General features: G+C 43.8%; 3 protein-coding genes across 5 annotated transcripts; 2 read left to right on the forward strand and 1 right to left on the reverse strand.

Moving 5' to 3' along the window:
* Positions 1 to 10,769: 10,769 nt before the first annotated feature.
* Positions 10,770 to 14,019, reverse strand: LOC136520610 (6-phosphogluconate dehydrogenase, decarboxylating 1-like). Of its 2 annotated transcripts, none has more exons than XM_066514179.1 (2): positions 13,801 to 14,019; positions 10,770 to 12,541 (listed from the first exon to the last, which is right to left on the reverse strand). In XM_066514179.1, exon 2 carries the CDS (start codon positions 12,531 to 12,533, stop codon positions 11,088 to 11,090), a length of 1,446 nt encoding a protein of 481 aa, XP_066370276.1. In that variant the 5' UTR covers positions 12,534 to 12,541; positions 13,801 to 14,019; the 3' UTR covers positions 10,770 to 11,087. The 2 variants fall into 2 exon arrangements, with proteins under 2 accessions (XP_066370276.1, XP_066370274.1); XM_066514177.1 differs by having other exon boundaries at positions 13,796 to 14,018.
* A 9,799-nt stretch (positions 14,020 to 23,818) lies between these two features.
* Positions 23,819 to 29,196, forward strand: LOC136521867 (extra-large guanine nucleotide-binding protein 3-like). The gene is made up of 9 exons (XM_066515637.1): positions 23,819 to 25,518; positions 25,613 to 25,750; positions 25,879 to 25,983; positions 26,113 to 26,295; positions 26,996 to 27,173; positions 27,253 to 27,497; positions 27,908 to 28,080; positions 28,322 to 28,519; positions 28,628 to 29,196. The coding sequence occupies exons 1-9, from the start codon at positions 24,490 to 24,492 to the stop codon at positions 29,019 to 29,021; spliced, it is 2,643 nt and encodes an 880-aa protein (XP_066371734.1). The 5' UTR covers positions 23,819 to 24,489; the 3' UTR covers positions 29,022 to 29,196.
* Positions 29,197 to 29,331: 135 nt separating this feature from the next.
* Positions 29,332 to 33,911, forward strand: LOC136521865 (pentatricopeptide repeat-containing protein At5g27270-like). Of its 2 annotated transcripts, none has more exons than XM_066515635.1 (8): positions 29,332 to 29,967; positions 30,154 to 31,507; positions 31,596 to 31,907; positions 32,011 to 32,115; positions 32,213 to 32,300; positions 32,422 to 32,543; positions 32,663 to 32,727; positions 32,846 to 33,911. In XM_066515635.1, exons 1-8 carry the CDS (start codon positions 29,461 to 29,463, stop codon positions 33,392 to 33,394), a joined length of 3,102 nt encoding a protein of 1,033 aa, XP_066371732.1. In that variant the 5' UTR covers positions 29,332 to 29,460; the 3' UTR covers positions 33,395 to 33,911. The 2 variants fall into 2 exon arrangements, with proteins under 2 accessions (XP_066371732.1, XP_066371733.1); XM_066515636.1 differs by having other exon boundaries at positions 32,422 to 32,548; positions 32,846 to 32,984.
* Positions 33,912 to 58,459: the final 24,548 nt, after the last annotated feature.

Consider the following 58,459-nt stretch of genomic DNA (forward strand, 5'->3'; position numbering starts at 1 on the left):
TTGCAAATTGCCTAAAGTAGTAAACCGTTATATATATATATGTATATATCTATATATATATATGTATGTATATATGTATATATATGTATGTATATATATATATATATGTATGTATGTGTATATAAAAATATAGATACACGTGACGACAAGCAACTCAAAGCCCCATACTCTAAGTAAACGCACGTAGCATCGGCAGCGGGCAGAGTACACGTACAGGCACCGCAGAGCAAAGCTCCAATTCGCGAGTTCCAACGTCCGTGTCTCCTGCTGCCCCTGTCCGTGTCTCTGTCTGCCGTGTCTCTATCTCGCTGTGTCACTGCTCCCTCTGCTAGGCATGCAGGCCGGGCATCCAAGCTTGCTGCTGCTGCCTTTAATTGTATGTCTCCTTATTATCTCTACACTGCCATTCGTATTGGAAGCTAGCCGAACGCGTGCTGCTTTCCTCTCGTTACGTTAGAACACCAGCAGCCAAGCTTCACAGCGGCAATAGGCCCTTTTTCTTCCTCGCCTCCGACCGCTCGGCACCCCGGTGTCCATGCCACCGGTGCTTCCGGTTCCAGCTCGTCCTCCCAGCTCGCTATCACGATCTCTGCCTCTGTTTGCCCGAGCCACACTGCGCCCTCGCTGCCTCTACGCGCCACAGCTCAACGGTGCCGCGCGCGTCTCCATCTCCATGCCGTGCTCCGAAGCGCCCGTGCCGTGGCGCTCGGCCGGACGTGACCCGTCCACTATCTGCTGCACCGCCGTCCGCTTGGTGCCGGCCTTCCCCGCGCTAGACCGCTCCACCTCCGGCTCGCGCTCGCCGTCGGCCGAGCTCCGCAGCCACAGCGCCTCGCCCCGCCCGCACCGAGTGCGCTGCTCCTCCCTGGCGCCTTCGTCGTCGTCGTCGTGCCGCACCACCGCGCGGCCAGCCTCGCCGACGAGCCGCCCTTCCGCGCCTGGTGCGCCTTCCCCGCGCCTTCTTCCACCGATCCACTGACGACGGCCGCCTTGTCATCGACAATCTCTGTGAGTCACCCGTGTCCGTGCCTGCTAGCTAGCTACACCGGCCACCCGTGCTGTTGCTACTTGCTATATCTCCTTCCACATATACCTATCGTCTAGATCTGAGGCGATGCAGCCGTACGTGCGATATGCTAGCTGTTGGCGCATTGATGATCAAATTTTCATCAGGGCTAAGACGGAATCAGCTTTGATCTTGTTGGTGGCAACTGATGGTGACGTACGCTTAATAGTCGCAGGCAAGCAGAGCAAGCAGCCGGCCGTGCTGGCTTGTGAGCTTTGGCTTTGTTAGCTTGATGGTGTCACTCCGACATCATGCGTGATTTATGGCCGTTTTCCTTTAAAAAAAAGAATTCCAGAAATACAATGGAAATACACTAATACTAACCTCTTCACTCATGACTGGGTTTCACCGATGGACTGGGCCGGTTTGGTGGCCATTGCCCTTTTAATTTTCTAAAAGTACGTGTTAATTTAGTCTCGGAAATAAACTTGTAAAATTCGTAGAAAATTACAGAAAAATCATAAAAATGCCAAACTAGTTTTGTTAGTCTCCTAAAATCGTGATCTACCTACTAGTATGATTTGTTCACATAGTGGATAATATTCTTAGGAAGCTATATAATTAATTAGGGATAATTAATATTACGAAAAGGTAAACTTGTAGGAATTGGTATGGTAAATTGGTAATATTGTTGAATCTGAAAATTATATAGTAGACTCCTAGCAGTATTAGTTACCCGCCGTAATTTTTGTAGCTCCGGAATAACTAGTTGCTAATTAGATAATGATGTCTTATTTTGAATAGTGATAGAATAAAATATAGAAACACCGTCGGTTTATATAACTAAAATAGTTGTTGGGAAATAACGTCTTATTCGACAACATGGATACGTAGACCAGCGTTAGAACTAGCCCGTTAACTCAAGAGGCGTATGTCGTATTTTACGAGTCACGATTGCAGTTGATAAATTACATCTTTGCATGGCATTACATTGCATATCATAATAGGGACGTTGGTGGATCACGGAGTCGTCGGGAGTTGCTGGAGGAATGGTGCTTTTGGAGATCATGTCGCCATGATGGAAAGCTAACTTCTGATTATATTTTTCCCAGGCAAGCCCCGGTGCATAACCCCTACTTTTCTGCAGTTTAAATTATGTTTGTGCATTAAGTTTCAAGGAGTTCAATGAAACCCACTTGCATATATATCTTCATCCTATGAGTCTTACTAGTATGACAGGATCGTGTAGCTTGCTATGCTACAGGACTCCGGTAGAAGTCGAGTGATTGTCTGTCGCTCGCGAGATATAGGAAATATGTTACTGTATGATCATCACTTGAAATATAAATGGTCGAAAGGAAAATGGTGACCGGGCAGGGATATGGTTTGGGTATTGGTGGGTGTAAGAAGTTGTGTCGCCGCGGAGGCGGGCCATAGCTTGGTTACACCATTTTTCCCTGTCTGGTCGGTTAAGGACCGATCGTTGCATATGACTCTGGACAGGTCACAGACTTATTATCCCGAGCACATACTTGTGTATGGACGCTTGGAAAACTTGTTGCTCTCTTGTCACGGATCCAGCTCTTTCCGGACCGACTGTCAGGGTTTTATTTTGGTGGAGGAGGTCCTTGCACCGCACTGAGTCCGGGACTCAGGGGCGGGGGCTTGGAGTCCCAGTTTGGATGAGGACCTGGACACCCGGGACAGGAGAGTGATGGGTTGGTCCTGCTGAAAGGTCCTTGTTGGTTTTGGTAATTGAGTGACAACCTAGGTGGACTAATTGTGTTTATGTGAGATACACAGGTGATTAGTCCACAGGTACATGTGTGTGAGCAACCTATGCCATGAAGGTGAAAATGGCTTGGAGATGTTGCAAAGCTCACACATGTGATGATGAAGGAGCTTATTGCACATGAGACATGACATTGAGTCATGTGATCAAGGTGGAGAAGATCAAGACATGACTTGGCTTGATGGACCGGTTGCAAGCGTGAAGGGCAAGTCGAAGGCTTTGGAGTGATGGACCGCGTGGCGGTGAAGCTTGAGCAAGACTTGGCGCCGATGGACGATGGCAACGGTGAAGAGCAAGTAGAGTCAAGATCGATGAACCAATATGATCATGTGATGATATGAAGTGGATCATATCATTGTTGATTGTGTTGGTGCATGTGTTGCATCGACATTGGAGGAGATGGAATGGAATGCACAAGGCAAAGGTATAACCTAGGGCATTTCATTTCACCGGTCATAGGTGTGTAGAGAAGTTTATGACCGGGTTTAGGATAGATGGCCGTACTATCAAGAGGGGCAAACTTGTTTGCATATCGGTCATCTAGTGCCACTCGAGTGATCTAACTTTGCATTGTCGCTAGGATCGAGTGGCGTGGCAAGTTGAGTGGCTAACATCCTTTGGGAAATGATTGTGAAATGCTAACACACATACACATGGTGGTGTACACTTGGTGGTGTTGGCACATTTACAAAGGAGGTGGTGTTTGCAGGGGTGAGATGGGTTTTGGGTCATTCGGCGCTTTCGAGAAAATGGAATGCCTATTTTCTATTATGCCGGATGCAAACTCTTGGTGGTTAGCACATTGGTGCAAGGGTGAAGAAGTTAGAAGTGAAAACAAGTTGGTCACGAAGATGCTGGCGTCGGTCAACTGACCGGACGCTGGATCTGAATGCACCGGACGCTGGCAGGCTGCGTCCGGTTAGGCTGACGTACGGTGACGCAGAAGCTGGAGTGTGACCGGATGCTGGCTGCGTCCGATCGCGTTCGACCGGACGCGTCCGGTCATGCTCGGGAGCTTACTGGAAACGACCGGACGCTGAGGGTCCAGCGTCCGGTCAGTTGAAGTTGCAGCGTCCGGTCAGTTGAAGTTGCTGCGTCCGGTCAGGTCAAGTGACCGTTGGAATCGGGACACGTGGTCGTCTGCGAGCGACCGGACGCTGAGGTCCAGCGTCCGGTCAACACGACCGGAGCGTCCGGTCGTCCCGTCCGTTGCCCAGTGAAGGGGTAACAGCTAGTTTAGCCCTTGGGGCTATAAATAGAAGTGGCCTTCGGTCATGGCTGGTGCTGAGCACCTCAAGGGACTTAGTGTCCATGCTTGTGAGTGCTTGGGAGCCCTCCATCACACATATACTTGATAGTGATCATTCGATTGTGTGAGTGAGCGATTCTAGTGCGATTGCATCGTGAGGTTGCATCGAGTGGCACTAAGTGATCGAGTTGCAAGCCGGTGGTGCTTGTTACTCTTGGAGGTTGCCACCTCCTAGACGGCTTGGTGGTGGTCTCCGTCGAAGCGCGCAAGAATCTTGTGCGGCGCTCCGGAGAAGTGCTTGTGAGGGGCACTTGTGCTCGCCCCGCGGGAGTCGCGAAGAGCAACATTAGTAAAGCGTGTCATTGAGCTACCCTCACTCAAGGGGTAGGTTCTTGCGGCGCCCGACGTGCGGGCTTAGCGGGTGATGCTAATTAGCCACCGAACCACCAAGTGAGCGGTCGACACAACGGGGACTAGCGTGTTGGCAAACACGTGAACCTCGGGAGAAAAATCATCGTGTCAACCTTGTTCTTCCCGTTGGTTTGCATCTCCGTTACACAAGCTTGCGTTTACTTTCATATACATTACGCTTGTGTTGTTGCTTTTGTAATTAGATAGCTTGTGTAGCTTGCTAATTACCTTCTTGCTTGTGTAGCATAGAAGTAGCTCCCTTGCGTGGCTAATTTGGTTTTAGTAACCTTATTAGTCACATTGCTTAGTTTGTGTAGCTAAGTATTTGCGCTCTCTAATTAGGCGTTGGTTGCCTTATTATTGAGCATTGCTAGTGAGCTTTGTTAGCTTTGTGCTTTTGCTTACTAGCATGTGTAGGAGCTCCCTTGTTGCTTAAAGTACTAGTGGCATAGGTTTGTGTAACCTTGCTCCTAGAATTGTTTAGGAGAGCTCTAACTAGCCCGGCACCTTTGTTGCATAATTGTTATCTTTGCAAGGTGCTAGTGAACATATATAATGGGGTATAGTCTTGGCTAGACCGATAGTTTTAATTCCGAAATTGTATCGGTTAGCCGACGTGATTAAGTTTTAGAAAAGACTATTCACCCCCCCTCTAGTCGCCATCTCGACCCTTCAATTGGTATCGGAGCTAGGTCTCTCATTTGTGGTCTTCACCGACCCGAGAGGATGGCGGCTTATGGGCTAGATGTTGATTGTCCATACATTTTTGATGGCACACACTTTACACGATGGAAAAATTGGATGATATGCAATTTTAAGTTTATTTGCCCTCAAATGTGGTGGATGGTAGATGTAGGCTTTTCTCATGTGTTAGATGAAGATAATCTAACTCAAGCACAAGAGAAATGCCTAGATCTCGACATTCATGCTACTAACATCATGTATAGATCTTTGCATGATTGCATATTTGGAAAGATCATGAACATGAAGACCGCCCATGAGATTTGGAGTTATCTCAATGAGAAGTATGGGACGGTCTCCGATGATGATGATGAGCCCAAGGAGGAGGCACATGAGTGTGTTGAGCATAACCACAATTTGGTGATTGTGGAAGATTGCTCCACCTCATTGTCAAGTGAGAATGATGATGATCAATCCACTACAAGTTCACTTGACAAGGTTAATGATGATGCCACAAGTGTTGCAAGTGAAGATGCTACCCCATGCACACTTGATGGTAATGATGGTTCATGCTCAAGCCATGATGATAATGCTACTACAAGCTCTCCATCTACATCACCACATTGCTTCATGTCACAAGGTGACACCAAGGTATCAAATGGTAATGTGGTTGATCATGTTGAGTCATATGATGAGCTTGTTAGTAGACTTGCTAGCATGACCATGTCTTTAGAAAATGAGAAAGCTAAAACAATGAAATTAGAAAATGAAAACTCATTTCTAAAGAATTCTTGTGAAGAACATAAGAAATTACTTAATGCTTATAAATCTTCACTTGATGAGCTTAAATTGAATCATGAGACACTACTTACATCTCATGATGAATTATTAGAAAAACAAGCTTCTCTCATTAAAATATTTACAAAGAAACTTAAAAATAATGAGAACTCATCACATGGGTCAAAAGATCAATTGCAAAATGTTGCTAAACCTTGTGATGTAGGCAAGAAGCATATATCCACATCTTGTGATGATTTATTAGATATGCCATGCTCTTCACATATAGATGCTTGTTCTACTTCTATGTCTTGTATGACTAACATTTTGAAGGAGAACAATGAGCTCAAAAATGAAGTGAAGAAATTGAGCAACAAGTTAGAAAGGTGCTACAACTCAAAAGTCACCTTTGAGCATATGTTGAAAACTCAAAGAAACTATGGTGATAAGTGTGGCATTGGCTTCAACAAGAGCAAGATCAAGGGCAAAAGATGGGGCAAGAGAAGATATGAAAGAGAGATGAAGCAAGAACAAGAGAAGCTCTCTCATTTCATGTGCTTCAAATGCCATGAAGTGGGACATCTTGCAAATAGTTGCCCCAATGAAGAAAAGCTCAAGTTGAAGAAAGAAGAAGAGAGGCTAAGGCATGTCAAATGCTTCAAGTGCGGCACTTGGGGTCATCTTACCTCGATGTGCCCAACCAAGGAATTGGTGAAGCAACAAGTGAAGCCTCAACCAAAGCCACAAGTTGAGCAAGAGAAGACACCCCAAGAGCAAATCAAGATCAACCAACATGATTGGTGGGTGTAAGAAGTTGTGTCGCCGTGGAGGCGGGCCATAGCTTGGTTACACCGTTTTTCCCTGTCTGGTCGGTTAAGGACCGATCGTTGCATATGACTCTGGGTAGGTCACAGACTTATTATCCCGAGCACATACTTGTGTATGGGCGCTTGGAAAACTTGTTGCTCTCTTGTCACGGATCCGGCTCTTTCCGGACCGACTGTCAGGGTTTTATTTTGGTGGAGGAGGTCCTTGCACCGCACTGAGTCCGGGACTCAGGGGCGGGGGCTTGGAGTCCCAGTTTGGACGAGGACCTGGACACCCGGGACAGGAGAGTGATGGGTTGGTCCTGCTCGTGCCTGGGGTACAAGCGGGGCGTGTGTTTTCGGGGTACCCAGCTGGGGGCATTGATTCGTGAATCGCCGGACTATCCGGTACGGCTTGTCTACGGTTTAGCATCATAGTAAGAACTGAAGATGAATGATGGAAGATGGACAAAAGGAAATTTGATTGCTTACCACTTGCTTGAAAGTAGCATAGGTGCTTACATAGAATGGTTAGTTAATGAACCAATGCGGCTATTAATAAAGAACCGAATATAAGGACGCACGCTTAGTAATGCTTCCTGCAAATGCAACTCACAAGCCAGATAACCTTGCATATCCTTGGAGTCTTTCTTTTCTCCTATCGGGTAAGTCTTGCTGAGTACAATTGAGTACTCAGGGTTTTATTCCCCCTGTTGCAGGTAACAGGTGGAGGCTTAAGCTGACCTTTGTGTGTGGATTCCTCCTGGTGGGCTCAGAGAGGATTTCCTTTACGCTGCGATCGTAGTTGTTAATTATAACTCTCACCAAATACTTTTATAAATGAAAGTTTCATAATCTATTGCCATAGTCTATATATCAACACTTCATCATGTCATTAGTAGATGTTTATTTCCGCAGTAACTCTGTTCACATGTTTCTATTCCGCTGTCCAATTAAATTATTTATAACTCTGATAATATGATTTCATTCCGCTGTTATATTAATAAATGTTATATTCTGATGTACATGTAAAGTGATGAAAGAAATGGTTAAGAATGATGTAAGCTTATTCTCTCATTTGTGATCCTGGTGGCAAAAATGTGGATTTTCGGGTTCTCCCTTGGGGTGTGCCCGACGGAACCGAGTAATTTAGTGTTCTCCCTCGGGTGCTTATTGTCTAATGGAAGACGAGCACTCCTGTGAGGCGTTAGATTAGGCGGTTCTGCCACACCTGAGCACCGCCCCAATCCTTCCCTGCTCGCAAGATCCCTTCTGACACTAGTTGTTGGAGGGAGCGATGCTGGCATCCGGCCACCACAAGCGACTCCCAGCAGGTCGCATGATAAGAACCACATGGTTCTCTTCAATTTTCTCTCTTTGTTACCCTCAAATCTAGCCTTTCAAGGAGGGCCAGGAGGGCAACTCACTAGACATGGTTGCAAGTAGCTCAAACGGGAGGAATGCCTCTATTTAAAGGCCCTAGGGCAGCCTGAGCAGCCTGAGACCCTTACGCCGCGTGGCGATCAACGGGAGGTTACAACCAACGTTAGATGCCCGCGTGAGGTCGGGAAAATCAAGATCCTCCTCAGGGCAGAGCTAGGACAACGTCGACGAGACCTCTTGGGCCTCGGCCCTGCCTGGATCACGAGACCCGATACGCAGCACACTGACACAGCCAGGCTCAACAGTTGTGTACTGCATCACCAAAGCGCCCTGAAGGGACAGGACACAACGCCCACCTACCGCATTGAGTGCACTATGCCCGCAAGGGGTTCAAGCGACGAAGCATGAACAACCACATCTACGGAAACTAGCGCTCAACACATGAGCGCATCAGCACTTTCACGATCACTCCAACAACAACAACAACAACAACAACAACAGAGCCTTTAAGTCCCAAACATGTTGGGGTAGGCTAGAGTTGAAACCCAACAGAAGCAATCAAGGTTTAGGCACGTGAATAGCTATTTTCCAAGTACTCCTATCTAAGGCTCGGTGATCACTCCGTGATCACAAAAACGCTCGGGGGCTACCGTCGGGGTCATGATACCCCGGGACCTCAAGGCATCGATTAGTTGACAGGTCGAATACGCCAGCAGTATAAGCCCAAATGACTGAGGCCCAGTTATACTATGAAAGACAGGTCGAGTGATGACACCAAGGCCTGCCACGACCTTTCCCCTGCCTTAGCCACGCACCGAGGCAACAGCTCGCGATCTCTCCGCCACGACCTCTAGGAGAGATGAGAAGGGACTGAGTCCCGCCAAGAGTGCCAACCTTGACACGAGCAGGCACGTCGCACTGACCTTGACACGAGCAGACACGAGTATTAAATTATTTTAATACTTTAGTTTATTTATTTATTGATGTAAATTATTTTATATAATTTATAATTTCATGATAAATATTTATATAAATATAATATTGATTTATTAATTGATATATTTAATTATTAAATATTTAATTAAAACTATATTATTTTTACGAGTTATCCTTGTCTATGTTATATACACAAATACTTTAATCTCTGCTTGTGTAATAATTTTGTAATTCCAAAACTATTGATAAAGTAAAATAGCTATTTGTGCGCGGGGAAGTAATCGGACGAGGGTTTGGGCGCGGCCGAGACTACGATGGGGCGGCGTGCCTAGGGCGTTCCCCCAACATAAACTTTAGTAAGAAAATCAGTCTTGTGTGATATTGGGTGCTAAGAAAGTATGGTGCACCATAGTTATGGAAGTAAACCACATAGCTGGAAAAAAACTATGCCATGACTAACCTATGGTGTGCTAAGTTGTGGTCACGGATTAGACCACCTGAACATATCCTGACAAAATTTAGAAAATAAATAACTCGACATCCATTTTCAGTAAATACTCACTTTCCACAAAGAGTAACATTCTTACTTTTTGAGAAGTCAAATATTTTAACTTTATTTAAGCAAATATATATATAAATATTAATATTTATGTTATATAATTAGTATCATTAGATAAATTATTAAATATATTTTTATAATAAAATTATTTAGAGATACAAATATTAACACTCTTTTACGAGGAAGCGAGTACTGTATCTTCTTTCTTGCGTGCATGCAGTGGTACAGTAGTTTCAATGGCTAGAGGCGTGGACAAGAGAAGTCATTGCCAGCTCTTGTCCCTTTCAATCAACAGTGGTCACTAGAGCTTCAAAAAACAAAACAGTGTCACTAGGCTTTTCACGGGAATGGCGACAGCCTATAGGCACGAAGACCAGTCGGCTCTCCGAAAGCCGACAGGAGTAATCGATAGGATCCTCGCCGGCTTCTATTAAATTTACAGTTCATTTCACACGACAACCAGATTTGCGATTAATCATTAACAAAATTATTATTTTAAAAAAAGAAACGGCTGCGCCAGCGGAGCAAGAGCAATTACGCGCGCGGCGCGCCTCTGCTGCTGCATGCGTCCAACGTAAACAGTGGGTCAATGGCTCCTGCGTCCTGAGCTTCGTGTAGAGAATTCGCTTTCGATTTGTGCTGGCGTAATGAGACGCGCCACACCGTTCCTCTGGCGGAGCAGGCTCCATTGCCAAAGCTGAAGATGCTTTGACTCTGTTGCAGGCTTGATCAGTGCTCATCAACTGTCCAGATGACCAGATCATTCACTAGTCGGCTTGTTACTTTGCATCTGTCAATTTCCTTGTATATATCTGATAGCATTTTGTTAACCGAACTCTAGCGCTGATTCTGTAATAATATGCAAACCAAAAACAGAGGATACAACGAAGAACAGTGCGTGGTAAATTATCATACGCAAGTTGTAGACAGAAACAGATTGAATGGAGATGCTTGCAAAGCATATTATCCAGAACATAGATAGAGTTGTTCAGATGCTAGTCAAGGATTACTGAGTGTCTTTTATCAGGGTGAAGGAAATCAATAAACATAATAATCACGTCAAAATGCTTTATCCGTATAACAAACTTACTAACATGCCTGCAAAGAATGTTATCCAGAACCGACCGCATGAAGGAGTGCTGGAAGAACGGTATTTTCTTAAGGCAAGATTGATCGACAAGCACAAGCATGTCAAGATGCTTGTATTTATTCATATAGTAACGAACTTAGAAAGATCAAAGAGAAGTTCCAAGAAACATCATTGTTCTCCATTCCAACCGCTTACACGGAAAGAAAAGAGACAAATTCAACTTCCTGAACCAAATTAAGCACTGAGCGGGCGAAAAATCAAATTTAACGACAGTACCTCCCCTACAAGTAGTACATTACCGATTACTCAACACTGCGCAGAAATCAAAGATGACGAAAATGGGAAAACCATGACAATGTGTGCCATGGCATGCCATCCGTGGAGCAGCATCAGCAGCTCAGTTCTTGGAGATGTTGCGCGCAATCTTGAACCACTCAGTGTGGAAAGAGCCAGGCATGTCAACCCTCTCGTAGGTGTGAGCCCCGAAGTAGTCCCTTTGGGCCTGCACCAGGTTGGCAGGCAGCCTGTCCCTCCGGTAGGAGTCGAAGTAGGCCAGGCTAGCGGACATGCCTGGGGTGCTGACGCCATTGTTGATGGCAAGGCAGACCACCCTACGCCATGCCGCTTGCCTGTCCATGATCTCCTGTGCAAACTCAGGGTCCACGAGGAGGTTGGCGAGGTCGGGGTTCCTATCGTAGGCCTTCTTGATGCGGTCAAGGAAGATGGCGCGGATGATGCATCCACCCTTCCAGATCCTGGCTAGCTCACCGAGGTTGAGGCCCCATCCTTTCTCTGAGCTCTTGGCCTTGATGATGTTCATGCCCTGAGCATAGCTGCAGATCTTGGAGGCATAGAGGGCCTGCCTCACGTCTTCGATCAGCTGTGCCTTGTCCACTGGTAGGCCAGTGGAGTAATCCCCTTGGAAGATTTTGGAAGCCTCAACCCGCTCGTCCTTCAGTCCGCTCAGGAACCTGGAGTCCAAGGAAGCCTCAATTGTAGGAGCAGCAACCGATAGCTCAGCAGCCTGCTGCACTGTCCATTTCCCAGTTCCTTTCATCCCGGTCTTGTCAAGGACTTTGTCGACCAAGTAGCCCTCACCCTGCTCGTCCTTGATGCCAAATATGTCAGCCGTGATCTCAATCAAGAAACTAAGGAGCTCACCCTTGTTCCATTCGGAGAACACCTGGTGCAGCTCACTGTTGGTGAGCTTACCGACTGACTTGAGAACATCATATGCCTCAGAAATCAGCTGCATATCACCATACTCAATTCCATTGTGAACCATCTTGACAAAGTTGCCTGATCCACCTTTGCCAATATAGGTGACACATGGGCCACTGTCAGGGACCTGAGCAGCCACCTTGAGAACAATGTCTTCAATGTACTTGTAAGCCTCAAATGAGCCTCCAGGCATCAAGGACGGTCCGTTGCGGGCACCCTCCTCTCCTCCAGAGACACCCATTCCAAGATAGAGGAGGCCACGCTCCTCCATGGCCTTCTCCCTCCTCTCAGTGTTCTCATACCACTCGTTCCCTCCATCAATGATACAGTCGCCCTGCTCCAAGTGAGCTGCGAGCGTCGCAATGGTCTGGTCAACTGGTGCGCCGGCCTTGACAAGCATGATGACGACACGCGGCTTCTGAATGGAGTTCACAAAGGATGCAGGGTCATGGAAGCCGTACACAGGAAGGTTTCCTTCTGCCTTGGCACGCTGCACGGTCTCATCAACCTTGGAGGTTGTCCTGTTGTAGACAGAGATGGGGAAGCCTTTCTCTGCAATGTTGAGGGCAAGGTTCTGCCCCATGACCGCAAGGCCGGCAAGACCAATTCTTGTGAGCGCCATCTCCTACACTGAAAAAATGCAGCAGACACATCAGACACTGCAAAGTTTAGTCTATGGAGATCTCACTCACCTCAAAAGGCTAAAAACAATGCATGCATGTTAAATCTTCAGAGACCCAATGAAATTGACTGTATACATAAATATATAAATATAAGGAGGAAAATTGAATACTCATTTGTTGGAAACAAATAACTGAGAAACTAAGACAGGAAATAAACTGAAAAAATAGCCAGCATGACAGAAACAACTGCGCTTTTTTTTTGTTTCATCTTAAGCATGTGGACACATTGTGGTGCAAAGTTTACTGCCACCAGCAACATAATTCAAGAGGAACTCGGCAAGTAGGACATCATGCATGTTAAATCTTCAGAGACACGGTGACATTGATCGTACATATAAGTGACAAGGATAAAGAACCTTGAATACTCATTTATCGTAAAGAAAATACTGAGAAACTAAAGACAGTAAAAAAAAAGATGGTAAATAACCAGCATGACAGAAATGACTATTTTGTTTTTCCTTAAGCATATGGACAAATTGTGGTGGCAAACTGGCAATGTTACTGCCACCAGCAACAAAGTTTAAAAGTAACCCGACAGGTAAAGGACAGCATACGTTTTAACTTTTAGCAACGCATATGCAAATGACAGGAAGCTGGTAGGATCCTGAAAACAAAATCTATTTTTTAACTAGGAAGAATATGCGATCGATGAGGTGAATACATAAGTGGAGGATCAAGATCATACGCTGACCTGCGAGTCACAGGCTACATATAGGTCTAGGATTACATTACAGCGCCTAATTAACAACCAACCAGGTCATGAAAGCATCTGAAATTTCACTGATACGACGTATGTAACTGAATACACAGCACTGCTAATAAAAAAGGTCGTGATTAGGAGGAGAAGAGAGCGAGAGGGCAAAGTAATAATGCCCTAACGCGTCTCTGTCCCCTGGCTGAGTTCATCGGCTTGCTTCCATGGATCTGGACCGGCAGGCAGCAAACTAAGAATCGGCGATCGGAGCTAGCAGCGCAATCATCTCGATCTCTACACGAATTTAACCGGCCGACCACCTCCCGTCCCCATCGTTCGGGAACAAGAGAATAGGAACCAAAAAAGAAAACTGAGCGCGGTGGAACTGAAATCTGGGGATGACGGAGCGGCAAGCGGCAGCGAGACAGATGGATGGATACAGAGCTGGGATCGGGCAAGCGGCAGACCAAGAGATCGGGAGGGGGGATCCGGAGCCGGGAGCCTCACCTCACCTCTGGTGGTGCTGGCGTGCTGCCTTCCTCCGCCTGGTCGCCGCTGGCCGGTGTGAATCGCGCTGCTGCCGATGCAGATGCGGAGTTGAATTGGCGATGCCACCACCACCGTCCACCTACCTCCCTTTCCCTCGCCCAGTCACCTTCCCTCCCCACCCCCGCTTAAATATCTATCTATCGCCTATCGATCGGCCGGGGAAGGGGAAGGTCTCGCGCAGCAGCCGCGTGGCGGCTTGGGGTGGTTGTTGACGAGCAGGGGCAGGGGGCAGCCACGCCGACGGGTGGGCCCCCCGCGTGGTCGCATGCTCATCTCATACCCGTCCCGTCCTCGCCCGTCGGCCGCCGTCGCCGAAGCCGCCCGTGACGATGGGTTAGTCGGTGAGGCTGACGTGGCGGGCCCAACCCCCACCTGACCTTCCCCGTTCCCACTAATGTAGGGATGAAAACGGATCGAATGCGGACGGATATCACTAATATTATATTTATTTTCATATTTCTGTCTGGATTTGGATTCGGATTCGAATACGGATAGTGTCAACTATGTCGGATATGATACGATTGGATATCGACATCATAAATATGCGATTTGAGTATTCGGATACGGATACGGTATCGGATGTTGGATATCCGGACTTGGATACGGACAGATCTCAACCCCTCTAAACGAATTCGATTTCGAATACGGTCGAAAAATATCGGTACCGTTTTCATCCCTACACTCACGGCAGGGACCCACGTCACGGCGGCTTTCGATTCGTCTTTGGAGCATTCCGACGCCGTCAGCGTGACGTCACGTGCATGTCATTATCTTACCGGATCTCTTGTGAGACAACTCGGTGATTAGTAGCAGTACATTATCGCACATCGGTTGATTGACGATGGTGGGTTATGACATCTTTGGAGCAACGAGGGGCGTTTTTTTAGCTATAAATTTTCAGCGCAGATGAAGAAATAATTATGTCTAGTCCCTGTCAAAATCTATATGATTGTTGGGTTGAGCAGGAATGGTTTCATAGAAACAACAACTGCTCCAAGCAACACCAGCAAACGAAATGACCTGATTCCCGTTTTGATTCGAGACGCAGATCGATGAGAATGGTTTGGGCCAGATCTGAGAGAACACGTGTGTATAGTACGGAGTGCTAGTCGGTATTCACCGTACAAGTACAACTGATCGGCCCCGGTATACACTTGCACAGCATGTGAAGATTGTTGTGTTTCTAATTCGAAAAAAAGCAAGATTGTTGCCTTTTAACAAAGAAAAGAAAACTTTTGGAGCAGTTCTACTCGTACTCTACGAAGTTACGAAAAGGGAGACAACTTTACTGGACTTGTTCACTGTCGAAATTACATTAAAATAACGGAAACGCTCAACCTGGACGTCCGGACGTTACACCCACTCTTTGCCCCCACCCGCTCTCTGCACCACCGTCGGCCATGTCACCCCCCACCCGGCTCTCTGTGTGTCGCCGCCCACCTCCGCGTTGTCAACGAGCTCCATGTCGCGGGCGAGCACCATGGTGACCTCCACGCGCCACCCACCCACCCTCTGCGCGCAGCGTCACCAGTGCCGCCCCCACACCCATCCTCTGTGCGCCACCGCCTAGGTCCGCATTGCCGGCGAGATTCGTGTCGCCGGCGAGCACACTGGTGACCTCCACGCGCTGACGGGCCTCTATTCGTCGAAGCAACAAGATGTTTGCGCGGAGAGTGCATGTTACAAACGTATGTTTCAAGTGTTTTAGGTATTTCAGAGGTACGTTGCAAGTGTTTTATATCGATGTTGCAAAAGTAGATCGGGATGTTGCATATGTTGCAACGGCTATACATGTATGTTTCAAGTATGTGTTCTAAATGTTTTATCTGTATCAAATGTATGTTGCAAGTGTTTTCATCTAAATGCTACAAAAGTAGATCTGGATATTACATATGCATGTATATTGCAAGCGTATATTTAAAGTGTTTTATACGTCTGTTTGCAAGTGTTTTATCTGGATGTTGTATATCTTTGCAACGGCTTAAGTGTTTTCTAGGTGTTTTACAAGTGTTTCAGACGTACGTGGCAAATGTTTTAGCTATTTTTAAATGTATATTGTAAAAATAAATCTAGTGTTACCCATATTAAGATAGAATTCACCTGTTACGGGGGTGACGCCCGAGCGGCGCGAGCCCGCTTTGAGCAGGCATAGAGAAACCGACCGCGGGCGTTGGGGCCGATGCTGTGGGGCACGCGAAAAAATAGGCCGCCCAGGCCCTTATCTTGCGCGTGCGCACTGTTCAACGCTAGCAGACGTACGACGTTAGAATAATCAATGGGGCCTTGTTTAGATCACCTTCAAATTCCAAGTTTTTTCACTCTCTCTCCATCACATCAATTTTTAGACGCATGCATGGAGCATTAAATATAGATAAAAAAATAACTAATTGCACAGTTTGGTTGTAAATCACGAGACGAATCTTTTGAGCCTAGTTAGTCCATGATTAAACAAAGTTTGTCAAATACAAACGAAACGTGCTACAGTGTCCAGATTACAAAAATTTGCAATCTAGACCAGGCCTGGATGCTAATGAATGGAGGGAAAGCACAAAATAGATTTTCGTTATGCTAAATTGGAAAAATCCGGAATTTCAGTATTTTTTCTTTTTCTTATTTTGTTTCCTCTCTTTCACATGGGTCGCCTGGCTGAAACTCTTTAACGTGTGCGGGCTTGACTTGGTCAAAACTTGACGTCCTGTGCCCGGAGTCCCGATGGCCCCGAACCGAACGGCTCTCGCTTTCATTTTCCAGTGGGCCGTGTCCGTGGCAGTGGACGGTGGTGGTGGTCAGGAACAATTTTTTTTTTATTTTTAACATTTTTTTTAAACTATTTTCAAATCTGACATTGTTTGATTTTTTTTCAAAACTAACACTGTTGGCTATGCCTATTCTCATGGCGCGGCGAAATCGAACCGTTACGTCATGCATGGCGGCGCGAATGGGGTGCCAACGTGGTAGTCATCCGCAGCGCTGACCGCTGACGTGGCATGGTTGCCGCGCCACGGATCATGACGCGAGGCTGCCTCGCCACGCATAACAGCGCGGTAGCCCCTGTACAGGCCCGCGGCCCAGCCTCGGTTGCATTCTCCTCTCTCTCTCTCTCTCTCACTCTCTCAGTCAGTCCAGTTCGAATGAGAGGGAGCCGCCCCGCGCCGCCGCCGCCGCCCCACTCACCGCCCGCCGCCTCCCTCCCTCACTCCCCACTGCCATGCCGACCCTTCATCTCTCCCCACTGACGCGCGCCCTCCCTCAATCCCACTGGTGCGCCGCCCTTCCTCGTCGCTGGCGCGGCAGTACCTTGTCTCACCGTCTCCCTATGTCCCCATCCTCTCTCCTCTCCCTTCTCGGCTGTGGCAGAACCACATAATCTAATGCCTCCTAGGAGTACTTATCTTCTAGTAGATACAAGTATTCAATGAAGGACACTAAATTACGCAGTTCCATCGAGCACACCCCAAGGGAGAACCCGAAAATCCACATTTTTCCATCAGGATCACAAATGAGAGAATAAAGCTTACAACATTTTAGTCATTTCTTACATCACTTTTCATGCAACATCAGAGTATAATATTTATTGATTATAACAGCGGAATATAAATAGCATTGATATATAAACTATGGCAACAGATTATAAAACTTCTATTTATAAAAACATTTAGCAAGAGTTATAAATAAAAACTATGATCGCAACATAAAGGAATCCTCTCTAAGCCCACCAGGAGGGATCAACACACATGAGTCGGCTCTAGCATCCGCCTGTCACCTGCAACAGAGGAAATAAAACCTTAAGTACTCAATTGTACTCAACAGGACTTACCCGTCAGGAGGAAATAAAAGACTCCAAGGATATGCAAGGCTATCTGACTTGTGGATTTATTGCAGCTGCTGGAGTATTACTAAACGTGCGTCCTTATATTCAATTTTATTAGCAGTCAGCATTAGTTCATTAACTAACCATTCTATGTAAGCACATGTGCTACTTTTAAGCAGGTGGTAAGCAATCAGAATCATTTTACCATCTTTCATCTTCCAGTTTTTACTACGGTGCTAGACTATAGACAAGTCGTACCGGATCATCCGGCGATTCGCGAACCAATGTATCCCAGCTGGGTACCCTGAAACACACGCCCCGCTTATACCCCAGGCACAAGAAGGACCAACCCACTACCCTCCTGTCACGGGGTCTAGGTCCCCATCCAAACTTGGACTCCAAGCCCCCGCTCCTGAGTCCCGAACTCAGTGCGGTGCTTAGACCTCCACCATCCTCGCCTCCAATCAGTTGGTTCAGAAAAAGCCAGAACCCATGACAAGAGAACAATGAGCCTTCCCACACCCATGCACAAGTATATGTTCAGGATAATAAGTCTGTGACCTGACTATCATCCATTGCAACGCTCGGTCCTTAACCGACACATGCAGAACAAGTGCAACCCGAGCCTCCCTCGAATGTCAAACCAAGTCCAGATTCAAAGTAGCATTTCGCCCTAACTCCAATTATCATTCATATATATTCCATGTGATAGTAATATAATAACAACAATAATACCTTTCCTATCTCTCGCAAGTGATAGACAATCACTCGACTTCAATCGGAGTCCTGTAGCATAGCAATCTATGCGATACTGTCATACTAGTAAGACTCATAGGATAAAGATATATATATGAAAGTGGGTTTCATTCGACTTCTTAAAACTTAATGCACAAACATAATATAAATTGCAGAAAAGTAGGGGTTATGCACCGGGGCTTGCTTGGGTAAAATATAACCAAAAGTTATCATTCCATCTTCGTGACATGATCCCTGGCACCATCTTTTCAGCTACTCCAGTTGATTCCATGATCCATCATTGTTCCTAAATGATATGCATAAATGCAATGCATGCTTAAGTCAAACAGGCATACACAAAGATACTTACAAGCATGAAAGGACAAGCAACATGTCATGCGGTTAAACTAGGGTATAAAACGTTCTAGATTCAACTCTCATCTTCTCCCAAACAACTTTCTTGTGACTTAACTATTACCAAACCATCACAAGTTATCAAAATCACCACTTTGCATTTATACATACAAGCGAGAGCTACCATAACATGCTAAGCACACTTCTACTTACTAACAAAGTAAAGCAACATTACTCAGGTAACATGTAAGCAAGTAGCATATAAAGCAGTTATTAACATTATTCTAAACATTTAGTATATATAAAAGCTTAATAGCATACAACGTGAAATTAAAATCAATAACGCATATGGCATCATGAAACTTATACAATAACATTTTATTAAACAATGGAGCCCTATTATGGGTTAAGAGAACACATCAATAGTAAAATTTCATAGCGGAGCCACATTTTCTATTTTATCTTCTTTTAATAATTTAAAAACCACTAAACAAGCATATTATGAAATAAATCAATAACTCAATAATTAAGCATCCACTAAACCTAAAACTTTTACCATAGCACAAATACATCAACACTAGTCTACCATAAAAATTTCACTACATTTGGACTAATACAACATGCTTTATTAAATAAGCATAAAGGCTAGATTGCACAAACAACCCAAAAACTTTACACTAAAGCATATGATATAATATGTCTACTGCATAGAGCTAGTAACAAAGATTTCAAAACATATTCATTTTCCTTTTTATGATTTTTCTACTATTTACTATGAATTTCCAAGCATTCAGCCGATTACTGAAATTAACAAAACACCGAAAAAGGAAAAAGGGTCCTTGGACCCGAAGCGGCCCAGCTCGGCCTGGTCTAGTGGGCAAGGCAGCCCAGCCTAGCCAGAAGCGGTCGGCCCACGCGCGGTCCAACCTGGGAGGCGCCAGCGCCTTTGCGAAGAGACCCCTGAGCTTTCCTCAAATCAACCTGCAGTACTTTAGGCACTATACATCACTATTCATATGAGTTAGAGATTTACATAGGGAACCCTAGAAAAGCTTCTATTCCTTTCCCACCTCCTTCTCTCCTTTCTCACGTACATAGAGCAGGGAATCCGGTGGCAGAGGCCGTCGGGGAGGCGGGGCTAGAGCTTGTCGGCGACAAGGTGGTGGTGCGGGGGAGGGAGACAGGGCCCACGCGGACCTAAGGGAGCGCTCAGCCTCATCGGGAGGGCCCGCTATAGCCTAGCCACGAGCGCCCACGGCTACTGCTACGCGCGGGGGCCGGGGGAGGAGCACGGGAGGGGAAGCGCCGTGGGGCTACAAGACTAGCACGGGGCCGTGGGGGCTCGCGCGCGCTCACGAGGGGGCTGGGCGACGGACGGGCATGGCCATGGTGGGTGCTATGGGGCACAGAAGCGAGAGCTGGCAGAGGCAAGCTGGGAGGGAGGGAGAGCAAGCAGCGGCTCAACAACCTCTAGAAGATAGAGGGCAGGGGCAACACGGCGTGTGCGGTCACGGCGGGAAGGTCGCAAGGACAGAGCAGGCCATGGTAGGTGAAATGAACGGCTCACGATGGCATGCTGGTATAGGATATGTATAAGTGTATTTTCTATTGTATTTCATTATTTATTTTTTAATAGAAAATGGCAAGGTGATTTAAGCACATGGCCTTGCTCGGGCACACGGCCAAGTTGAGCACGGTGTTCGGCCAGCGTAGCGCGACGACAAGACGAGCAAGGTAGCCCGTGAGCGCCAAAGCATGCGGTGACCGCGCACACCAAGCCAAATGGCTAGAATCATGCGCTGCACGAATGTTAAAGCATGCCCAATTTCCAATCCAGCTCGGTTAAGACTAAACCATCTCGACAATGCTCAAGAAGATATATACAGCTACTAGCAGTAGCAACAAACTCAGACAAAGATGAACCAGAGAGGAAGGTAGATATGTGCCAACTTAGGACTGCCAACCAGTGCCCAAGGTCAAGAACTAGCTGTCCAACAACACGTTCTAGCTATTTAACGACATTTAACTAGTGATCAAAACAAGCACTAACCAAACCAACACCTATACCATCACAAAGCACTCACTTTGATGCAATCAACAATACAAAAACATGCAACTAGTGTTTAAACATTTTTGTTAAAAATTAAATGCCAAAATAACATTGTCTACCACCCTTCATACTTAGAAACGTTAAGGTTTTCAGTTAGGACTAAGTAACCATTAACTCTTTTGTCATAATTTTTAATAGATCTAAACCTTGCTAACCTCAACCAACAAATACTTCATGTCATAGTCCATACCTAATACTAACCCGTAGGAGCAAAATATATAAGCACCATTTAACTAATTCGCTCAATATGATTCGCCAAAAATGGTATTTTAAACATAAATTCAAGTGTTTGTCGTCTTAACGAAAGGGCTTATCTTAATTTCCTATTTGATCATTGAGCTCCCACAACACTAGTTAACAACATATATTTCCCAAAAGTTAATGTTTCGTTTCCATCTACTAAACTTGTACTTTAATTTTTATTTAAGTACTAAATACAAGTTATGTTTTATTTTTGTTTACAGAAATTGCTTTTCGTGCCAAACAATTAAAACTATTTTTCCTATTTTCTTGTTAAGATTTTCATTAGCACATTTGATTAAACTAACTCACTATACTTATAGATCTATTTCTCATGCCATAATCTTAGTGCTTAGTGAACTCGTAACACCAGAGGTGTTACACCTGCCACCCCATGTCGTCCCCATGCACGTACTTTGGTCGTTAAAAGCAGCCCGCCACCGACCACCAGAAGAAGCCTGCCGCCGGCCGGCCATTGCCATCGGTGGCCATCTTGTCTCATTTGGTGGATTGGGGTGAGCCCCAATCTTCTCCTCTTGTTTGCCGAGGTAATGCTCTTCTTCATTTGTTGCTTCAATCGAGTTTTTGTTAGCTAGGGTTAGCATTCAATTTTAGTTTAACTGGATAGTGATTTATATAATTACTTAATAAAGTTATTTCAGGTACCTTGATACCCCAGATTTGGAATCATATAAAGGGTATTATAATCTGTGCTATAATGATATCCTTGTGGAATCTCTATCTGCTAGGTCCTTTACTGGTTTGCTGCTTGAAGTCTCTGGTTGTAGATGCTGGGATCTATATCTCTATGAATCCTTTGGACTGATGGCGCTATTTTTTGAGCCGACGACTGTATTTGGCCTGATATGCCAAGTTTAACCATTTGATTCTAAGCTTGCCCCGTCGGCTGTTGCACATGCTGCACTAACGATCCAGGATTATACTGCATCTGATTAGTAGTAGCACCCTGAACTTGCTCAGATGAGCTCTAAACTGCCTGGACATCATCATTACCAGCTGGTGTTGTTTCTTGATGGCTAGTACCAGCTTGATTAGTCCTCTGAGTCAACGGATGTGGAATATTATAGTAAACCGGTCCAACCAGATCAATTGGATATCCACAAAACACCTCTTTCATGGTGCTATGGAACGTGTTCAAGAAAACTGTATTATGGTTCAATATGGCATCATGAACAGATTTATTTACAGCATCCATGAAGAAACACCTATCCCCAGCTTTGTCTGTATGTGACTGTCCATGCAACAAAATTCTTGGTAGTGGATATTTTTAAACAACTTTATTGTCACGTGTCTTAGTGTAGGACAACAAACACTTGTTCTGAAATTCTTCTATAGCTTTACTGATGACATCTTTATCCTCATCAGGTAGGTCTTCATAAGGCACCATAAGGATGTCACTGTTGTTGTGAGTTGCCATGACGATTGTGAGGTCCCACCGGGCGTGCCAGAACATGTGTCGATGTGCCTGGCACACAGCAAGCTGGAAGGATCAGCTTGATGGAGCAAGGCTAGAGATCCGCTTGGCTTCAACGTAGGGCTAGCCGATCCTGTGAATTCCCGAAGGCGTGCTAGTCAATTTGACCAGCAATTAATAAGGAGAGAAAGTTTATCATTAATTTAAGGTGGAATATGCCGGTTTTTGTCCAGATAGTTCCAAATGTGCTGCTTCGGGAGCAGCCAGATAGAAAAATCGACTAAAAAGCCGATACGTGAAGAAATCGGCTATTAAGGACTGTAAAGCTCATGTGTTGCGATTGATTTTATGATGACAAGTACAATGCACGTAGATGTAAGTAAAATCATCAGCTAGGTGGATATTACCAGTGTAAAGCATTGAACCGATGAATCTAACGAGAAATGATATAACATGCGAACAAATCGACTGTCCAGTATAAATGGATTGACAAACGCTCTGAATCTAATCTTTTACTATCAACTGTGAGGTTCGACCGGATTGATGGAGGCTAATTTGCGAGGTGAATTTTTAAGCATAATTAATCCGTCATTAGCACATGTACTGTAGCACCACGTTGTCAAATCATGGACTAATTAGTCTTAGTCTTAAAAGATTCGTCTCGTAAATTAGTCGCAAGTTGTACAATTAGTTTCGTAATTAATCTATATTTAATACTTCATGCATGTGTCCAAACATTTGATGTGACAGGAATTTTAGGCGACGCCGAAGAACCAAATAAGGCCTTTATATCCTGAGACTAAACCAGACCTAATTTTACTGACATTTCTCTGAAACAGTGTAACTGCGCCGTACTGCTGTGCCACCTCCCGTACCGTACCGTACCAAGGATGTGTCGGCCACGTCCGTTAGCAAATTCATGGCTCTTGGGAGGGGGACCAAGCCAGTGATGAGAGAGCGCGGTGAGCCGGTGACAGAAAAAACTATACTACTACGAGTTAGATTATTTAATACCAGTGCTTAGTGGATTTAAACAGGTATTAAATATAACAATTTAATTGTACTGCTCACTTATTCATCAAAAAAAAATTACTGCTCACTTCTTTTCATTTTATGAGAGGCACAAGCACAGCCTTATCTGGTTTGTCACGCTGTCGTGACTGTTTTTTTGTTCGCAGAAGGCAGAACCGAACCGCAAGTGACAAGAAGCAACCCGCCTTTGCCGTTGCTGGACGGGGCCCACCACCACCACACGCCAGCGGCCAGTGGAGTCGTCGTGTACTCGTCTCCTTCCTCCTCCGGTCCTCCCTCTCCCCGTCCTGGCGTCCTGCCCCGCACCCGCAGGCACCATTCCTTCCTCGTCCGTCGGTCCGTTCCCACTCCGGCTCCATCCATCCCCGTTCCCCAGTCAAACAAACCACCCCAGAGGAAAGTTGCAGCGCCTTTCCTGCGAGTCCAGCGTCGGTTTGATAAGATAATCCCGGCGGAGTGGGCGGAGAACGGCAGTTCCCACGCACGCTGCCCAGCGTTCGTCGTCTCGCCCGTTCAAAGATTTGTTGTTCGCTGCTGACCGACCGACCGACTGATTGACCCGAGCGGGGGGAGTCGTTGGGGACCCGGCCACCCGGGTCTCCACCAGCACCGCCAGTCGCGGTTGTTGCTTGCCTGGCCACGACCGCCGCTAGTGGAGGGGTTGTCTTGCCTTGCCTTTCTTCTCTTTGACCCGGCCTAGCCTTGGTTCGATTGGCCGTCGTTGAGGCCACTCCGTCCGCCGCCCGCCGCAGGGGGGTCGCGAATTCCCCGCCATCTCTTCACTTACTTCCACACCTGCTGCCGCTGCTGGTGGTCGTGAAAATATCTGCCGCGGAAAAGTAAGCCCCCTCGCCCGCCGCCGATGCTGGACTACTACGACTAGCCACCCGCACGCGCGCAAGGTGCTCGACGGATTGCTGCTGCACCAGGCAGACATGGCGGGCGCAGCGGCGGGTCGGGGCGACTGGGAGGACCTGGTGCGCCGGATGTTCCCGCCGGGGACCACCATCCCGGAGGCGCCGCCGAACCTCGACTACTCCATCGCGCTGGAGTACGACGGGCCGGACGTCTCGTACGAGCTCCCGCGGATCGACCCCGTCTGTCTCCCCGCCATACCCACCGCCGAGCCGGTCTCGGGGCCGCTGGGGCTCGGCCTCGGCAGCAGCGGCGTCGTGCCCGTCGCGCCCGTCATCGGCCCCGCTGCGGCCCGTGCCCATGCCAACCCGCGGGCGCCGGGGGCGTCACGGCCTGGTGCTGCTGCTGCTCACCGTGCCGCGGCGCCGCCTGCGCGGGCGAGGAGGGGAAGCTCGCCGTCTGCCGGTTCGGCGGCGGCGGCGCGGGATGAGGACGGCTGCTCCGATGCTGACGATGAGGACGAGGACGGCTCCCGCCCGCCGCGGAGTTCCAGGCCTGCTGCGCCGGAGGGAAGGCGGCCTCAGGTGGTCACCTTTGGGGAGCCGGAGGATAGCAGGTACGAGAGCCAGGACTTCGACGCGGGGTCCGCCGAACAACAGTACGTCGCGGTGACGATGCCGGCGGTCGAGAGGAAGGGGAGGAGGACCTGCTGCCACCGGTGCGGGAAGAGCAAGTGGGAGAGCAAGGAGTCGTGCATCGTCTGCGACGCGCGCTACTGCGGCCACTGCCTGCTCCGCGCCATGGGGTCCATGCCCGAGGGCCGCAAGTGCGTCACCTGCATTGGCCGGCCCATTGACGAGGCCAAGCGCTCCAAGCTCGGCAAGGGCTCCAGGGTACTGGCGCGCCTGCTCAGCCCCCTGGAGGTCAGGCAGATCCTCAAGGTCGAGAAGGAGTGCCAGGCGAACCAGCTCCGGCCTGAGCAGCTCGTGGTCAATGGTTTCCCTCTTCATGATGAGGAGATGGCGGATTTGCTTAGCTGCCAACGGCCTCCTGGGAATCTCAAGCCTGGAAGATACTGGTATGATAAGGAGTCAGGATTGTGGGGAAAGGTAATTCTTGTCGGTTTGCGATGAACATGCCGTTTCATGTAACCTCAGCTTCTTCTGCTGATAACGCTCTATTTCTGCTGATACATATTTGCAGGAAGGTGAAAAGCCAGACAGGATTATTAGCACTAACCTCAACTTTAACGGAAAGCTTCAGCCTGATGCTAGTAACGGCACTGCTCAGGTTTTCATTAACGGACGGGAAATTACAAAGATTGAACTGAGAATTCTACAGGTGTCAATTTTTCCTTAGCCTTGGTTTTCTAAGAATATGATGATTGAAAGTTGCTATTACATGTACATTCTAGTTCTACCGTGTCCCTCTTCTAACCGAATCGGTCACAATCACCGTCTTTCATGCAGATTGCAAAAGTCCAATGCCCCCGTGATACTCACTTTTGGGTTTACCATGATGGCCGCTACGAGGAAGAAGGACAAAACAATATCAAAGGGAAAATATGGGAGTCAGTATGTATCTTGGTCAAACACTCCTTTTTTGTTTTTCTAAACATTGTTCGCTTTTTTTTTTTTTGAAATTAACATGTATTGCTGTGTTGTTACTTTTAGCATGACTTGTTAATTCTACTCTTTTTACAGCCTTGGACACGTTTTGCGTGCGCCTTGGTTTCACTACCTGTGCCTCCTACAAACTTTGATGCGACAAAAGATGAAGCCCCATATTCATCGAGAACTGTACCTGACTACTTAGATCACAAAAGAATACAAAAGCTTCTTATTCTTGGATCACCTGGAGCTGGAACAAGCACCATATTTAAGCAGGTCTCACCAAATTTTACATCCATAACGCCTTCAGTTTCCCTATATGTTTCTGCAGCGTAGCGGCAAGGTTCCACGTGACATCACTTATAGACTATAGCAGCATGCATCACTTGTCTAGAGCTTGCTATTTGGAACCTTGGACGGACTCCAAATTTGTCATCAGTTCGTCTATGAAACTCAGCTGAAAATTTATTAATAAAGTTTGTCTGTTCAAGTAGTCCCAAATTCTGGTAACGTAGAGACCCTTTGACTATTTTGGAGTTTCGGTTTCTGCAGTACTCCATAAAAACCTTATGTAAACTAGGTCTTATATACATTTATGTTTGGTAAAACCAACACTTTGAATCTTGGCTTAAAGTTTATTACTAAAGTTTGAGCAACAAAACGACAAAAAAATGGCTTTCTTCAGGAAACTCCTATATGCTTTCTATAAAAGCCGATTTTACCTGTCAAAAAAGGGGTCCCTTGTTTTGATAGTGTGGGAATACTATTATTGTTTCGGAGTGTTGATTTGTGCGGTTAAACACTGAAATCTTCTGTCAGATAGTGCTGATATATGTCTATGTGTCTAGTTTAGTAATTGTATATGCATCTAGATTTTAAATGAGAAATGGCACCATTTGAGTTTTGGATTACATAACAGGCTAAGCTATCATTTATCTTGTATATACATTTGCATGACATTTGGTTTACATAACAGGCTAAGTTGTTATACGGCAATAGATTTACTGATGAGGAACTTGAGAATATCAAATTAATGATCCAAAGCAACATGTTTAAGTACCTGGGGATTCTGCTTGAGGGCCGTGAGCGCTTCGAGGAAGAGGCTTTGGCTGTATCAAATCACCCAAGCTCAGAGGGTGATGATCCTCAGCAAGGTATCAGGACAGCTGATACTTGTTCTACTAATTTTTCCAGGAGCTTATGCTGTATATTAAGTTGGTCCTTTTGATGTAGATGAAATTAAATCTTCAAGTTCTAATTCTTGCATCTACTCGATAAATGCAAAGCTGAAGAAGTTTTCTGATTGGCTTCTGGACATCATTGCAACGGGAGACCTAGATGCATTCTTTCCTGCAGCTACCCGTGAATATGCTCCAGTCGTTGATGAGTTGTGGAAAGATCCTGCCATTCAAGCAACATATAAAAGAAAGGATGAATTGCATTTTCTCCCTGATGCTGCTGAGTATTTCTTGAGCAGGGTATAAATCAAACATTGTAACTTAAATTAATGCAGCCCATTTCATTGCTAATAAGTACAGAGTTGCCCTTGATTTATCCTGTTGATGACTTGCATTTCATGGATTCTGCTAGATCAGCACTCCAAATTATGACTGTTACTCTATTAGTGAATCCCTTTACCCATTAGTAATATTGTTGCTAATTAGCCTAGGGTATATCTTTCCTTTGAATTTTAGGGAAATGGAATTGATGGTCTGCTCATTTATATAAGAAACTTTATGTTTCCAGATTTGGTGGCCTTCTCTCATTTGCAAACAATGATCTTCGGCCCCATGCTAACTGGATGTGCTGCTACGTATTTTTTTTCCTCCACTGTTATGGTATTTGATTACCTAAATTGACTTGTCCATTGTATGGCAAATCCATGCAGGCTATTGAAGTATCAAGTAATGAATACGAACCATCAGAGAAAGATGTAATATACGCCGAAGGAGTAACACAAGGGAATGGATTGGCCTTCATTGATTTCACTTTGGATGACCGGAGCCCTATGTCAGAACCCTTCGGTGACAATCACGATGCATACTCTCAACCAGTAAACAAGTAAAGTCTATCTTCATCCTCATGTTTCAAGCACATTGATACTGGGCTTCGTTCTCGTATCTTATAGTCAATTTTGATGTGTTGGTATTGTGGAATCATATTTCTTGCTACCATTTTTCTTAATTCAATAGCATAGTATGCAGGTTGCATTTTTTTTCATCTCTTCATCTGTCAAATTCTTTCCCCTTTAGAACAAGTTCGAAAAATCTTAGTTGTCACATCTGCTTCTATCTTCTCTCAGATACCAGCTGATTAGAGTAAGCGCCAAGGGCATGAACGAGGGCTGCAAGTGGGTGGAAATGTTTGAGGATGTTAGCATGGTGATCTTCTCCGTAGCGCTCAGCGATTATGACGAGCTTGGAGCACCAGCGAGCGGCAGTAGTAGGACACTCATGAATAAGATGATTCAAAGCAGGGACTTGTTTGAAGCTACAATCAGGTACAAGAACCTTTTCGTGGAATTATTAGTTGAGCTCGATTCCAGTATAGTAGTATCAAATTAAGTTACTGAACCATATATATATATACATTTACTTGCTACATACAGACAGCCGTGCTTCCGTGACACGCCGTTCGTGCTGGTGCTGAACAAGTACGACCTGTTCGAGGAGAAGATCGGTCGGTCGCCGCTGTCGTCGTGCGAGTGGTTCAGCGACTTCTGCCCGCTTCGGACGCACCACAACAACCAGTCGCTGGCGCAGCAGGCGTTCTACTACGTGGCCATGAGGTTCAAGGACCTGTACGCGGCGAGCACGGGGCGGAAGCTGTTCGTGTGGCAGGCGCGCGCCCGCGACCGCCCCACCGTCGACGAGGCCTTCCGCTACATCCGGGAGGTGCTCCGATGGGAGGACGAGCGCGACGCCGCCGGCTACTGCCCCGAGGAGTCCTTCTACAGCACTACCGAGCTCAGCTCGTCCCGCCTCATCGCCGCCGCAGAGTGATCGGTGTGGTTCATTTGCCGGCACAGTTTTACTAGTAACTGTACAGTCTTGTAAACTTGTTATTTGTTCGTCGTAGAGCATTGTTGCAGTGTTGTTGTTTTGTATAATGTATGTATGCGTGCTAGTTTTCCAAACAAATCAAATCAAATATAGTGAAGGAAAGATCTTGTGCTGATGAGCGGAGCGTCAGAATTCAGATTGTCTCGGTGTCGGTGTTGCTGATGCTTCCTTATTTGTTGATCCTGTTCTGACGTGAGTGGATGACAGGTGGGCCCACTTACTGATCATTTGCTGATCCTGTGCTGACATGAGTGGCTGTCAAGTGGGCCCACTGTAGTATTTTGTTTTTAACTTCCCACTGGAGTTACCTGGAGCCAAGAAAAGGAAAGGAAAGACAATCTAACCAACCTTATCTCGTTTCCCTTCCCGCGCCGTGCCCATGCCAATGGCTGCCGCTCCTCCTCACGGTCACACTCCAGTGGGGGCCGCAGCGGCCACGTCCGCCGCCGTATCCATTGCCTGCTCGTCCTCCGCCGCTTCCTGTTACGAAGATGACGATGACTACGGCGGCGCGTCGTCCTCCTGGTCGCTGTCGTCGCCGCGGCGCCGGCAGCCGTACCGGCGCCTCCTCCGCGACGAGGCGCAGCGGCTCCGGCGCGCGCGCCGGGGCCAGGGCCCGGGCGCCGACACGCCGCGGTGGGTGCGCCGCACCACGGACCAGATGGCCCGGTACGTCGAGGACGACCGCGCGGGGCACGTGTACGGCCGCCACGTGGTCGCCGCCGTCCGCGCGGTGCGCGCCACGGCCTCGCGCCCTGCCGCGGACATGCGCCAGGCCATGGCGTCGTTCGTGACCAGGCTCACCTTCCGCGAGATGTGCGTCGTGCTCCGCGAGCAGCGCGGCTGGCGCCCGGCGCGCGACTTCTTCGCTTGGATGAAGCTTCAGGTGGGTCATCACACACACCGTCATCAGCAAATCAAACTCATAAAGCTTTGCTGCTTTCTTAGCTTTTGTTATACTAGAAATTAGTATAAAAAGTACTACATTTTTTTTCTTCTGAATTCTTGGCCAATTTGTCCCAATTGTCAACTGACTGCATCCCTGACCGCCTGATTCTGCTGATCCCTACAGCTGTGCTATGAACCAAGCGTTGTAGCCTACACCATTCTGCTGCGGCTGTATGGCAGGGTTGGGAAGATCAAGCTTGCTGAAGAGACATTTCTTGAGATGCTGCAGGTTGGCTGTGAGCCTGATGCAGTGGCTTGTGGGACCCTCTTGTGCGCATATGCTAGGTGGGGGCGGCACAAGGACATGATGCTGTTCTACTCGGCAGTGCGCAGGCGCGAATTAGTTCCCCCAGTCTCGGTCTACAACTACATGATCTCGTCTTTGCAGAAGCAGAAGCTGCATGACAAGGTCATCCATGTGTGGAAGCAGATGCTGGAAGCTGGCACGCTGCCTAATCAGTTCACATATACAGTTGCCATCAGCTCCTTTGTCAAGGAAGATCTCTTGGAGGAGGCCATGGATGTGTTTGGTGAGATGAGGCGGTGTAGGTTTGTTCCGGAAGAGGCGACTTATATCCTTTTGATCAGCGTGAGCTCCAGACATGGCAAAGGAGAACAGGCATTGCGGCTTTTTGAAGAGATGAAGGATCAGGGAATTGCCCCCAGTAACTACACCTGTGCATCTCTTTTGTCACTGTATTATAAGAATGAAGACTACTCAAAGGCTCTTTCGCTCTTCTCTGAGATGGAAGATAATAAGATCATTCCTGATGAGGTTATCTATGGAATTCTTATTAGGATATATGGTAAGCTTGGGCTTTATGAGGAGGCACAGCAAACGTTTGAGGAAATTGAGAAGGCGGGTCTTCTGAGTGACGAGCAGACTTATGTGGCAATGGCTCAAGTTCACTTGAATGATGGAGACTATGATAGAGCATTGGAGGTGTTAGAATCTATGATGATGAGGAACATGAAGCCTTCACACTTTTCTTATAGCGCTCTTCTCCGATGTTATGTTGCAAAGGAAGACATAGCTGCTGCAGAAGATACCTTCAGAGCTCTTTCCCAAAATGGCCTCCCTGATGTGTTTTGCTGTAATGACCTGCTCAGATTGTATATGAGGGTGGGACATCTGGAGAAGGCCAGAGCACTAGTTTTAAAGATGAGGGAAGATGATTTCCAGCTTGATGAGGGCCTCTCTATGACAGTGATGGAATTTTATTGCAAAAACAGTATGATTAAGGATGCAGAGAAATCATTCAAAGATATTCAGAGAAACAGAAAAACCGTGAAGATTCCAACAATGCTTTTGCTTATAGAGATGTATGCTAGAAACAGATCCAGTGTGATTCTGAAAGAACACAGCTCGTCAAAGGCACTCGATGAAACTGCAGCTAGTGTGGTGTTGAAATCCTTGTTGGACATGCCTGGGGGCTTGTCCAGTGTGTCCCTACTGATCAGCAAATTTGCTAGGGAAGGTGAGAAAGCTCGGATCCACAGAGAACAGGGCACTCACACCTAGTTGTAACAATCTCTGACTGCTGTCTATACATGTATTTGCTGCAGGGAGCACAGATGAGGCAAAATTCATTTATGACCACCTGACTGAATTGGGATTCAAGCCTGATGATTCCGCAATTGCTACTTTGATTGTCCAATATGGCCAGGTCAAGCAGTTAGAGCAAGCACAAGAACTATTCGAGTCAGCATCAGCATTCTTTCCAGAAGGAGCAAATGCTTACAATGCCATGGTTGATGCATTCTGTAAATGTGGCAAAACTGAAGACGCATATCATCTTTTCATGGAAATGGTCGATCAAGGCAGTAATAGAGATGCTGTGACAGTTAGCATTCTTGTCACTCACCTAACTAAACATGGTAAAGGTTTTTTTATATCTGTACTTGTTCTATGGCTTTATTCAGCTGCTGCCTGCTATGTATCCAATTCTTTTTAAATGGCCATGCTTACTGCCACTGCCAGGGAAATTTCAAGAGGTTGAAAACATCATACATGGCTGTTTCCAAGATGAAGTTCAGCTCGACACTGTCTTGTACAATACTTTTATCAAGTCAATGCTTGAGTCAGGTCTGGCTAACATATTCTCCTATTCATCAGATAGGCAAGCAAAATTTCTGGTTGCAGGGCATCATAGCTAACTTCTGCATTTTTAGTTTCCATGCAGGTAAACTGCATTCAGCCATCAGCATCTATGATCGTATGATATCCTCTTGCATTTCTCAGTCTACGCAGACATTTAATTTAATGATAAGGTAGATAAGTTTACAGAAACCCCTGGAAAATAGGAGCCCAAATTCGGAATTGCATTCTTTTTCTTGAATATGTTGTTTGTAGCACCACGTCATCACTCATCAGCTTCAATCTTCTATTCAGTGTTTATGGCAAAGGAGGAAAGTTGGACAAGTCTGTTGAAATGTTTGCTGCTGCACAGGAGCTAGGCTTGCCGATTGATGAAAAGATGTACACAAACATGCTTAGCTTATATGGAAAAGCCGGTCAGGTTCTTGTGCCCTGTAAACAAATCAACTAAAGATCTTCTGATTGATTATTTTTGCCCATTGTTTCAGTTTTCCTTCTATCCATTTCTAAGCCTATGGATTTTTCATATTTTCAGGTAGGCATCAGGAGGCGTCTTTAATGTTCAAAAGAATGAAGGAAGATGGCATCAGGCCTGGAAAGGTATTCTTTCATTGGGAGGAACTTTTGAAACCACCTTCAGAAAACAAGGAATGCTGTAGTTCCACCCTGACCATCTAAAGTAAACATGGCTAATCTGGACCAAACTTGCAATGTGCAGATCAGCTTCAATTCCATGATCAATGCCTATGCCACTTCAGGACTGTATAGCGAGGCGAAGAGTATGTTCCAGGAGATGCAGGACTGTGGTCACGCTCCTGACTCGTTCTCCTATCTTGCGCTGATCAGAGCATACACAGAGGCTAAACTGTACACGGAGGCAGAAGAAGCCATCCAGATGATGCTGAACAGCAACACAACCCCTTCATGCCCTCATTTCAGCCACCTGATTTTCGCCTTTCTGAAGGAAGGCCAGATTGGTGAAGCCCAGAGGATCTACAACCAAATGAAGGAGGCAAGTGTGGCTCCTGATCTGGCCTGCTGTAGGACCATGATGAGGGTGTACATGGAGCACGGTCTCATGGACCAAGGCATCTCTCTTTATGAGACGATGCGCGGATCGCTGAAACCTGACAGCTTCATCTTAAGCGCTGCGTTTCATCTGTATGAGCATGCAGGCAGGGAGTCTGAAGCCCAGGATGTCCTGGATGCCATCAGTGTGAGTGGTACCTCCTTCCTGAGGAATATAAAGATTGGATCGAAGCTTTGATGAACCTGAAGGATTAGCCGTGATGTGTACATAATCTGAAAGAGGTTAGGGCACTTAAACATGCATTTTTTCCCCTTTCCCTTTGGGTGGGTTGGGGGGGAGGAGACCACAAGTGCAACTGCTTCAGAATTGAGGAACACATATACCACAATGATAAGGAGCCAAGAATGAATGGTGTGGTCCATGGCTATTTTAGAAAGAGAAATTACTACTCCCTCTTTATGATTTTAGGGCATTCTAATTAGTTCAAATAAAGCAATTAGTTTGTCCTAAATATCTCCCTCGTAACTCGCCATGTTCTTGGCCAAGAACGTAACCTGCAACCATGCTAGCTGTATTCTTGGCCAAGAACGTAACCCAAACTTCTGCCTATCTACCTACGTGGCAATCTTTAGCTGCTAGTCATGGACGTTGTCGAACAGCTCGTCCGTCGCCAGCACTACTTCGTCGCCGTCCCTTAGCAGACGTCTGAAACGGCCGTCCACTTGTACCACACGGCCACACGATTGCCAGATGATGACGAGATGATGAGCACAATGGCTCATTGAGATTGTGGCGCCATGAGCGATAGGGGCGTATAGTAGACAGTGAGTGACGGTGTAAATTTCACGGCTAGCAATACAATGTTTTTACTTTCAAAACATAGTCCAAACCTTGGGAACTTCAAGCTTAAAGCTGGCTTAGCTTCCACATGAGTGCCGAACAAACAAGTGCACCGAAATAACAACAATGCTTCCAGTACTCATAGTTCATAAAAACGCACAAGCATAAAGCTGGCTCAGAACATGAAAAATCTGATGAATGCTAATACAAAGCATAAAGTCGTCATACTCCAATTGCATAACTAGACAAACCAGGTTCCAACGGCGAATTGTTACAGTGAGATCTCTAAGAAAACCAGTGGTAAATTCTTACAGCAGAAATCATTGACCATCACAACACTAAGAGAACATACTGGGAACAACCCATATTGGTTGCACCCTGCCGATGGGACATGTGGAAATAAGGACATGAGACCTGGCGGCATCATCTCCAAGCAGTTGTGGTTCGCCCAACTCAAATGCAACCAAATGGCCAGAAAGAGAATCATAGCAGTATACACAGTTGCTCCTCCCTCCCCACCTCTCTGAGTCCATACACGGTAGTGGCTGAACTCTCTCGTCATTGCTGATGAATATCGCCCAGTTCTCCAACCTCTCCACCTTCACCCACTTTGCAGGTTTAGTCAAAGTGTCTAGATGATAAGCTTCAAAGGTAGTCCCTGTTCCTGAGAACCCCCTTTGGAAGCCAACCATGAGAAGCATGTCGCCGCATGCCACCAGCCAACTGTAGGTAAGATGCCATTGGGTCATGCTATTTCTTCCACCCCAGGAAACTGGCATCTCCTGTAAATGGATCTGAGGAGTCAAGTGAACCATGAACAACCTACGAGCAGATCCCATGCCAAAGACCTGGCCTTTGAAGACTACAAATTTGGTGAGTGACCCATTGCGAGGAGAGCATTCTGACCCAAGAGTCACTACCAACACGGCAAAACAAGTTGGAGGACCCAGTGCAGACAATGATATGCGAGTTGGGAGATGCTAGAGGACCAGTGAGGGTAGCACCAAAGAAGTAGATCTCAGTGTTTTCAACAACTGGCAGTGGTGGAGGTGAAACCTCAATACCAGTGAACACATAAAAAAGAAAACATGTTGCATTGCTGCAGAAGATCATATGGCCAAATGAAGCACCCCTAAAACCAAACTTATGCAAAGCACTTGGTGGGGGGTTATTTCTATAACCAATAGAAAGCAGAGGAATCTGAGAGCAAAGTAATGTATCTTGGCTGCCTAGATCAATGACGTAACATGGGCGTTTGGGTACAGAGGTGTTTCTGGCAACATGTTGAAAAGGGCGAGGGGAGCAGAAAGGGACATTAGGGTCGAGGAGAAGAGGCGGAAAGAGCGCGTATAAGGTAGATTTGGATGGGTAAGATGAGAAGGCAGAGCGCCAGGGGTGGCAGGTGGCTGCAAAGGCAAGAAGGTCAGGGAAGGACCCCAACAATTCAACAGTGGAGTGCAGCAGGCCATCTGGGAGGCCTGCCCAATCTCGAAGGTTGGACATAACTTGCAGGCGAAAGCAGCTTCCCTGTGACAAATTGTAAACCCAAAGCAAACACATTAGTAGATTGAACTTGATAGAATGATGAGAATAAAGCTAGCACTTTATAGGAAAAATGGCTAGCGCATATGGTTTCTTAAAATGTCAATCCTAAGCACATGCAAAACAATACTAGTCGCAAAACAAGCAAGTGTGTTATGGTTCATGGTTGGATTACATGGATAATGATGGTTTTGCTAAGATAATGTAGTAATGCACACAAATGTCCAACCATCTTGCAGTATTTAAGTCTTTTGGGTACTGCCCCTTCGATTAGTAATTTCAAAGAGCTGGACCAGAATATAATAACTTAACATGATTTATCATCATTGCTATCCTTTTAGTCTATTCTATTACAGAAAAATGACTAAAACATTGCTTTCCTACAATTTCCTGGAAGGTAGATTAGGAGCATGACGACTGATATGGGGCCGGACGAGGAGAGGCGGGAGCAAGGTGCAGAATGTGGATTTAGATGGGTATGCGAGCAAGATAGAACTGAAAAAATAGACAGTTAACTTGTTAGACCTACAGACTGTTACAAACATAGAACTATATACGCTGGGTGAATCCTAATGTTCAGACTAAGGCATACAGAGTTGAAGGTTTTATCCAAGTCTTGTTTCAATTCAATCTTTTCTTCAAAACTTCCTAAACCCATATCTATTTTTAGAACATGATGTTAAGGATGACATGTAGTACACATTAGTTAAGCATGAAACAAAGTTGAAAAGTATGGCAAAAATATGCAATTATGTGCTTAAACACATAATCTTGTACCATTCGTAGTTCAACCATGGTATACACAAAATATTTCAATATCCCGGGCTGAACCCCTACCTAACATAAAAGTGGAGTCTTTTATCGTGGCCATGTCAGGTGTGGGCATACATCTTCCTGAATCTACTTGATCAATGAGGTCCATCATTCCAGGGTGCAGCTGAAGCAGAACTCAGTGGAAAAGAGATACTAACGAAATTTCTTTGCTTGGTTTAGAACTTTGGATTAAGAGAAATCAGAGCACTGAAGAAAATGCACAAATGTACCAAATGAACCAAGTAAATAAGAAACTAGGAACTCGGTGCCAGAGCAAGGCTCTCTACTACCTACTAGATATTAGCCTATAGGCATCTGAAACGCACAGACGAATTTGTTGTGTTCTTCGGATTAAAAGCTCCCAGTTCTACTTCCTACTAGCCTAGTCTGCACAAATGCCACATGAATGGGAAAAAAAGATCCAATGAATGCTGAAATAGCCTAAATGCACAGTAACATACCAAACATATATAAAATTAGCAATTTTGTGCTTCTGAATTTAAGGAGAGCAGAGCAAAACCCTAACATCAGGATATAAAGTGTCCTACAGCAATGATAATCCCAATTCCCAAGTCAAGCCTCATGCAGGCTGCTAAAATACCTAGCCGTTACAAGGAAAACTACCAGATTTATACTAAGAATAATAATGGTAAGGATAAGAGCCTGGACCAAAAATAGAAACACCAGTGCACTGATACCACTTCTCATTTTAAGATTAACAGTGAAATACACAAAATTTGAAACTTCTGTTCGAAACCAGCACCCAATATCAAATCCGTGTATTACAGTAATATTGTAGCCACTTTTGCCGCGGGGGGGGGGGGGGGGGGGGGGGGGGGGGGCACAATCCCAATCAAAATGTACTCGGTCAGGTATGGTCTATCGATTCTAGGGTTCTTCCGTGACCCGTACATCTTATAATCACAACCAAAATCCAATCGAAAACCTAAAATGTACTATGTCGATTCAAGATTAAACCACAACAAAAAAAACGCGCGATGCAATTCCTCGGATTGGTTGAACAAACCCATGGCCTAAGAAGACACGTATGTGCGAAACGAACTGAGGAAAAAATATAGCACCCGGTTTTAAGAACAAAACCATATACACACTATATGTGAAACCAGGAAGTCAAATCTCACATATAGCTACAAATAAGGGTAATATCAATAGACAATGCTCAATATGTAACGTACTTAGTATAAAGAATATAACCTTAGATAGCAAACAGCGGAAAGACAACTCCGATCCTCAGGTGAAGACTCCACAGGTACAACTGACTGGTTGATCACAAGGCTAATTCCTCCAAACTCTAGCAATCTGGTACCTATCTGGGATTTTTCCAAAGATTTAAAAAGTAAAGCAAGCGTAAGTACATGTCGTACTCAACAAATATAACATCGGGTTTATGAAGCTCAAAAGGTTGACATTGGTTTAACTGCGATTAGTTTTTAATTGTCACAATTTTAGCAAAGGGGTAGCAACAAGTTTATCATAAGCCCATAAACACATGATCAGGTAAATATGAATAATGAATATCATAAACAATAATCATTAGTGAGTATCTTTATCATCAGTATCATAAGTATTCATCATCTATTCCGTAAGGGTTCCAAGGCCGCTCGTGACCGTGAGCACGGTTGATATACCAGTTTTACACTCTGCAGAGGTTGTACACTTTTATTGTGAGTCGTGATTTACCCTTTCCCCCGAGTTAGCTAATCTCTTGACCCACTTCCAATAAAGATCGGCAGGGTTCACTATGAAGCCTTTCAAAGGTTCGTCTAACAAGTTAGGGCCGCTAAGGTTTCCTCATCAATAAGCATCAACCCCCCTCCAAGGAGTGACTAACAAAATATAAAGAAACTAAAGTGCACCCTCTTGGCAGGCCAAGATCATACAATTTGGAGCCCCTTTTGCGTCATAAAAGTAACCACTAACAAGCTAGAAAAGGTCCTCATACTGAGCTAAAGCCAGAGCCATATAGCCCTCACAGCTGTACTGTAAGTCCCGGATGATCACTTATAGATAAGTCCTTAGGGAGAGGAATCTAGAGCACCATAAAAACAGCCCAATGCTCTAGCTCCCTTGTTTCATGTTGCTAAAAAGCATATTTTAATGTTTATTGCATATACCATTAGTCAAGTTACAAGATCATAGTTTTAGTTGAGCACTAGCAAAGCTACCCAATGCAATAACCCAAAGGTATCAAGGTACAAGTACAAAAGTCTAGGATATCCTTAGTGGCAGTCAAGATAGACACATACAGTATGAATTAAATGATTTAATGTGTATAGGACAACAAGGAAGATCCCATGCTATACTTGCCTTAAACTTAGATCCTTCTTCAAGTCTAAAACTTCAAACATCTGCTTCTTGATTCACCACGTATAACTCATCGACTGGACAAGATCATAAAGCACCACACAAGCATCCATGCAATTATACATGAAGCAAATAATAGATCTAAATTAGAATAGTACACCAAGCATAAAATCAATATGAAAAGTTTGTAAAGCGAATCTAGGTCTTGCTACGAACACACAGACGCGAAAAGCATGCTAATCGGAGCTACGGTAAAAAAGATAATCTACCGATAGATTTGCTTTATACATGGAAAAGAAAACTATATGCTTCATTTATTTTAACTATATAAATTCATATATAAGATATTTTATAAATAATATAAATTAAATTAAGTCAAATTTAGATTTGAATTATAAAACTAAAGTAAAACAAATCATATTTTATTTATAAAGTCCAGTTGCATAATTATTAATCAAGATATGATTTAAACCATGAAATTTTAGAAATATTAATATGGTAAACATTGTTACTAACGCGTAGATCTCGTTGCTATGAATCTAACGCAACTTGAACAGGTCAAATCAGAGCTAAAACACAGAAGATATGAATTAAACAAGATTTCCTTTAATAAAATAATAGATTAAATCTAACCTCGAATTTTAAAAGTTGAAAACATATTTAACAGTACTATGAACATGTAGATTATGAAATTACGAACATAACACAATTTGAACGGGTCAAATCGGAGTTAAAACAGAAATTTTATGGCTAAACAAGATTAGTGGCAAAACTGTAAATAAGTGAAAACGTGTTTTTGAAGTCAAGCGAACAAAATACGCTTTTAAAAGAAGAAGGTGTAATATGTGACATACGCAATGGACCGCGGGTTAGAATATGTAAAAGGGTAGGGGCTCTTTAGCAAGAATGACATGCGAAGGGGTACGGGAAATCTTGGGCCGTTGGGTCGGGAATAGACGGTTGAGATTAGAAGACGAGGAGGGAGAAGAGATGCCGGTGCCATAACAGTGACTGAGCGGCGGCGATTTCGTTGGCATTGGGGATTTCTCATCGAAGAAATTGGGGAGAAGCACTACGGAGCTAAATTGGACTCGGGGTTGGCTCTACGAGCTAGATAGGGCTAAGGCGAACTCGGCTATGCGATCTGTTGCAACTATTGGTGAGTAGAGCTAGCTAGCAGCGTGCCATGGCGGTGGCGGAGCGACGGCGTATCGGTGCAAGGCATCACAGAGCGAGAGAGAGGGAGTTAAGGGGTTCTACGGGTTTGTGAAGTCCACACAAAACTTGGAGATCATCTTACCGTGACGGATGAACTGCTAATTGGCTTGGCGGCATCTTCTTATTCCCGATGGATCCGAGGCTGCGGAGCTAGAGCATAGGGCAGCGCTAGAGCTCGGTTCTAGGGTTTGGCGAGGGCGGCACAAGCTTAGGCTCGGTATTTAAGAGGCCGGAGGATGCGGGGTGCACGCAACCAGAAGAGGCGTAACGAAGACGGAGACGACATAGCGGAGAGTTCACATCGCATACGTCATGAGGTAGAGGATAGAGCTGACAAGGTGGCCCTACCTATCGGCTTCAGCGAGAGCGGGGCTGGAGTGGCAGAGAGAGTAAGGAGGTGCGTGAGCGGCTTCTGCTGCTAAGCGGGCCAAGCACGCGGGGCTAGGTTGCAGCCTGGCTGGGCCGGTGCGACTTTGCTAGGCCGGTGGAAACGAGCCGACGCCACAGCGGGGAAGAGGGGAAAAGAGTGGATGGGCCGCTGGGAGCGGGAGCAGGCCGTCGGCCCAAGGAAGCAGGGCCAGTGGGGAGTGGAAGCTAGCAGCAGGCCAGGCCAGAGAGCAGACCGGCTAGGCCAAATGGAGAGCAAGAGAGAGAGGTTTTCTTTTTCTTTTCTATTTCTTTTCTTTTCTTATTTCAAATCCAATTCAAATATGAATCTATGCAAACTCAAATATTATTTGCAATTTATTTTTCAATTCAAAATAGGAGAAAACCATTGTTAGGTTTTCTAAAAATAAATTTTACAACTTTTTAAACTCTTTTATTTCCAAATTTTCTTTTCTTTTATTTCTAAGCCATTTTCAATTTTATTTCTAAAGAATTTGAATTCATTTTGAATTTTGGATTCAACCACTCATTGCAATAAATCAAATGCACCGGCATGTATGCACAAACATGTTGCTATGCCTTATGATAAATTTTAATTTAATGAAAAATATTCTTTTCCCTATATTTCATGAGCACAAAATTCAGAAATAAATCATTTTGAACCTATTTTCAAAAGAGACAAAATTTTGGGTGTTACAATTCTACCCCCTTAAGATGAATCTCGTCCTCGAGATTCAGAAGATAGTGATAAAAGAGATATGGATACTCTGCCTTTATTCGACCCTCATTTTTTTCAAGTTATATCTTTCATTAAGAGCCATTCTAAGATCCTGGTTGGCTAATCTGAATAAGCATGATAGTCTCTCGTAATGAGATCCTCCAATGGTGTTTGCTCCTTTACACTGACATCTAAAAACTCACAGTCCACATTACTATCCTCACAGGATGCACCTTATAATAGGTTATTCTCGTATTCCTCAGGTGTAGGTTGAATACCCTCATACTCAATTCTTTCTCCTGACAGTGTGGTTAGAAGCACCAAACGCTGGGCATACTTAATCACTTCTTTACAAGCAGATAACCATCCATTTCCAAGGATAACATCAATGTCCATTAACTCCAAGACAATAAGGTTTGCCTCGAAGTTCTTCCCTTTTATGTGAAGACTAACTTTTGGGCATAAGCGGTTTGCCTTCTTTTCTCCTCCTAGAGAGTTAACTTGTAGTACCCGGTTTTAAGGACAAAACCAAATACACACCATATATGAGCCCAGGAAGTTAAATCTCACATATAGCTACAAATAAGGGTAATATCAATAGACAATGCTTAAATACATAACGTATTAGTATAAAGAATATAACCTCAGAGTATAGACAATGGAAAGATAACTCCGATCTTCAGGCAGAGACTCCAAATCTACAGGGACAACTGACTGGTTGATCACAAGTCTAACTCCTCCAAACTAGCAATCTAGTACCCATCTAGGATTTTTATCCAAATAATTAAAAAAATAAAGCAAGCATAAGTACATGTCGTACTCAACAAATATAACATGAGGTTCATGAGGCTCAAAAGGCTGACACTGGTTTAACTGTGGATAGCTTTTAATGAATCATCTTTTAGCAATTGCATGGCAACAAGTTCATCACAAGCCCATAAACACATGATCAGGTAAACATAAATAATGAATAGCATAAACAGTAATCATTAGTGAGCATCTTTATCATCAATATCATCAGTGTTTATCATCATTAACCATTAGTGATCATCTATTTCGTAAATGTTCTAAGGCCGCTCGTGACCGTGAGCACGGTTGATATACCTGTTTTACACTCTGCAGAGGTTGTACATTTTCATTGTGAGTCGTGATTTACCCTTTCGCCCGAGGCGGCCAACCTCTTGACCCACTACCAAGGAAGGTTAGCAGGGTTCACTATGAAGCCTTTCAAAGGTTTGTCTAACAAGTTAGGTCCATTAGATTCACTCGGCAAACAGATATAGGAACCCCCCCTATCGAATGGCACAATTCCATCATGGCTATACACATAAGAGTAGAGGTTGTCCTATACCCAATTCAATAAGCCATTCTTATGCTAATAAAGGTAACCACTAACAAGCTAGAAAAGGTCCTCATACTAAGCTAAAGCCACAGCCATATAGCCCTCATAGTTGTACTGTAAGTCCTAGATGATCAGTTATAGATAAGTTCTTAGGGAGAGGAATCTAGAGCACCATAAAATAGCCCAATACTCTAGCCCCCTTGTTCTATGTTGCTAAAAAGCATCTTTTAATGTTTATTACATATTATATTAGTCAAGTTACAAGATCATGGTTGTAGTTGAGCACTAGCATCATACTACCCAATGCAATCACCTAAAGGTATCAAGGTACAAGGTATCAAGGTACTAGGAAATCCTTAGTGGCAGTCAAGGTAGACACATGCAGTATAAATTAAATGATTAAAGGTGTATAGAACAACAAGGAATATCCCATGCTATACTTGCCTTAAACTTAGATCCTTCTTCAAGTCCAAAACTTCAAAGATCTTCTTCTTGATTCACCACGTATATCTCACCGACTGGACAAGGTAATAAAGCACCACATAAGCATCCATGCATTCATACACGAAGCAAACAATAGATTTAAAATAGAATAGTACACCAAATAATAAAAAAATAGTAAAAAAGTTTGAAATACGATTCTACGCATCGCTACGAACACCCAGACATGAGAGACACGCTAATAGGAGCTACGGTTAAAAAGATACATCTACCGATAGATTTGCTTTATACGTGAAAAAGAATACTATAGGCTTCATTTATTTTAACTATATAAATTCATATATATAAGATATTTTATAGATATTATAAATTGAATTAAGTCAAATTTAGATTTGAATCATAAAACTAAAGTGAAACAATTCATGTTTTATTTATAAAATCCAGTTGCACAGTTATTAATTATGATATGATTTAAACCATAAAATTTTAGAAATAGTAATATGATAGACACTGTTACTAACGTGTAGATCTCGTTGCTATGAATCTAACGCAACTTGAATGGATCAAAACAGAGCTAAAACACAGAAGATATGAAATAAACAATATTTCCTTTATTAAAATAATAGATTAAATATAACCTCGAATTTTAAAAGTTGAAAACATATCTAACAGTAGTATGAACATGTAGATTATGAAATTATGAACCTAACGCAATTTGAACGGGTCAAATCGGAGTTAAAACGGAGAAGTTATGGCTAAAACAAAATCAGTGGCAAATCTATAAATAAGTGAAAACGTATTTTGGATCTAAACCGAAGAAACTACGCTTTCCAAAGAAGAAAATGGATTCTGAAAAAGTGCTATGGACTGCGAGTTTGATATTATAAAACGTAGGGGTTCTTTTGCAATATTGGCCGGCTGAACCGGTATAGGCAAATCAAGGCCACTGGATCGGGAATTAATGGCGGAGATTTATAGAGGAGGAGAGAGAAGAGAGAGGGTGCCGGCGACAGGCGAGACGGCGGCGGCGGCATGGCCGGCAAAGGAAGCTCGGCGGCAAAACTACAAAATGAACTACCGACCACGAAAAAATAAATGGGGCACACTTGGAGATGGAGAAGGAGATTGCGAACTCACCTAGGGCAACCACACGTCCAGAGATGGCGTGCGGCTTGGCGGGTCGACGATGGACAGCGGCACTAGGTGGCGGCGTGGCTATGGGCGCTCGGGGTGATGCGAGATAGGGCGCGGGGTAGTCGGCTCGGCGTGGGGCTCGCTATTTAAGAGGTTGGCGTAGCTTGGGGCACACGGCATCGGTGGAGGACGGGGCGGCACGGACACAGCTTCCATGGCAACAGCGGAGTCCAACATCATGACAAGGTAGGAGACTGACCTAACGAGTGGGGCTAGGCTGTCGGTGAGCCGAGGGAGAGAGAGAGGGCGTTTGCGCTGCTTCGGCCTAGGCTGACCTGCTTGCTAGGCTTCCGAGTGGAGGCGGGAGCGGGTTGCGGCCAAAGGCGAGGTGGGTTGCTGCTCGACATTGGGCCGCGTAAGAGAAAAGAAGTCAGGCGGCCCATGTGGGATAGAGAGGGAGAGGAGAGAGTTTTCTTTTTCCCTTTTCTATTTCTTTTCTTTTCTTATTTCAAATCCAATTCAAATCAAATTTAAGTATAGTTTCAAATATACTTCCCTATTCAAATAAAAATAGACAATTTTGATAGGCTTTCCAAGATAAACTTTACAACTTAAAAAATACTTTTATTTTTCAATTTTTCTTTTCTTTCATTTCAAAACCATTTTTAATTTCTTTTGCAAAAGCAATTTAAACCATTTTGAATTTTCAATCAAAACCACTCAATCAAATACATAAAATGCAAGGGCATGTATGCACAAACATGTTGCTAAACCTTATGATGAATTTTAATTAAATGAAAAATTTTATTTTCCTATGTTTTCAGGAGCACAAAAATTCAAAAATAAATCATTTTAATCCTATTTTCAAAATAGGCAAATTTTTGGGTGTTACAATTCTACCCCCCTTAAGATGAATCTCGTCCCTGAGATTCAGAAGATGTCGACTGAGAGATAGGGATACTTTGACTTTGGATTCTTCTTTACTTCCTCGCGTGGTTCCATCGTCTTGATAAGGATCCCACTTTACTTTGCATACCGGTTATCCTTACTCCAAGTAACTTATCAAACTGATTCCAAGATTCTAACAGGTACCTTGAACAATTCTCAGGTAATTCCCATCACTAGGCCACCTTTCCTTTTTAGTCCATAATATCAATTCCTTTTTCTTAAAATATTCACCTTCTAACGAAACCTTACGATTCTCTTGGTTAGAAGGAGAATTTACCATCATTCTTCAAAACATTAATGATTTCGATCAAGTTGCTCAAACTTGGAATACAATTCTTAGTCCTTGGTGTCACCCGAACTTTCTTAGCACAATTCTCCGTTGCTAAGGGCATCGGCCATGACTTTGCTTCTCGAAGTGATAGCACTTTGCCAAGTCATATTAAATTTCATTCCAACGAGGATATCATAAGCTCAAGACCAACTTAGTGAAGATGTCCTGTAGATTCTTGTGATCCTCCTAGATGTCACTTTTACTTCCAAAAAGACAGTACTTCCATGCTTCACAATGGATAACTCCAAATAACATGCTAGGTAGTTCAACTCAGCTTCCTTAGTTGACTTAATGAACAAGCCACTACTTTTCTTTTGGTCTAAGGACACATCCCACACCTTGACAAGATGCATCCTAGTGGATATAAAGCTCTTGTCCTGATTTGGCAAAGCTAATACATAGGTTTTACTTCAACCTCTTCTTGGACTCCTTCAAACACTTAGCTGATGTCTCTTAATCTAAACTAACTTAAAACCTCTTCCAATAGCATTATCAATATATGGATGATCTTGGTTAAACCTCCCTTGAACCTTTAATCAAACTTCATTGAGACTCTAAGTTTCTCTCATATTTTTAGGAACCACCACGCTTTCGCTGCGCAAACTAGAATGTATGATTCTTCATCTTATAAATTCTTCAACTTGGCTACCCCCCTTAAGAAAAGATAAACTAGGATACACCAAGCATAGCTTGCACATTCTTCTAGATGATCTAACTAGTATCAAGACGTTCTAACATCCCAATGATACTCTTATGTAGGGGCAAGAATAAGAAATCTGAAATTCCTCGCGAGCAGAAAAACAACAGCGCAGTAAAATAGCTGTAACTCACATTCTGTTAATCCGATGAAGTTGTAGCTCATACCGTTGGAAAGCTTATAAAATTATCACAACTTCCTTATAGAACACTTTTCCAAATTCTATAGTTTAGGTAGTCAAAAACAGTGCACAACAGAAACTACTCCATATTTTAAACAGCACAGATGCATCACATTGTGATTTTTGTATCTCCATAACCATAATAGTTATCAGGCTGATTCTTACGCTCAGAGAAATATATTAAAGTCTACTATTGTCTAGAATTTTGCCCATGATTTTTGCTAGCAAAAAAACATAGATATAAGCCAAAGAGGACAGACTGCTCTGTAAATATAGGATAGGGAGAACAGAAGAAAACTATAACCCAACTATTTATTTCACTGATCCGTATACCTTAGGCCTATAAACTAAATGAAATTATGGAAACACCCAATAAGATCGTTGCAATCATTACAAAGATTCAAAACAATCATAAGCATAATGACAATTCAACAAGCAATAAAGATACACAATTCAATCATAGACTCAACTTGCGATACTATCGTTTTTATTGTACTAGGGGTAACAATCCTAAGACTCATCTTCAGATTACGTAAGAAGGTGGTGAGAAACAGTTCGAAAAGCATATCAAATCAAAGAGTAAAGATGAGAACAAAGACTTTAAAATAAGCACCAAGGTAGAGATGAATAGCAAAGGTAGAGATATAGTAGAGAAGAAAATATCAGGTGCATAGAGCGAGGATTTTTATAGCAACTTCTAAACCTTAGAATGACCAGTTTCTACTTAGGCTTGCGTCCTATAGTCAGCATTACTCTGATACCACTTTGTAGCACCCGGTTTTAAGGACAAAACCAGATACACACCATATGTGAGCCTAGGAAGTCAAATCTCACATATAGCTACAAATAAGGGTAATATCAATAGACAATGTTTAAATACATAATGTATTAGTATAAAGAATATAATCTCAGAGTATATATAGTGGAAAGACAACTCCAATCTTTAGGTGAAGACTCCAAATCCACAGGGACAACTGACTGGTTGATCACAAGCCTAACTCCTCCAGACTAGCAATCTGGTACCCATCCGGGATTTTTATCCAAATAATTAAAAAAATAAAGTAAGCGTAAGTACATGTCGAACTCAACAAATATTACATGGGGTTCATGAGGCTCAAAAGGTTGACACTAGTTTAACTGCGGATAGCTTTTAATGAATCATCTTTTAGCAATTGGGTGGTAAAAAGTTCATCACAAGCACATAAACACATGATCAGGTCAACATGAATAATGAATAGCATAAACAGTAATCATTAGTAAGCATCTTTATCATCAGTATTTATCATCATTAACCATTAGTGATTATCTATTCCGTAAATGTTCCAAGGCCGCTCGTGACCGTGAGCACGGCTAATATTTCAGTTTTACACTCTATAAAGGTTGTACACTTTCACTATGAGTCATGATTTACCCTTTTGTCTGAGGCGACCAACCTCTTGACCCACTACCAAGGAAGGTCAGCAGGGTTCACTATGAAGCCTTTCAAAGGTTCGTCTAACAAGTTAGGGACATTAGATTTACTCGGCAAACAAATATAGGAACCCCCTGTCTAATGGCATAATTCCATTATGCCTATACACATAAGAGTAGAGGATGTCCTATTCCTGATTCGGTAAGCCATTCTTATGCTAATAAAGGTAACCACTAACAAGCTAGAAAAAATTCTCATACTGAGCTAAAGCTAGAGCCATATAGCCCTCATAGTTGTACTATAAGTCCCAGATGATCACTTACAGATAAGTCCTTAAGGAGAGAAATCTAGAGCACCATAAAATAGCCCAATGCTCTAGCCCCCTTGTTTCATGTTGTTAAAAAGCATCTTTTAATGTTTATTGCATATTACATTAGTCAAGTTATAAGATCATGGTTGTAGTTGAGTACTAGCATTATACTACCCAATGCAATCACCCAAAGGTATCAAGGTACAAGGTATCAAGGTACTAGGAAATCCTTAGTGGCAGTCAAGGTAGACACATGTAGTATGAATTAAATGATTAAAGGTGTATAGGACAATGAGGAAGATCCCATGCTATACTTGCCTTAAACTTAGATCCTTCTTCAAGTCCAAAACTTTAAAGATCTGCTTCTTGATTCACCACGTATATCTCACCGACTGGACAAGGTAATAAAGCACCACACAAGCATCCATGTATTCATACACAAAGCAAACAATAGATCTAAATTAGAACAGTACACCAAACATAAAAAAAATAAGTAAAAGAGTTTGAAATATGATTATACGCATCGCTATGAACACACAGACATGAGAGGCACGCTAATCGGAGCTACGGTTAAAAAGATACATCTATCGATAGATTTGCTTTATACATGAAAAAGAATACTATAGGCTTCATTTATTTTAACTATATGAATTCATATATATAAGATATTTTATAGATATTATAAATTAAATTAAGTCAAATTTAGATTTGAATCATAAAACTAAAGTGAAACAGTTCATATTTTATTTATAAAATCCAGTTGCATAGTTATTAATTATGATATGATTTAATCCATAAAATTTCAAAAATAGTAATATGATAGACAATGTTACTAACGCGTAGATCTTGTTGCTATGAATCTAACGCAACTTGAATGGGTCAAAACGGAGCTAAAACGCAGAAGATATGAAATAAACAAGATTTCCTTTATTAAAATAATAGATTAAATCTAACATCAAATTTAAAAAGTTGAAAACATATGTAACAGTAGTATGAATATGTAGATTATAAAATTACGAACCTAGCGCAATTTGAATGGGTCAAATCGGAGAAGTTATGGCTAAAACAAAATCAGTGGCAAATATGTAAATAAGTGAAAATGTATTTTGGATCTAAACTGAAGAAACTATGCTTTCCAAAGAAGAAAATGGATTCTGAAAAAGTGCTATGGACTGTGGGTTCGATATTAGAAAACATAGGGGGTTCTTTTGCAATATTGGCCGGCCGAACCGATATTAGAAAACATAGGGGGTTCTTTAGATCAGGAATTGACGGTGGAGATTTATAGAGGAGGAAAGAGAAGAGAGGCTGCCGGCGATAGGCGGGACGGCGGTGGCGCCATGGCCAGCAAAAGAAGCTCGGCAGCAAAACTAAAAATGAACTTTCGACCATGGAAAAATAAATGGGGAACACTGGGAGATGGAGGAGATTGCGAACTCACCTAGGGCAACCACACGTCCGGAGATGGCTCGGAGATGGCGTGTGGCTTGGTGGGTCGATGGCGGATGGCGACGCTGGGTGGCGGCGCGGCTGCGGGTGCTCGGGCGATGCGAGATAGGGCGCGGGGTAGTCGGCTCGGCGCAGGGCTCACAATTTAAGAGGCTGGCGCAGCTTGGGGCACACGGCATCGATGGAGGACGGGGCGGCACAGACATGGCGTCCATGGTAGCGGCGGAGTCCGGCGTCGTGATGAGGTAGGAGACTGACCTAACGAGTGGGGCCGGGCTATTGGTGAACCAAGGGAGAGAGAGAGGGCGCTTGCGCGGCTTCGGCCTGGGCCGACCTGCTTGCTGGGCTTCGCAAGTGGAGGCGGGAGCAGGCTGCAGCCAAAGGCAAGGTGGGCTGCTGCTCGACACTGGGCCGCACAAGAGAAAAGAAGACATGCGGCCCACACAGGATAGAGAGGGAGAGGAGAGAGTTTTCTTTTTCCCTTTTCTATTTCTTTTCTTTTCTTATTTCAAATCCAATTCAAATCAAATTTAAGTATAGTTTCAAATATACTTCCCTATTCAAATAAAAATGGACAATTTTGATAGGCTTTCCAAGATAAACTTTACAACTTAAAAAAATACTTTTATTTTCAAATTTTCTTTTCTTTCATTTCAAAACTATTTTTAATTTCTTTTACAATAGCAATTTAAACCATTTTGAATTTTCAATCAAATACATCAAATGCAAGGGCATGTATGCACAAACATGTTGCTAAACCTTATGATAAATTTTAATTAAATGAAAATTTTTATTTTCCTATGTTTTCATGGGCACAAAAATTCAAAAATAAATCATTTTAATCCTATTTTTAAAAGAGGCAAATTTTAGGGTGTTACATAACTATTAGGGGTTTCTTCACCGGAAGAATATTTATCTTATGTTCTTCCACATATTCCCTAGAGATGAATGAATGTGACGTACTGGGGTCAAATAAAACCATAGCAGTGTCTAAGCTTACTGCAATCAAACCATAAACAACCTCCTTAGCTCCATGAGTGGTAATCAGATCCATATTGTTCAACCAGCCTTGAATATAGTTTCGCTTTAACTTATTGCCTTGCACCTGCTCCTTATGGATGTTCTGTTCTGACTCCTGTTGCTATTGATTCTAGCTTCGATTACTCTCAGCAAACTTCTCAAAACAATTGTTCTTATAGTGTTCAATCTCACCACAATCATAACCTTCCTTACTAGTAGAAATATTTGTCGTTATCAAGGTAATAGTGGGAGATGACAAACATGGCTCTTGAGAACTGAAATGCTGCACTTCATCATTAGGTTGATGATACTGATCTTGATCATTACTTACAAGCAGATTCATAGGGTGTGACTGACATTCTGGTTGTGTAGCGAAACGGAGACGAGTATTTCTTAACTAGCGTTGAAGGTCTTTTTTTCTCTTCTTCTCTTCCATCTCTCGACGCTTGTTCTTAATTACAATTGCTCTATCCACCAATGTTTGATAGTCAGCATACACCACGGTTATCAGCTGTAGTTGCAAACCATCATTCAGTCCTTTCAAAAAGCATTTTTGCTTTTTAGCATCACTATCCACCTCTTTTGGAGCATAGCATGACAATTGAGTGAACCGATCATGATACTCACACACTGACATAGATCCTTGCTTCAAGCTGAGGAACTCTTCTTGCTTAAGTTCTACCTCACCTATCGGGACATGTTAGGACCTAAAATTCTCCTTGAATTCCTGCCAGGTGATAGCAGGAGTATTGTTGGGACGCCCATACTCAAATGACTCCCACCAATCTTGGGCAGTTCCTTGTAGTTGACCAGAAGCATAAAGCACCTTTTCGTGGTCATCACACTGAGCTGTGTCTAATTATCACTCCACAGCTCTAAGCCAGTCATCAGGTTCTAGTGGTTCGCTTGTATGAGAGAATGTTGGTGGGTGTCCCTTCATAAAATCACTACGCTTGTCAATAGGTGGTGCTTGATATGGGTTGTTCAACACACTTTGGGCAATAGTCTGTAATAACTGAGTCTGTGTCATCAAAGCTTGCTCTATAGATGGGGAATTAGATGGCGGTGTATTAGAATTAGCAGGATTCCTTCCAGCACCTTGTGAAGCACTTCTCCTAGTAGCAACCATCTGTTTTCAACATGTATGAATTAGAACTCAGTCATTCATAACATCCTTAATTGTAGCTTCAAGAGATGATAAGATAGGATTGATGGCAATTGAGACAAGAGAACACAAAACCCTAGAGATAACTAATAATTCCAAATGAAATGCTAGAATGTAAAAAACTTCATCTTACAAATCCTTCAACTTAGCTACCCCCTTAAGAAAAGATCAACTAAGGAACACAAAAAGGATAGCTTGCACCTTCTTCCAGATGATCTAACTAGTATCAAGACATTCTGACATCCCAATGATACTCTTGTGTATGGGCAAGAACAAGAAATCTAAAATTCCCCACGAGCAGGAAAATAATAGCGTAGTAAAATAGCTGTAAGTCTCATTCTGTTAATCCAATGAAGTTATATCTTATACCGTTGGAACGCTTATAAAATTCTCCATAACTTCCTTATAGAACACTTTTCCACACTCTGCAGTTCAAGTAGTAAAAAATAGTGCACAACAGAAACTACTCCAGCTTTTAAACAGCACGGATGCGTCACCTTTTGATTTTCATATCTCCATAACCAAAATAGCTATCAGGCTAATTCTTGCACTCAGAGAAAAATATTGAAGTCTACTATTGTCCAGAATTTTCTCATGATTTTTGGTAGTCTAAGAACAGAGATATAAGCCGATGAGTGCAGGCTGCTCCAAAAAGATTGGATAGAGGAAACGGGAGATAACCAAAACCTAACTATTTATTTCATTAATCCTTATACCTTAGGCCTATAAACTAAATAAAATTATGGGAACACCCAACAAGATCATTGCAGTCATTACAAAGATGCAAAACAATCATAAGCATAATGACAAATCAACAAAGTAATAAAGGTGCACAACTCAATCATTGGCTCAACTTGCGATACTATCATTCTCATTGTACTAGGGGTAACAATCCTAAGACTCGTCTTTAGATTACGCAAGAAGGTGATGAGGGACAGTTCTAAAAGCATATCAAATCAAGGAGTGAAGATGAGAACAAAGACTTCAAAATAAGCACCAAGATAGAGATGAATAACAAGGGTAGAGATATAGTAGAGAAGAAAATATCAAGGTTCATAGAGCAAGGATTTTTGTAGCAACTTCTAAACCTTAGAATGACCAATTTTCTACTAGGCTTGTATCCTATAGTCAACATTACTCTGATACCACTTTGTAGCACCCGATTTTAAGAATAAAATTAGATACACACTGTATATGAGCCTAGAAAGTCAAATCTCACATACAGCTATAAATAAGGGTAATATCAATAGACAATGCTCAATATGTAACGTACTTAGTATAGAGAATATAACCTTAGATAGCAAACAGCGAAAAGACAACTCCGATCCTCGGGTGAAGACTCCAACCCCACAGGGACAACTGACTGGTTGATCACAAGACTAATTCCTCTAAACTCTAGCAATCTGGTACCTATCCGGGATTTTTTCAAAGATTTAAAAAGTAAAGCAAGCGCAAGCATATGTTGTACTCAATAAATATAACATGGGGTTTATGAGGCTCAAAAGGCTGACACTGATTTAACTGGGATTAACTTTTAATTGTCATAATTTTAGCAAAAGGGTAGCAACAAGTTTATCACAAGCCCATAAACACATGATCAGGTAAACATGAATAATGAATAGCATAAACAGTAATCATTAGTGATCATCTTTATCATCAGTATCATAAGTATTCATCATCTATTCCATAAGGGTTTCAACGCCGCTCGTGACCATGAGCATGACTGATATACCAGTTTTACAATCTACAGAGGTTGTACACTTTCACTGTGAGTCGTAATTTACTCTTTCACCTGAGGTAGCTAATCTCTTGACTCACTTCCAACCATATCGTATAGTTTGGTATGAACCCCCTAGTAATTAAGTACAATCGTATAAACTCAATTTGACGAAAGTTCCTATGATTTTTGTAATCTTTGCATGGGTAGAAGACAGGGTTCCCATTTCCAGCATGGGCTTTGGTATCGGTGATAAACTGGCTGACGCCATGCATGTACTGTTTGTCCGTTCGGGATAGATACATCCACTCTTGATCCATCTCTACACAAAAAAATACTGAGACAGTAATTACAAAGTGTCGGCGTTTCGGACCGGGGGGTCCTCAACCAACGAGTGAATTTGTGCTGCGTGCTCCCGAATCGGATGGTGATGCAAAGAGACACAAGGTTTATACTGGTTCAGGCAAGCGAGGCCCTACGTCTAGTCTGAGAGATCGATCTTGTATTCCTTGCACCGGAGTGCTCGTAGTAGGGGGTTACAAGCTAGGTGAGAGAGGGAGCTAGCCCCAGGTCTCGGCGGGGGTGGTGCGGGCTGCTTGAGGCGTTGTTCTCAAGCAGCGTAGAAGTGGGTAGTTCTATTGGTGAGTTCCTCCTCCTGTCCCTTGTTCTCCTGTCCCTAGAAATCGCCCCGGTCCCTCCCTTTTATACTCTAAGGGAGAACCAGGAACCTACATACGTTGCTACATAGCGTTCTATAAATGGGGATGGCGTGTCCGAGCCCTGCAGCCGGCCACTGTTGTGGTATGGTCGATGGATTGGCCCCGTCCTTGTCGTGCAGAAGTGACGCGCCGGTCATACTTGATCTTGTGCGTCGTGGGGCTCCAGTACAGCTTGAGGCAGGACATGGTGGGTGACGTGCTGGTCATCGTGCGATGACATCGTAGGGAGCCGAGGCTCTACAGATGCCGAGGTCGGGCCATCCTGGGGGGCTCGGCGGACGTGGATCCTCAGGCTGCCGAGCCCCTGAAGCAAACTGCCAAGGCTTTGGAGGGAATTATTGGTCCTGGGTACTGATTCCGAGGCCACAATATCCCGGACGTGGCTCCCCACGCCGCGTTGTTCTCGGAGCAGGAGTTGGCAGCACAGTGAGGCATGGGCGTCAACCATGTGCATAGTGGTGGGCACAGTGGCGGGTAACCCTTGCCCAGTCCTGCCTCCTGTCCCGTCGGCCATTCCGCTGTACTGTGCCGAGCATGCGGCCGATGTCAGGGGCAGCAGTTGGCTGAGTTAACGCGACGCGACGTTTTGTCAGAGGGACAGGTGAAGGAAGAGGCAGCGGAGTGTTGCCGAGCCCGCCTCGCGTGAGGCGGAGGGTCGGCGACCCGGCCGAGGCCTGTGACGAGAGGGGGTCGGCCGAGGCCTTCGGTGGGGGATCGCCCGAGGCCAGCGGTGAGGGGGCCTCGAGCGATACAGAGAATTGGCCGAGGCCAGCGGTTGTTAGCTGGTTTCGATCTTTACGAAGTCTAAGCAGTCGTTTTTGGTTCTTGCTTAGGGTACCCCTTCTCACGGTATCCGACACAAAGAATTAATAAGAAATCGAGCTTCATGAACAACAATTGTAGCTCGAAAGTACCATTTTTTGAAAACATTATTGTACACTAATTATTGAAAAATTGAAATTGGTAGCTCCGGCCCTGGAAATTGAAAATCGTAGTAAAAATAATTATTACACGATATTAAAGAACAACTATTCTACTCTACTTCTAAGAACTAATTATAGCATCACATACTAACAATGATGATCTTGACCACCATGGAATAATTAGATAGGAATTTAAATATGTTCATAGACACCAACCTTTTGGATGATGGATTCATCATAATTTGAGCCTTGCACAAATGTTCAATTGGAAAAGTGCTCTCTAGAATAGAGAAAGAACTAGAATGAGAATCAGGCAATGTAGCCATCAAAACAAAGCTAATTAAGCAACAAAATCCAAGGAGTGGATGTTTGTTACTAACCATAAAGCAAAAAGATCAAGCTATTCTTCAAAATCCAAGCACTAGCTTTATGGTGAAGAGCAACCGCAACAATAGAGGGAAGGGTCCAAACACGCGCCTCTGTTCTTGGGATGGAAGAGAGGAGGAAGGAGAGGACGACTGCTATTTTTTTGTGCTGTAGGCTTATCACCGTCGGTTTTTTTCTAGAACCGACAGTGATAATGCCCAATCACATCCGGCTCTTGGCTTAAACCGACAGTGATGAGTGCCCGCCAAAACACTGCCGGTTAAAGCCAAAAACCGACTGTGATGTGGTCCTTCACTGTCAGTTTTAGCCCAGCACCAATCATTTTTTTCATTTTGAAGCTCATAACCAGCAGTGAAGGTATATCACTGCCGGTTCTCACAAATTCGACAGTGATGAGGCCGACAGTGTTGTACAAATCTGACATAGTGAGCTAAAACCAAACACTTTGTTGTGGTTCATATGTTTATATTTACACTTTTTATGTAAGCAGTTAGGTTGTTTTAGTTTTATTTTTTTAATTATAGATAAGCAAGTCGACTATATTATTAAGTACTCGTATGTTGTCCGCCTAATTGAATAATATCGATGATAATTAATATAAGTAAAGATATAATAGTGTTAAACAAAACATGGCTCCTCCCTCTCTTCCCGAAGATTTTTTTAAATAATATGTTTTAATGATTAATTGTAAATGTAGAAGCTATTAACCCAATCGGCAGGTGAGCGGCCGATAGGAGAGCTGTCGGCAACTCGCTCCGATTGCAGACCAGTCGGCTTCCCAGTGGCCGATAGGTCTTTCAGGGGCCGCGCGCACCCGCAAGTAGGTGTAGTTTTAGGCCCTGTTTGGTTACTGCAGTCCCTCCTGAAATTCCTGTCACATCTAATGTTTAGACATACGTATGGAGCATTAAATATAGACTAATTACGAAACTAATTGCATAACTTACAACTAATTTACGAGACGAATCTTTTAAGCCTAATTAGTTTATGATTTGACAACGTGGTAGTACAGTAAACATATGCTAATGGCAGATTAATTAGGCTTAAAAAAATCATCTCGTAAATTAGCCTTTATCTATGTAATTGGTTTTGTAATTAATCTATATTTAATGTTTCTTATTAGTATCTAAATATTTAATGTGACATGAATTTTAGAAGCGAAGAAACAAACACCCCCTTAATTTGTTGGCCTGGCCCTGGCGCTCTGCCGACGTGGGGTCCCGGGGGAATCGCCTCCCTATCCCAGGCGTACATCGCCGCATTCAATTTCGTGCAGGCATAGGTAGTTGGCCCGTGTTTAGTTGCAAAAGAAGTTTCAAAAAAGTGCTACAGTATCTATCACATCGAATCTTATGATACATGCATAGAGTATTAAATGTAGATGAAAAAAAACTAATTACATAATTTGGTGATAAATTACGAGACAAACGTTTTAAGCATAATTAGTCCATAATTAAACACTAATTATCAAATAAAAACGAAAATGCTACCATAGCCAAATTTCAACTTTCACCTCAACGTACCAGGCTTTGGTCATTGCCGTGGCTGCCGCCAGGATGTCAGCAGACAACAATAGGTCTAAGGCGATCGAGTGGTTGGTTGGGGCTTGTTTAGATCACCTTCAAATTCTAAATTTTTTCACTCTCTTTATTACATCAATTTTTGGACGCATGCATGGAGCATTAAATGTAGGTAAAAAAAATAATTAATTACACAGTTTGGTTGTAAATCACGAGACGAATCTTTTAAGCCTAATTAGTCTATAATCAAACAAAATTTGTCAAATACAAACGAAACGTGCTACAGTGTCTAGATTACAAAAATTTGCAATCTAAACGAGGCCTGAGGTGCTGATGAGTGGATGTCTCGCCTCTCGCGTAGGAGCACGGACTACTAGCTACTCCGTAGTAGTAAGTCTGGTCAGGGAACTGGCCTGCCGTAGCAGAGGAACGGGTCGACGCGTCGACGGATGGGAGGTGAAAACGAAAAAGACGAGCTTCCACGATGACCGACCGACTCCTTGTCCGTACCTGCACTTAGGCGATTCTAAAAATTTTCATCTAAGTGTTACATCAAATTTTACGACACATGCATAAAGTACTAAATGTAGACGAAAAACAAAACTAATTACACAGTTGGATGAGAAATCACGAGACGAAACTTTCGAACATAATTAGTACATAATTAGACACTAATTGTCAAATACAAACAAAAATACTACAGTAACCAAAACCAAAAACTTTTGCCAACTAAACGCGGCCTTAGCGGCGGATGAGGGGCTACGTACTTCCGAGTACTCCTACTCGTCAGCGCCCCGCGGCACCAACGCAAAAAAATATCCGCCGCCATCGGGATCAGGTAGTAGCCTCCGATCCACCCGTGCTGAGCGGGGGGCGTCGCCGTCGCCCAGGGAGGTCGATCGGTTCGGTGTTGGCGCGGGACGGCGGGCGATGCCATGCATGCGCTCGCGGCGCCGACGGCTCGCCTAGACTTGTACAGCTGCATATATATATATATATATATATATATATATACTACGCTGTAACTGGCTATAAAATAATTTATTTTGTAGCCACTTTGAGTTACGATAATTACTATGTTAATTTACGAGATTACAGTAACTCCTTACTAAATGGTTTACTATAACTTTATGATAAATATCCCCATGTGTTACAGTAACCCAACTACCGTAAATATGTATTGACATTATCGTAAATTAGTATATAAAATTATCGTAAATGGAGTACTCACCTACGGGACTCACCTAGAGATGGTTAGCTCAAGAGGGTGACAGAGAGGGAGAGGGAACGAGGGTTTGCCAGGCAGTGGCGGATTTAGCACTGTGTCGGTCGAAACTCGAGCCCCCTCTTCCTTGGTTGGAAACATGAAATGAAATCTCTCCTCTCCTCTAAGTTTGTACTCGTTGAAACTTTGAATAAGTTAAATATAGAAAATAAGGAGGACAAGCCCCTACTATTGTTTCTTGATCCGCTCGCCTTTAATTTTCACAATGGATAATATTATACTATTTGGAAGTTTGGAGTCTACGTGGATACCTGTTTTCCTTGTGTTAATTTCTCCCACCAGATCGAGTAAATATTAGGTGCTCTTTACAAAGTGACCGTTAAGGACAAATTTGGACATACTACATATGCCTATCGAATACACGTACGTCTTTCCAGAAAGTGTAACTGTTAAGTGAATGAATTAACAGGCAAATTATTTATATATATAAATAAATATAAATATATATATATATATATATATATATATATATATATAAT

This window comes from Miscanthus floridulus, chromosome 18, assembly GCF_019320115.1.
Source record: "Miscanthus floridulus cultivar M001 chromosome 18, ASM1932011v1, whole genome shotgun sequence".
Lineage (NCBI taxonomy): Eukaryota > Viridiplantae > Streptophyta > Magnoliopsida > Poales > Poaceae > Miscanthus > Miscanthus floridulus.

Excerpts from the sequence above, each read along its gene's own strand:
- LOC136520610 (XM_066514179.1), bottom strand. The coding sequence starts at position 12,533 with ATGGCGCTCACAAGAATTGGTCTTGCCGGCCTTGCGGTCATGGGGCAG.
- LOC136521867 (XM_066515637.1), top strand. The coding sequence starts at position 24,490 with ATGGCGGGCGCAGCGGCGGGTCGGGGCGACTGGGAGGACCTGGTGCGC. Across the intron at positions 28,081-28,321 it reads TACTCTCAACCAGTAAACAA|ATACCAGCTGATTAGAGTAA; the intron begins GTAAAGTCTATC and ends ATCTTCTCTCAG. Across the intron at positions 28,520-28,627 it reads TTGTTTGAAGCTACAATCAG|ACAGCCGTGCTTCCGTGACA; the intron begins GTACAAGAACCT and ends TGCTACATACAG.
- LOC136521865 (XM_066515635.1), top strand. The coding sequence starts at position 29,461 with ATGCCAATGGCTGCCGCTCCTCCTCACGGTCACACTCCAGTGGGGGCC. Across the intron at positions 32,301-32,421 it reads ACATTTAATTTAATGATAAG|TGTTTATGGCAAAGGAGGAA; the intron begins GTAGATAAGTTT and ends TCTTCTATTCAG. Across the intron at positions 32,728-32,845 it reads ATGGCATCAGGCCTGGAAAG|ATCAGCTTCAATTCCATGAT; the intron begins GTATTCTTTCAT and ends TGCAATGTGCAG.